This window comes from Lissotriton helveticus, chromosome 3_2, assembly GCF_964261635.1.
Source record: "Lissotriton helveticus chromosome 3_2, aLisHel1.1, whole genome shotgun sequence".
Classification (NCBI taxonomy): Eukaryota; Metazoa; Chordata; class Amphibia; order Caudata; family Salamandridae; genus Lissotriton; species Lissotriton helveticus.
The window spans coordinates 259,565,299-259,637,387 of record NC_136062.1 but is presented as its reverse complement, the minus strand read 5'-3'; positions in this window follow the sequence as shown (position 1 = coordinate 259,637,387).

The following is a 72,089-nucleotide window of genomic DNA, read 5'->3' as shown; positions in this document are numbered from 1 at the left end:
TGCAACAGGTCTCGCATTTGTTTGAGTTAGAGATATTGGCACTGTAAATGTCAATGTCTTTTGCCTATGTGTTATGGAGTGTATGTATGTGTATGTAGTGGAATTATGTGGGTTGTATTGGAAATGTTAGCTGTGGAATTGTGTGGCGTTGACTTGTGGAGTGGAATGATGTATTGCGACTTATATAGCGCACGTATCACCCGAAGGCATCAAGGCGCTTGCCTTGGGAACCCGTCCTGGCTTTTCCCTGTGAGATAACCCCTACTGGGTATCCCCAGGGTGAAAGCCAGGCATCCCGCAGCGGGTGGGCCGCCATAGTGGAGATTAAGCAACTATTGCCCAGAGTTGCAGCGTGGGACCCCATGATTAGAATAGGCACCGAGGCGAGAATTATCGAGTCCGTGGACATTTTTGGGCTCAGGACCCTGCTGCGTCGGGAATTGAACCCTGGTCCCGGGCCAGACCTCTGCATCAGGATCTGCCGCTCTAATCAGTGAGCCACACTCCTCCACTGATGTGGCATGGTGTGCAGCGGAATTATGCGGATTGTAATTATGTGGTATTGAGTGTTTACTCTCACGTAGCAGCTGTACTGCAGTTGTATAGCTGTCACCCTGAGCACAAGTTTGTGCTGATCCTTCAGCAAAAAATGTTTATATCAAAATAAGTGTTCAGAAAAAACTTTTTTATAATTTCATTCATAAGTGTCTTTATTGGCACTTCTCCATTGTTAGTGTCCAAATAATAACTGTTCCCAATTTATAACATCCAATGCATTTCGGCAGGGTCTCCCGCCTTCATCAGGGATATGTTTCTGAAAATTCAAAAAACTTTCAATCTGTTTCAAGACCCGCTTAACTCAAATATGCAAATCAAACTCGTTAAATACATGATTATAACCCCCCATTTAAACATAATGTGAGTTTGTTCATGCGAGTGTTTTTAGCACAGTTTAGCAATGACCTTGGTTAAAGGTCAAAACAAATCAATGTTGTGTATATACATGCAATTCATTATTTCTACCTAATCTGATTACTACGTCACTGTCACTCGTTGCGCTTTTTATATCGTATCTTTAAACACACGAAAATACGATGCTGTGCCGCCCTCTAGTTGCTCTGTCGTTAAAGCCTGAGTTCTCTAACTTCACGTATGGGTTTAAACTGCTCTTACCTCGGCTAGTTTCTGACGAGTAACTCTCGGTAGTTTACAACGTTTGTAGACCATACAGGCTTCTACTTCCGTGTTTGTTTGAACGTGCTGTGCCGCGCATGCGCTGATATGCCCTTTCAACGCAGGTTATTGTTAAAGACACACTATCATTTTAAGCAACAATTATGTCGGCAATGGACTGACATTGTCTGTTCGATCCCCAGCGGGGGTGAATGCTTAACTATGCTACTGCGCTTTGCGCATACTTGATAAATCAAAATAGCCTGCTAAAAAATAATAAATATTTGATCCTATGTTTATACATGCTATCATCATCACCAACTTTAACCAAGGTCATTGCTAAATTGTGCTAAAAACACTCGCATGAACAAACTCACATTATGTTTAAATGGGGGGTTATAATCATGTATTTAACGAACTGATGAACTGAGAGGACTTAAAGTACACAGTACATACATGCCTCCGATCAGTCACAAAACCATCGATCTATATGAACAGCTGTGCAGGAAGGACCTGCATCAACTGAATACACAGAAAAAGACCAAAAGAATGAACATGTCTAAGAAAGAATTTGGGACTCTTAAGAACATAGCAACTAATGAAGGGCTAATCTGCCAAAAGGCAGACAAAGGAGGAGCGTTGGTAATAATGAATCGATCTTTTTACCAGGAAGCAGAAATGGAACATCTTAATGACACACAAACCTATATGGAGGTGGAAAGTAATCCTACTGAAACCATCAGAAAAACGCTACAAACAATCATCACGAAAGCGTATGAACTAGGAAACATAACAGAAAGGACTAGGAAATACCTCATCCAAGACAATCCAAGGTGCCCAACAATGTATTTGGTACCCAAAGTCCACAAGAACTTGCAGAGGCCCCCTTGTAGGCCCATCGTGTCCACCAAACACAGCTTACATGAACCGGTGGGAAAATTTCTCGACAAATATTTACAGCCCTTAGTATTGAAGACTAAATCATATCTAAAAGATACCACCGACTTTTTGCTAAAACTATCCACAGTACAAATTGAGGAAGAATGGGTGATGGCCACTATTGATGTGAAGGCCTTATACACATCAATCCCGCACCAACAAGGACTGGAAGCCATAGAACGAGCCCTATTGGACAGTGAACACCAGAGAGAACTGCAGATATTTCTATTAGAACTGATGCAATTTACACTCATGCACAGTTATTTTGAGTATGAAAAGAGGTGGTTCATGCAATGCAGTGGTACATCAATGGGCAATTGCGCCGCGCCGGCGTATGCCAATCTGTATATGGCAGCATTTGAAGAGGAATATATCTATCATAATCCGACATGGAATCAAAACATCTCAATGTACGTACGTTTTATAGATGATATCTTCGTGATTTGGAAGGGCACTAAACCGTCATTACAAGAAAAAATCGAAATTCTAAATACCAAAGTGGACAGAATAGGATTTACATAGAACATCAATGAAACGCAAATCCAATACTTGGATGTAGAAATCAGCAAAAGAGGTAATCACCTGACCACAAATCTGTTTCGAAAAGCTACAGATAGGAACAATCTATTGCAATTTGGAAGCCACCATCCGCAAGCTTTAAAAAGACACCTCCCATACTGACAGTTTTTGAGGGTCAAAAGAGTTGTCTCAGAGGTCCCACAATGTGCACAACAAATGGACAACATGACACAAAGATTTCGGGATAGAGGATACCCAGAAGAGATAATACAAGAGGCCAAAATCAGAGCTACGTCCAGATCCAGACAGGATCTCCTGAAAAGTAATAAAAAAACACAAGAGAAATGCATCACTTGCGTCAGCAAATTTTCCACACTTAGCACGCAATTCAAACAAACTATAAGACGCCACTGGCCAATTTTATCAATGGAATCGGATTTTCAAGGAGCCTTCACTCAAGAACCAGTATTTGCTCACACACGAGCAAAGAATTTAGCAGATTTCCTAAAACCTACCAAAGAACCACAAACAAAACCCACATATCGGGGCACTGTACCCTGCCTCAATTGCAACACCTGTCATAATATTATGAAGGGAACAACTATAATACACCCAAGGAAGGGATTTCCAATCCATCTTAAAGTAAACGCTACATGCGATTCAATGAACTTGATCTATATGCTCAAATGTCCGTGTGGAGATGTATATGTGGGGCACACCGAAAGAAAATTGAAAATTCGTGTCAATGAACATAAAAGTAGCATACGCACGAAATCTCCGAAATCCTCAGTAGCAGAACATTTTATAGCGAAGCAACATCACATAAGCCAATTGAGAGTTTGTGTATTGGAAACATTGGCGAAAAAAGAAGGGACCATCAACAAGAACAATTTGTTAAAACAGGAGAACCATTGGATATACTATCTGAACAGCCTCAAGCCCAAAGGGCTAAACGAACGCACAGAGTTTTTGTGTTACTTACAACCAATGTTGACTGTTACATAGTCTGTGATGATAGCATGTATAAACATAGGATCAAATGTTTATTATTTTTTAGCAGGCTATTTAGATTTATCAAGTATGCGCAAAGCGCAGTAGCATAGTTAAGCATTCACCCCCGCTGGGGATCGAACCGACAATGTCAGTCCATTGCCGACATAATTGTTGCTTAAAATGATAGTGTGTCTTTAACAATAACCTGCGTTGAAAGGGTATATCAGCGCATGCGCGGCACAGCGCGTTCAAACAAACACGAAAGTAGAAGCCTGTATGGTCTACACACGTTGTAAACTACCGAGAGTTACTCGTCAGAAACTAGCCGAGGTAAGAGCAGTTTAAACCCATACGTGAAGTTAGAGAACTCAGACTTTAACGACAGAGCAACTAGAGGGCGGCACAGCATCGTATTTTCGTGTGTTTAAAGATACGATATAAAAAGCGCAACGAGTGACAGTGATGTAGTAATCAGATTAGGTAGAAATAATGAATTGCATGTATATACACAACATTGATTTGTTTTGAACTTTAACCAAGGTCATTGCTAAATTGTGCTAAAAACACTCGCATGAACAAACTCACATTATGTTTAAATGGGGGGTTATAATCATGTATTTAACGAGTTTGATTTGCATATTTGAGTTAAGCGGGTCTTGAAACTGATTGAAAGTTTTTTGAATTTTCAGAAACATATCCCTTATGAAGGCGGGAGACCCTGCCGAAATGCATTGGATGTTATAAATTGGGAACAGTTATTATTTGGACACTAACAATGGAGAAGTGCCAATAAAGACACTTATGAATGAAATTATAAAAAAGTTTTTCCTGAACACTTATTTTGATATAAACATTTTTTGCTGAAGGATCAGCACAAACTTGTGCTCAGGGTGACAGCTATACAACTGCAGTACAGCTGCTACGTGAGAGTATTCAGCACGTTCCAGGCGGGGAACGATACCCTGGTTGCACGGAAAACATACAAAACTTTGGACTAAGCGGTGCACAATCCCACACGTCTAAGCTTGTATTGAGTATTTATCCATTTGTTGTACAGGGGTGTTAAGTGTAGTTTAGTAAGTTTGAGTAGAGTGTAGTGTTCTGGAGTGGTGTGTAGTATTGTGGTGTTGATTTAAGATGAGTGGTATGGTATGTAATGGATTTGCATGTTGTGTTTTGTAATATATGGAGTATAGGGTTGTTTAGTTGAAGGGTGTAGTGTTGATTGCAGTAAATAGAGTGGAGTATAGTTTTTGAGTGTATTAAAGCATTGTTAAGTTGTACTAAGCAGGACTCGAGTCTTACAGCATTTTCAGGCAGTGCAATAATTTTCTAACAGCTACCTACCCTTTATAACGCTGAGTGCCCACCTGTACTTTACTCTAGTGTTGAGAAGGCAGAAACCACTCTACCTCTGAGATAAAGTTCTGTGATTTACGTGCACCACAAAGGCGATAGAAAATTCCCAAACAAGAATACATTTAAGAGTCCATTACATGGCAACAGACAGTATACAATGTCTCATTCCCACGCCACAGACCATGGTGGCGCTGTCTGTTTGATTTTGAGATGAGAAAACAAGAGTTTAACAACTCACAATACATAGTAAATAATTAATATCCACCGCCATGCCATTCTTATAGTTGAGGGTGGCCAAGAATAGGCTAAATTGTAAGAGTGCGATGGTTAGTAATTGTGATGGTATTGTCACTGGCAGCACGGGCGGAGGCATTGGGGCCTCAAGCTACAGTGACACCCTGAGAACGTACTTACCTGGCACTTCCTTTTTTACAAATTAAGCTAGTCTCCTGGAAAATTCGGTATCAGGCTGGTGCAGGCCACTATTAAATCTTTGCCTCTGTCTGTCTTCGTGTGAGATCAAGCGCCCTCAGCTGCGTCCACTGATGAAGGGGCGACCGGCGTTCAGCCATCACAGGCTGGTAATCCTCACAGAGCACCGAGTACATATGAGGCGTTCAAGAGGATTTTAAACCCTTCCCACTAACAACAAGTAACACCAGAAATTCCATTTTGACGTAGCAACTGAATCCCCCAGTCACACTAAACATACATTCATTTATACAAGAATATATTCCTCGCAAATAAAGTGGAACCTATATGACTTGTTTGAACAAAGTGTGCTGACTCTTTGTAAACAAAAACAGTGAAATTCACAACATAGCTTCAAAAACAGACAATGAAAATCTGTCAATTCAGATTTTTTGCAGAGGTTATGCATTTAAAAACATAGGAAATCACATGCTGACAAACAAACCTGAAGCCCAAACTCAATCAACTCCTTCCACTACTACAGCTACTAAAACAGAGTGCTGCAATTTGAATATGTGGCAACAAATACTTGAGAAGACGTATTTGACAGTCCTCAAAAATCATTGTGCAATTTTTGACAGGCCATTCTGAAAGTTAAAACCATCCGCAGGCAAAAAAAAGCATAGTGGCTCAAAACAACACAAAGGAACTTTTTTCAATTCTGCTTAATATGCTATCAAACATCTGGCCCTCCTTTTTTGTTGTTGTTTTTTTTTAACTTGACGCCATGTTGTACAGTAGCTCTTAAAGAAACAAGATTGACAAATCCAATAGATGCCAATGCTTGTTTTCATGAGTTTTAGCTGCGCTGCTGTACAACAGGGCTACAAAACATTGCCAAAGCCACCGCTCTGGTGAGCGCCACCTATTGGCTTTGCCAATGCTTGTTTGAATTAGTTTTAACTGGGCTAATGTACATTACGGCTACAAAGCATTGCCACAGAGTGTAACTGGTACAGGCGAGAATTATTGCCTTTGCCAATGCTTGTTTGTCTTTGTGTATATACCGGGAAAGAGGAGGCGCGACTAAACACACATTCATTTATACAAGAATATATTCCTCCTAAATAAAGTGGACCCTATAGGACTTTGTTTGAACAAAGTTTTAGATGATGAGCTGACCCTTTGTAAACAAAAACAGTGAAATTCACAACATAGTTTCAAAAACAGACAAAGAAAATCTGTCAATTCAGATTTTTTGCAGAGGTTATCCTTTTAAAAACATAGGAAATCACATGCTTAAAAACAAACCTGAAGCCCAAACTCATTCAACTCCTTCCACTCCAGCTACTAAAACAGAGTGCTGCAATTTGAATAAGTGGCAACAAATACTTGAGAAGACGGATTTGACAGTCCTAAAAAATCATTGTGCAATTTTTGACAGGGCCATTCTCAAAGTCAAAACCATCTGCAGGCACAAAAAAAGCATAGTGGCTCAAAACAACACAATGGAACTTTTTTCAATTCTGCTTAATATGCTTTCGAACATCTGGCCCTCCTGTTTTGTTGTTTTTTGTTTTTTTAAACTTGACGCCATGTTGCACAGCAGCTCTTAAAGAAAAAAGATTGACACATCCAATAGATGCCAATGCTTGTTTTCGTGAGTTTTAGCTGCGCTGCTGTACAACAGGGCTACAAAACATTGCCAAAGTCACTTGCTCTGGTGAGCGGGACCTATTGGCTTTGCCATTGCTTGTTTGAATTAGTTTTAGCTGGGCTGATGTACATTACAGCTACAAAGCATTGCCACAGCGTGTAACTGGTACAGGCGAGAATTATTGCCTTTGCCAATGCTTGTTTGCCGTTGTGTATATACCGGGAAAGAGGAGGGGCATCTGATCTATGTGGGGAGAGCAGGCCGAAGTCGCGGCCTTCAGGAGGCCCATTTGTGCCCCAGATGTCCCGAGACTGACGGGAAGGGTGAAAGGTTATTACAATCCCGGGAGCTGATGGAACATCGGCTCCTTCTATGCTGCATCTTGTCCTGGGCCCATCAGACTCCACGACAGGAATGACAGATGCCTTTCCCCATAAAACCCCTCCATGTAAATTCTCATCAGCTTTGTGTTTTTCAAGCCTTGGCGGGTATATTGAGACATGACAGTTTACTCGAAAGCTTTATAGGTTTTCAAACTCAAGAAGCGCAGCATCCTTTGGAGTGCCAGCAGCAGCTTTATATGTCTAAGTCTTCAGACGTCCATATGGGATGCAGTGGAGAGGAGAGGACATGCCGCTGCCGAGTGTCACTCTGCCACTCTGTCAACATTGTGTGGTCATGAAAGGCTCCTCGCTGCGGTGTTATTGCTCAATTTCGCTATTAGTTCACGAGACCGCTGAAACGCACTATTCTCGCAAACGGATTCACATCAAGGTCTCTAAGTCATCTGGAACCGCGTTGTCACGTCCCATGCATGCATTTACCAGCATGCTGCATTCTGGGAGTTGTAGTTCACCTCAGTTTACTCTCATTTGGGTTAGATTTCCGGACTACGTGGGCTTTCAAAAGGAAAATAAAATTACTGGAGTAAGGTGCCCCTGAAGACATGGCGCATTTGGCAACCTCAACGTGCATGTGTGAAGAATAAGTTAGATTTGTGATTACAGATTTCAGACTCTGATTCTCAGTACGAAGATATGTGCATTTCACGGAGGCAGATGGCAAGACTGATGAACGCTCAGCCCGGTGGCGAGTTTTTTCGCAGGTGATCAGGTGCTCTCATGCAATGGGAGTTATTTGGGGGTTTAGCACATACATGGTGCTGAACACCAACAACGCGGTAACTTGGTACTGTCTGTATATTCCGAAGCATTGACTTGCCTTTTTCAACACTTAATTCACTACTAAACATACACCTGGTTCAAGAAGACGTAAACAACGCGTTGACAATAGGAAATAGCCCCAATCCTTTTTTTCTCAAGGGATGTTAGGGAAGGCATGTTGGAGTCCGCAGGTTAAAACTGAAAGCGAACGACCGACACAGTATAAAAGAGAAAATCGTCAGCGGTTGTTTTTTTATTTAGTTGCTTCGCAGTGAAATGGATCCCAAAAAAAAAGCCTGCGAGTGGTGCGCGCGCGCGCCACTGCGTGGCATATGTCTTCAATTATCACGCTCGTGTCTGGCCGCGATAATTGAAGGCATATGGGCTTAGGTGCGCGGAACAGACACCAATAGGCCATAGGCGGAGCTACGCGACCGCCTATGGCCTATTGCGTGTTCTCTTAAAAAACAGCACGCACGCAAAGCCCAATCAAAATGGTCCTACGAAATGCATACGCACGAACTGAGTGGAATTTCAAGGTCCATTTTTAAACCCCTACAAAAGGACTCTTCGCTTCGTGAGCCCTAAAAAGAGCTTTATTTATTATCAACTGGGAATCCATGACTCGAAGGATTTGATGCCATCATGGCAACCTAATTATTAAGTTGAGAACTGTTGCCTATGTGGTTATTCGAACGAAACACTAATACATCTGTTGTGTGTGTGCCCACGTGCAAAGGAACTAAGGAAATCCTCTTAAAAATTGATCTTTAAAGAGCTAAATATTCGCACATGCAGAAAAGCTTTGATTAGATGGATGGAGGGCTCATCAATCATTTTGTCTTGTGTGAAATATTTTGCCAAAATTAGGAAACTACTCCAACAAGCAGATCAAGCAAATATGAACACTGGTTGAAAAATAAATTAAAAATAACACGATTATAGGACGTCCGAACATTGCAGGTTATAAAGCACTACGCACTTTGAAACCATTTTAACGGTATGGTTGGTTTAGGAATTTTTCATTTACCAGTGCTAGCAGCGCATCCCCAAATATAAGTCAATTGCAGTTTGTGATAATTACATTTTTATTATGTTAGTGGAATACAAAAATACATTTTTGACCTTAGTCAAACCACCCTGTATTTAAAATGTTATTATGTACCAATGCTGCTTTTTTATATGTGTGATGCCACGGTTTTCTTGTAAAATTTGTTTTATGCAATTTTGTAATGATTTTAAATATTCACGCAATAAACTACTACTACTACACCCTCCAAAAAAAGTAACAGAGGGGAGCCACGGGCAACGGCCAATGGGTCAAGGGAGCCGCAGGTCAAAAAAGTTTGGGAACCACTGTTGTAATCAATGATGTCTGTTGGACATGGCCCTTCTTAAGGGGATTTCCCACAAAACCTTTTGTTTTTGCCCTCCTGGTTTTTGACAACTCTCTTTTCATGGCCTTAGGACTCTGATAACTTTCTCACTGTACTGCAGCAGGAATGTGTGTGTGCTCTTCCTGCACATTCTACAACTAAAGGGGGGTTGACCGGACGAGGAGTATCCGATCTATGATGAAGCATGACATCCCCAGGATGTGTGAGGACAACATGAAACAGTCTTGGTGACCGTCCCTAACAAACGTATCCAAAACCTAGATTCTTCTCTCTTAATTCTATCAGGGACTGTGCCCACCTTCTTGTTTGTAGAATACAAACACTTGAAGCATTGGCACTGGACCGTTATCAGCTCCTAGTCCCCCCTCTTCCTTTTTGCGATACCCTTCCTACACATGCCAGGGGAGAGTGCTTATTTCATTGGTTTAGGTCAGGTATTTCTAACCTTTTCTGAAATAGGAGCTACTTATGTTCAATGAAAATCACCCCAAGCTACTAATATCATGACTGTGGTAATAGTGACCACATCAGACAAGAATTGATTATCAGAAGTGATCACACTGGGTGCATCAGGTTGGGTTCAGCAGTAATGTAAAAAAAGGCTTTGCTAATTTGGATTCCCTTTACAAGTGTAATACACAACAGGCATAGCTGCAGTGCTCCTGGCACCAAGTAATAATATTAATAGTAAGATTTCACAGTGCCAGATGATTTATCACTGACATACCAGATTTAAACATATTTGAGAAACTCAACCCTTTTCTAAAAACATCAGTTTATGAGTTCTGAAAATACACATATTTTCTCCTCCAAACATACTTTTTAATATTGGTATACATATATTCACTCAAGCAAAAACTTCTAATTTTGTTGGGTGGGCTGCACACATGGAAACTACATGCAGGTAGCTGGGGTGCCGGAAGTAGATCACGAGCTACTAGTTGGAGAAACCTGGTTTAGGTGTTGTTCCAGTAAACGCCCTATAAAAAGATACACCACATTCCTAGGGCAGGTACTGCACCTACTAGTACTGGGATGCAGCACTGATTGTGCCTTCCTCACTCAGCAGGCAACCTTGAGGGAAGACTACTACTACCACCAGAGGGGCCCTAGTGTAAGTCCTGAGGGGTGGAGCTCAGAGAGTTGAGTGGCCGGGTGGGTACTGCCTGGGTAGGGACAAAGCCCCATGTGTGTTTTGCCTTATCTAGGGAATCGGCTCTCCCGATGGGACAACTCCCGGCTGTGGCTGATTCTCTTGTTGTGGCCTTAGGGCCTGGGGCATTTTCCCACTATAAATACGGTGTGAAAGTGTGTGGGCCCTTCGTATACACTTTAGGAAGTGGTGCTTACCTGAGGGTTCTAAACATAGGTCAGGATGCCATTGCAGGCCTGTGTGGGCGCACTTGCACCTACAGTGTTTGTAAACTGGTGTCTAGCCTGCCATTGCAGGCCAGTTTAAAGCCTGTGACCTCGCTACCATTGCAGGCAGGTCTGCACACTTGCACCAATGGTGTGCTTGAACATGTGTTCAGCCTGCCATTGCAGACCGGTCTGCGCACTTGTTCCAAGGGTGTGTTTACATTAAGTATGGGCGAATTTTGCGAATTCGCAATCCGCGAATTTGCGGATTTGCGAATTCGCAATCCGCAAAATTCACGAATTTGTGCGAATTTGCGGATTTTTTAATTTTTGCGTGTTCGCGGGGGCGCTTTGCGTGTTCACGGGGCAATTTGCGTGTTCGCGGGGCGCTTTGCGTGTAAGCGGGGTTTTTTTGTGCTCGTTGTGCCCTTCTGCCCTCTGCCCCACTCGTTTTTGTGCCATTCTACCCTCTGCCCCACTCGTTTTTGTGCCATTCTGCCCTCTGCCCCACTCGTTGTTGTACCCTTCTGCCCTCTGCCACACTCATTGTTGTGCCCTTCTGCCCTCTGCCCCTCTCCTGTCAGCGCCATTCTAAAATAGTTACTAAGTTAGCTTCATCAGGAAGCACTAATCGATAAAATAAAGCAGGTGTTCGAATTCAGTTAAACTCGAGCACCTGCTTCTATTAGTGCTTCCTGTTGAAGCTAACTTAGTAACTATTTTAGAATGGCGCTGGCAGCTTGCCGGCGCCATTCTAAAATAGTTACAGGCTTGAAGCTTGAATTTTTGCCCCCCGGATCCGTTCTGCTCGCGGATTTGCGGAATTTCGCCAAATTCGCGGGAATTTGCGGATTGCGGATTTGCCGAAAATCCGCAAAATCCGCGAGCGGAACGGATTTTGCGCCCATGCTTAGTTTAAATATGTGTACTACCTGCCATTGCAGGCCTTGTGTTCGCACCAGCACCTATGGTGTTTTTAAACATGCCCTAAACATGGCCTGCCTTGTCACATGGCCCATTGGGACACAGTGGTATTCTCTAAGTTAGCATGAGCACACTGCAGCTTGCCTGCTGCTTTGTAGACATTATTACACAACTTAATTTTTGCAATAACTTCTATGGTAGTTTTCACATGAGAACTAATCACTGTGTTCCCTCTCTACAGGTTCCTGGGATTTATTCTGAACATTGAGAGCAAGTATGATAAAAAATGCCCCTTGTTATTTTTTTCTGGTCAGGCCTTAGCACCTAGACAAAACATACTGACGCAGCTGTTGTTTGGGACAACGTACTTTGGTCTTATTGGAACACACAAATAGGTAGCACACACTAGGAGAGAGACCTTTCCAGGGAGAAGAGCGAGACAGCACCATTGATGTACATCTACTCTCTATAGGCTAAGGTATGGTATGGGGTCTGCTCACAAAGCCCAGAGATCTCTTACTATATAATAATACTGTTTCTTAGTAAGGGGAACTAGGTTAGGCACTATTGTCTTTTCTTTATTGTCTTTTCATGATGACATCTCCTTTCATGATGTATGGACTAGCTGCTATGCTGACTGTATTCATACTATAGTCCACATTTGTAAAGCGCACAATCACCCGTAAGGGTCTCTAGGCGCTGGGGGCCGTCGGGAAGATTAAGCAAGCTATTGCCCAGAGTCACATGGTGCTGGGCTGACCTGCCGCCGGAGCAGGGGATCGAACCGTGATCCCCAGATTCCAGCGTCAGTCGCCCTGGCCGCGGCGCCACACCTCTTCCAATACTCTTCCAATACTTCCAATACTATGCATTTTCATGCTTGTTCTCGCAGGTATACTGCATGTTAGGGCACGTTAGGTAAACTAAATATTTTAAACTGCTTTGTGTTACTGTCAGATCTTATTGTGGACAAGTACAAGAGTGTGAGCGAAAGGGTGTGTCTTGTTACCACGATTCCTGAGAGATCTGGGAGTGTTGTGTTCTGGGGTGTCTAATCATTTGTTTCTCTGTGAATTAGTAGGAGAGCAAGGAAAACACTATAGCTAGTTGGTCCTAGACTCATGGGTACTAAGGTGGTAGGATGACTCAGTCCCTGTACACCAAGGTCCTATAATCCTGTGGATAGTTCTGTTTTTAGGCAGAATTCCGGCAACATGGCACCACCATCGTTTGGTCTGGTTCTTCTCACGAGAACCCTGAGTAGTACTTGTGCTTGTCCTTGATACCCTCTCACCCTTTCCCAGAGACGACTGTGGTGGGGGGCTGAGCCTCCTGTATTTGTAGGGTATTCCTATTTCTATAGGTTTTTCAAGCTTGAATTTTGACCCTGTTTTGCGCTGCGGTATTGTTAGTTGCCTACTTTATAGACATGGCACAACCAGTCGCTATTGCGGCACATAATGGTGCTGTGGTTACAACCTACTTAACTCAACATGGAGTCCCCAATGCAGGAGCTACCTCTATTTTATTAAGGCGGACCTGGCTTACCGCTTTGAGGTTTTTATTCTTGGGTTACGTTTTTCACTGTAGATGGGACTGATAATTTGTTTAATTAATATATGAGAGCGGCACTTCCTCAAGCGTATCGTCCTTATGCATGAATTGAAGTTCCGTTGATGTCCTGGGAGCATACCATATGGTTTAATGGCACCCTTCCTCACCCTGTCTCTAATGTTCGTATGAGCCCCTTATCTATTGATGGGGCGACTTGGCCTGTTTTGGCTGGTTTTACACCACATCCAAATTATCTTAATCCTACTGTTGCAGAGCTACGTCTGTTATATACACAGTTGATTTGTTTCCCCCACAATACCACATTGCCCGCTTTTGTCGGCATTGTGGACAATACAATCATCAAACACTTTCTGGGGGAGAGACCAGCCACATTGTGGCACCACACCTCAGATGTTGCTATCGATGGTAACCACGTGTCTAGAAAATCATTTTTTCTTATTTAATGAAGATCTATACCATCAGCGTTGTGGGACAGCGATGGGCACCTGCTTCGCCCCCAGCTATGCAAATTTGCATGTGGGCTGGTGGGAGGAGCAGGTGGTCCAGACGCTCTATCCACGAGAATGGCAAAATAATGTGATTCAGTGGAATCGCTACATAGATCGCTACTATTGGTAGTGTGGAAAGGAGATGAGACCAGTGCCCATGAGTTTGTGAGGAAGCTGCAAAATAACCAGCTCAATTTGAAGTTTACTAGTGTCATCAGTGATGTCGAGGTTAACTTTTTAGACCTTACAGTGTTTGTACACCAAGGAAGACTTTATACCAAACTATTTCGTAAACCTACTGATGGGAACATGCTGCTTCATGCAATGAGCTTCCATCCGGAAAATTTGGTCAGGAGCATTTCCTATGGAGAGTGTCTCCGAGCATTTAAGAACTGAAGTGCTACAGCAGACCTTGAAAAGGAAATGGTATGCCTTAAGAAAAGATTCCATAAGAGAGGATATGCCCAGAAGTGTGTAGAGACTGCAGTGTGCGAAGGAAATAAAAACTAGGGAGGAAATACTTTTCAAACCCAGGGAAAAAAACAAGAGGGCAACGATGGGGAATTCTCAATGTAGGCTAGTCACGACATTTAACAATCAACATAAATATCTAAGACAGATTTTGCTTAAACATTGGCATATCATAAGCAATGATCCCATTCTAAAACAATGTGTTCAAAGAAGACCACTCATCACTTTCAGGAGGGCAAGGTCCCTCAAGCAAACATTAGCCACCAATATGTTACCAGCGAAGAAAGCATCTAAAATGAAGAAATCATGATTGGTAAGGAAGGATGGGTTTATCAAATGTACAAAATGTAAGGCCTGTCAACATGGGACCAACATTAGCAGTTATCTGCCTGGGTTCACGAACAAACAACAAAAAATAAGAGGTCAATTTACTTGCAATGCAGAGTTTGCTGTCTACGTGCTTCAGGCCCACGTGCCTGAGGTACGTGGGCAGCACGATCTTGCAAGTTCATAAGAGGGTGCTGCAGCACTTACGAGCTAAAAAAAATGCTGACAAGTCTTACCCGGTTGCCCGTCATTTTGAGCAATGCCACAATTGGGACACTAAGGCACTCACTTACTATGTGATTGATGCTGTTTCAGTCAGTAGTAGAGGGGGTTACCGCCAGAAAATTTTGCGTAAATTGGAATCTAGTTATATAATTAAATTAAATACTAAGATTCCTACAGGCTTGAATATGGAAGAAGATCTGTATACATTTCTATAAATTTCTCCCATGATCCTGACACATTTCTTAACTGGTTTTAACATATCACTAGGAGCACTAGAGGCATGAGGAGACATAACCATAGAACAAGGGATGAAATAGTGTTTGAATTAATGCCCACTAGGGCTGAATTGGACAATTCAAATAAAAAATAGTTTTTTTGAATTGAGGTATAGCTTACATGTGCTAATGAAATGTTTATTAATGTGATAATGTTAGGCTTGAAGGGGACCCTTGATGGGATGGCAGTCGTTCAGGACCCACTGTGGTATGATCAGCTGTTGCCACACGGGCGAGTTACACTTGAATTTATGATTGGTTTGAGTAACAATGACAATAATTAGCACTATGCAGCCATTACATAATTCCAAATGTTACCAAGACATTGTAACAGGAGGCCTTAATCTACCACCTGTAAAGTTGCGCACTAGCGCTCCATGTGAGGTTTTTCCACCTGTTATTCAAGCCAGTGTGTAAAATAAAGTTAATTGAAGCCTGCAACACCCTCATTAAAGTCCTAGATATGAGGCCTTTTGAACGGATGTATGACGCCACATCACAAACGCTTACAATGCTTGCTTTTACCACGCCGTTTGTACATCGCATTTACTGTTACATCGCGTGTCTTTCAACGGCAATGTGTTTCCCCCTATGGAAGACAGCATTACTACGTCGCCGAGTACATCACGTTACCATTACAACGCGTTTTTTCTGGTTTTTTGTCCCTTTACGAGGCTGCAGGGTAACCAGGGTTTTTTGTGTTTCCAACTCCCCGCCAACCGCAGCGCACATGCGGCAATTAGTCAGTGTGCTACATAAAGGCAAAAAAAGACCCTACACCACTGGTAACCCTAAGCCCTAAAAGCCCTAACCCCTAAAGCCCAACACCGTACCCTACACCACTCTTAACCCTAAGTGCTAAAAGCCCTAACCAACAAAGCCAAAAACAGTACCCTACACCACTCCTAATCCTAAGCCCTAGAAGCCCTAACCCCTAAAGTCAAACACCGTACCCTACACCACTCTTAACCCTAAGCCCTAAAAGCCCTAACCCCCAAAGCCCAAAAAAGTACACTACAACACTCTTAACCCTAGGCCCTAGAAGCCCAATGCCCTAAACCCTAATCCCTAAAGCCTAAAATAGTACCCTCCGTCCCGGCGCACAACCCGTCGGTGTAATAGCATGCGTAGTAACGTCGCAGTCGATGTTATGCCGTGCGTAGTGAACGCACGCGTCGTAACGTCGCGTGTGTTGTGACGGCATGCGACGTCAACGCATGAGTTGTAATGCATGCGTTGAGATGGGTGTTCGCCCTTTAGAACAATACGCAACTGGCCTTCTTTAAATTTCAGATATGCCAGAGAAATTATTTGCATTACACCCGATACAAGTATCGCTTAGAAAGTACTATGTTCAATATCCAAGTGAGAACGTTAACACCAATTTATGTTCCTCGCATGCACACACAGTATTATTTGCTTGAGTGCATTGATATCCAGTTCTGAACTGACATTTAGTTTTGGTTTGTTTAAAAGATGTCATTAAGACGAACATTAACAATTGACACTGGTATTAATGCAAAGGTTTTTTGCAATGCGAAAACTAGCTTGCAAAATGAAAAACAGACTATTCCAATGGAGCGGGCACATAAAACTACGAGTATGTCTTCACTTTTAATTGTTGTCATTTTTCTGTCACACGTAAGAAGTACACAGTTTAAAATGGCGAACTGTTTGTATGGAAAACTGTCGGTGAGCAAGCCTGCTGGGCAGGCGAAACGCGTCTGACTTTTGTATCAGCTGACGTATTAAAGATACTTTGCCAAACGACACGGCGTCGACAATCCGTTTTTGGAATCACTTTGATATTTTAAGATCGTGCTTCGGAGGTCTATTAAGCGTCGATGCACCTCTCGTTCAGGAGGCGGAGGCCTTGCAGGAGCATTTTTGTGGACCGATATATATATATATATATATATATATATATATATATATATATATATATATATATATATATCCCACAACTTGGCTCAGCTTGGTTGACCCCTGGCGCTCTGTCACCAGTGCGTATTCCTCGGCAGAGCCCTGCCGAATTCAAATTCCAAAAGTACCCTCGCAGGCAATGAACACGCACTCGAGAGAATCTTTCCTTTTCAAGTTCTTTATTGCACCATAGTTCTTGCAGTTAGATACCAACGCGTTTCACCGCCTACAGACGGCTTGATCACGGTCAATAATCTTCCACTCTCAACTACCTATAAGGCGTGGTTGTGCAAAGTCACGTGATTTACAACACTTCCTGTCAATGCTAGAGGATTGTGGATGATGTAGTTGCATAGATTATACATTTCGCTAAGAACAATATTAATTGTGTGCATCACAGTGCTTATACTATTGTCTTATTTGTATAGTCATAACAACCAAAAATAATCAATCTCGCCCTCTGGTGGGCTCATGTATGTTATTTCAAATGATTTCTCGCCCTCCAGTGGGCTTGCGGCATTTATATACTATGTACATCCTTCAATTGTATGCAATAACAATGTGGGGTTGATAACCACTTATACCATCATATTCCTCTATTGCAAATAAGCTGTTAATGTGTTACATTGACATTTACGGAAGAAAAGGTTATTCTACATATATACAATTACATAGTCCCAATTTTATACTACTGCAGCTCAGATTCTTACTTATTTACAAAGGTATTTACAAATGAACATAAAGTTCTTCGCTCTGATTCAGACCTTCCGGATGTAATGTTCTGAAATTTAATATTTGCCGGGATTCCCTGCATCTTAGTTTTCGTTCTCTGTCCCCACCTCTTTCATGTGGAACAATGGTTTCCAGTGCATAGAATTTTAGAAGCTTCCAGTCCCCGTTGTGTGATGCTTCCACGTGCTTGGCCACGGCGTTAGCCCTGTCTTTATTCGCCGTTGCTCTTATGTGCTCTAGAATTCGTAGCTTTAACTCCTTCTTTGTGCTCCCAATGTATTTTAATGCGCACGGGCACTCAATCACATATACAACGTATTCCGTTTTGCAGTTAATCAGTTGTTTGATAACCCAAGTTTTCTTATTAGGCAATGCTACTTCTTTTTTGTTCACCGCAATTTGACATGCTTTGCATTGTTGACATTTTTTAAAACCTTTGGTTTTCAGCCATTGGATGCCCTTTTTCTTGATTTCTGGGTTTTGGTGGTGACTGTGAACTAATTTGTCCCTCAGACTCGTAGCTCTTCTGTATGTCACCTCCGGATATTTGCCCATAATTTTCCCCACAGTTTCATCTAGATGCAGAATTTTCCAGTTTTTCCTTAAGATATTAACAATTTGCTTTGATTCTCTTGAATGGTCCATGATTAGTCTTACTTTCTGATTTTCAATTTTTTTGGGTTTTGTTTGTAATATGTCCTCTCTTTTTGTCTCATTCGCTCTTGTCCAGCCTTTCATGATGGTACCTTTTTTGTACCCCCGTCGAGCGAATCTTTTGGCCATTTCGCAACTACTCGTTGTCCAATCCTTTTCCTGTGAGCATATGCGACGGAGCCTCAGGAATTCTCCGTATGGGATGTTGTTTTTTACTGAAGGTTGATGGAAGCTTTCCGCATGAAGAGTGGCATTTGTTGAGGTTTCTTTTCTATAAAGCGTAGTCTCCACTTTGTTGTCATGGATGTAAATTTTGGTATCCAAGAAGGTTACTTCCTCCCTGTTGATGGTATATGTAAACCTCAAGTTGGTATCCGTGGGGTTCAATATTTTGAAATAGATCTCGAATTCCTCCGCTGTTCCATCCCATACTATCAAGAGATCATCGATGTATCTCAGCCATTTTGCTATTTTGTTCACATGATGATCGTTGTCCGGATGCCAGGCCACCTGTTGCTCCCACCATCCCATCGTGAGACATGCAAATGCTGGGCTAAAGGAGAAGCCCATCGCACACCCCTTGACTTGTTGATAAATTTCTTCCCCAAAAAGAAAGATGTTTTGAGTGAGACATAACTCGATCATGTCCAAAAGCATCTGGTTGTGTCTGTTGAATTGTATGTTCCTTTCTTTTAGAAAAAATGCGCATGCCTTTATGCCAATGCTGTGGTCTATGTTTGAATACAAAGCAATTACATCCATTGTAATTAACATGTAGGTGGGTTGCCACTATAGATCTTGCAGGTTTTTCAAGAGATCCCCTGTATCTCTTAAGTATGAACTCAGGTTCAGAACAAACGGCATGAGAAAGTAGTCAATATAGTTCGCCACAGGTTCAATAAGTGAGCCCTTCGCCGAAACAATTGGCCTCCCTGGTGGTTTTAGTGGGTTCTTATGAACCTTCGGTAGGAAATAGATGGTCGCAGTTACAGGGTGTTTCGTTGTTAAGAATTTGCTTTCATCAATGTCTATCAGATTTTCACTGCACCAATCCGTTATTTTCTTATTCAGATTTGTTTTGAAGATTTGGGTGGGATTTTGCTCCAATTTCCTGTAGTATTGTTTGTTTCTTAACTGAGAATGGGCTTCAGTTATGTAGTCTTTTTTGTCCAGAATAACAATATTTCCACCCTTGTCGGCCATTTTTATTGTTATCATTTGATCTTCCATAAGGTTTTTTAGAGCAGCTCTTTCTTCCATTTTCAAGTTATCCCGATATTTCGTGCCTTTAATTTTGTAGATGTCTTGAATTACTGCCTCTTGAAAAAGGTCGATCTTATTCCCTTGTGGCAATTGTGGGTAGAACTTGGACTGAGGTTTTTTTCCACTGAGACCGGCTCCTTTTTGGGGGCATGCCACTTCTTCAGGGATCACATAATTTTCCTCCATGACATCCAGATTTACAAGCGTCATAAGTGCTGGTAGATTGCTTGTTGTAAGCCCTTACACTTCCATATTTATTTCCGTTTGTTTATTCCTTTTCCTTTTTGCATAGTTCGACATTTCCAAATTTTCCTGAAATATCTTTGCCAGTTTGATTTTCCGGATATATTTGTATATATCTATGCGCGTCTGCGCCATATCCATTGTTTCCGTGGGGCAGAAGTTGATACCATACTTTAATAATGATTGCTCATTCGGATTTAGGGGACGTGATGATAGATTCATTATCACCAAATCATCCGTTATGTTGTCTTCTTGCCAATTCACTTCAAGGTTTTCTGATGCATACTCCTGGTTTTTGTTCCGATTTCTTCGGAGTAGCCACTTCCTCCTATTGCCTCTCCTGGTTTTTTTGATGATGCCGGGGCACCTGATCTGGGCACCCATTTGCGTCCTCTGCCTCTGGCTCTTCCTCCTTGGCTCTGATTTTGGTTTTGTTCCCACATTCTTTGGCTGAGAACAAGCCTCATATCCCCTAAAAAATCCCGGGTAGTTTGGTCCATGTTCTCTTCTGATCCTTCTTCATTAGTCCCCACCGATGTCAATGATGTTGCACTTGACTGACTTTCGGAATTCTTTTGGCTTAATTTCTGGCCCTGAAAAATGTCAAATTTTTTTGCGTATGTAAATATGCGTCCATGTGTATAATCCTCTTTGTCCCTTTGGTATTTCATTTCCTTGCGATTTCTGACAGTGTCCTCATGTTTCTCCACATATTTTTCCAAGTCCATTTTCAGTTTCGTCATTTCTTCATTCATTTCTATCTTAGCCAACTCTTTTTCTAACTCCTGTAATTCTTCTTTAATCTTTGCCAATGATTTTTCCAGATGTTTTACCAATATAATCATAAGTCCTAACGAGGACTCCAATAGATGTTGTCCCCATTCATTCAGCAGTTCATCCGAGACATCTTGCTGACTAGGCATTAATGACATTCGTAAGCCCCTTGGCACTCTTTTTACTTCCAGATATTTTTTTTTTTATGGTAATCAGTTCCCACCATTTATTTATTTCCTTTTTGCTCACTTAGTTTTCGTTCTCTGTCCCCACCTCTTTCATGTGGAACAATGGTTTCCAGTGCATAGAATTTTAGAAGCTTCCAGTCCCCGTTGTGTGATGCTTCCATGTGCTTGGCCACGGCAAATATTAAATTTCAGAACATTACATCCGGAAGGTCTGAATCAGAGCGAAGAACTTTATGTTCATTTGTAAATACCTTTGTAAATAAGTAAGAATCTGAGCTGCAGTAGTATCAAATTGGGACTATGTAATTGTGTATATGTAGAATAACCTTTTCTTCCGTAAATGTCAATGTAACACATTAACAGCTTATTTGCAATAGAGGAATATGATGGTATAAGTGGTTATCAACCCCACATTGTTATTGCATACAATTGAAGGATGTACATAGTATATAAATGCCGCAAGCCCACTGGAGGGCGAGAAATCATTTGAAATAACATACATGAGCCCACCAGAGGGCGAGATTGATTATTTTTGGTTGTTATGACTATACAAATAAGACAATAGTATAAGCACTGTGATGCACACAATTAATATTGTTCTTAGCGAAATGTATAATCTATGCAACTACATCATCCACAATCCTCTAGCATTGACAGGAAGTGTTGTAAATCACGTGACTTTGCACAACCACGCCTTATAGGTAGTTGAGAGTGGAAGATTATTGACCGTGATCAAGCCGTCTGTAGGCGGTGCAACGCGTTGGTATCTAACTGCAAGAACTATGGTGCAAAAAAGAACTTGAAAAGGAAAGATTCTCTCGAGTGCGTGTTCATTGCCTGCGAGGGTATTTTTGGAATTTGAATTCGGCAGGGCTCTGCCGAGGAATACGCACCGGTGACAGAGCGCCAGGGGTCAACCAAGCTGAGCCAAGTTGTGGGATATTTGGAGGCGGACCCGGTGAACGCCAAATGGAAGCAAGGAGTAGCGCGGACATGAGCAGAGAGGAGTAACGAGCGGGCCGGCGGACCGACATCGGAGGGTGAAGGTAAGCACGGTTCCAGTTCCGATCTCTGACTGCACATTAGCGCTCACTAACTAGCGACCTACGCGAATATTTGGTTCATTCCGAGTGGAAGAAGGGTGAATCGGTTGCGCTGGGTAAACATCCACAATTGTATACAATCTGATACGATTGCAAGTGGGAGCAGTTTCAAACAGCAGCAACACAGTTATTCAGCCTCTCGGGAGAGATCTGAGAACTGTCCAAAGGAGAAAGAAAGTGGACTATAATATTACTCTATCTGAGCACCTAAGTGAAAAAGTACTTGCAGTTAAGAACCAAATTGAAACATGGAAAAAAGAGAAGCGAAGCGGAGTGAACAATTAGTTTCTCTTTTTGATGAAAGTGCAGTGATACAGCAGAAAGACGTAAACAAACATAACACACAGAAAACAGACACTAGGAGTAAATTGAAGGTATGGGAAAAAGTGAGCAAAAAGGAAATAAATAAATGGTGGGAACTGATTACCATAAAAAAATATCTGGAAGTAAAAAGAGTGCCAAGGGGCTTACGAATGTCATTAATGCCTAGTCAGCAAGATGTCTCGGATGAAATGCTGAATGAATGGGGACAACATCTATTGGAGTCCTCGTTAGGACTTATGATTATATTGGTAAAACATCTGGAAAAATCATTGGCAAAGATTAAAGAAGAATTACAGGAGTTAGAAAAAGAGTTGGCTAAGATAGAAATGAATGAAGAAATGACGAAACTGAAAATGGACTTGGAAAAATATGTGGAGAAACATGAGGACACTGTCAGAAATCGCAAGGAAATGAAATACCAAAGGGACAAAGAGGATTATACACATGGACGCATATTTACATACGCAAAAAAATTTGACATTTTTCAGGGCCAGAAATTAAGCCAAAAGAATTCCGAAAGTCAGTCAAGTGCAACATCATTGACATCGGTGGGGACTAATGAAGAAGGATCAGAAGAGAACATGGACCAAACTACCCGGGATTTTTTAGGGGATATGAGGCTTGTTCTCAGCCAAAGAATGTGGGAACAAAACCAAAATCAGAGCCAAGGAGGAAGAGCCAGAGGCAGAGGACGCAAATGGGTGCCCAGATCAGGTGCCCCGGCATCATCAAAAAAACCAGGAGAGGCAATAGGAGGAAGTGGCTCCTCCGAAGAAATCGGAACAAAAACCAGGAGTATGCGTCAGAAAACCTTGAAGTGAATTGGCAAGAAGACAACATAACGGATGATTTGGTGATAATGAATCTATCATCACGTCCCCTAAATCCGAATGAGCAATCATTATTAAAGTATGGTATCAACTTCTGCCCCACGGAAACAATGGATATGGCGCAGACGCGCATAGATATATACAAATATATCCGGAAAATCAAACTGGCAAAGATATTTCAGGAAAATTTGGAAATGTCGAACTATGCAAAAAGGAAAAGGAATAAACAAACGGAAATAAATATGGAAGTGCAAGGGCTTACAACAAGCAATCTACCAGCACTTATGACGCTTGTAAATCTGGATGTCATGGAGGAAAATTATGTGATCCCTGAAGAAGTGGCATGCCCCCAAAAAGGAGCCGGTCTCAGTGGAAAAAAACCTCAGTCCAAGTTCTACCCACAATTGCCACAAGGGAATAAGATCGACCTTTTTCAAGAGGCAGTAATTCAAGACATCTACAAAATTAAAGGCACGAAATATCGGGATAACTTGAAAATGGAAGAAAGAGCTGCTCTAAAAAACCTTATGGAAGATCAAATGATAACAATAAAAATGGCCGACAAGGGTGGAAATATTGTTATTCTGGACAAAAAAGACTACATAACTGAAGCCCATTCTCAGTTAAGAAACAAACAATACTACAGGAAATTGGAGCAAAATCCCACCCAAATCTTCAAAACAAATCTGGATAAGAAAATAACGGATTGGTGCAGTGAAAATCTGATAGACATTGATGAAAGCAAATTCTTAACAACGAAACACCCTGTAACTGCGACCATCTATTTCCTACCGAAGGTTCATAAGAACCCACTAAAACCACCAGGGAGGCCAATTGTTTCGGCGAAGGGCTCACTTATGGAACCTGTGGCGAACTATATTGACTACTTTCTCATGCCGTTTGTTCTGAACCTGAGTTCATACTTAAGAGATACAGGGGATCTCTTGAAAAACCTGCAAGATCTATCGTGGCAACCCACCTACATGTTAATTACAATGGATGTAATTGCTTTGTATTCAAACATAGACCACAGCATTGGCATAAAGGCATGCGCATTTTTTCTAAAACAAAGGAACATACAATTCAACAGACACAACCAGATGCTTTTGGACATGATCGAGTTATGTCTCACTCAAAACATCTTTCTTTTTGGGGAAGAAATTTATCAACAAGTCAAGGGGTGTGCGATGGGCTTCTCCTTTAGCCCAGCATTTGCATGTCTCACGATGGGATGGTGGGAGCAACAGGTGGCCTGGCATCCGGACAACGATCATCATGTGAACAAAATAGCAAAATGGCTGAGATACATCGATGATCTCTTGATAGTATGGGATGGAACAGCGGAGGAATTCGAGATCTATTTCAAAATATTGAACTCCACGGATACCAACTTGAGGTTTACATATACCATCAACAGGGAGGAAGTAACCTTCTTGGATACCAAAATTTACATCCATGACAACAAAGTGGAGACTACGCTTTATAGAAAAGAAACCTCAACAAATGCCACTCTTCATGCGGAAAGCTTCCATCAACCTTCAGTAAAAAACAACATCCCATACGGAGAATTCCTGAGGCTCCGTCGCATATGCTCACAGGAAAAGGATTGGACAACGAGTAGTTGCGAAATGGCCAAAAGATTCGCTCGACGGGGGTACAAAAAAGGTACCATCATGAAAGGCTGGACAAGAGCGAATGAGACAAAAAGAGAGGACATATTACAAACAAAACCCAAAAAAATTGAAAATCAGAAAGTAAGACTAATCATGGACCATTCAAGAGAATCAAAACAAATTGTTAATATCTTAAGGAAAAACTGGAAAATTCTGCATCTAGATGAAACTGTGGGGAAAATTATGGGCAAACACCCGGAGGTGACATACAGAAGAGCTACGAGTCTGAGGGACAAATTAGTTCACAGTCACCACCAAAACCCAGAAATCAAGAAAAAGGGCATCCAATGGCTGAAAACCAAAGGTTTTAAAAAATGTCAACAATGCAAAGCATGTCAAATTGCGGTGAACAAAAAAGAAGTAGCATTGCCTAATAAGAAAACTTGGGTTATCAAACAACTGATTAACTGCAAAACGGAATACGTTGTATATGTGATTGAGTGCCCGTGTGCATTAAAATACATTGGGAGCACAAAGAAGGAGTTAAAGCTACGAATTCTAGAGCACATAAGAGCAACGGCGAATAAAGACAGGGCTAACGCCGTGGCCAAGCACATGGATGCATCACACAACGGGGACTGGAAGCTTCTAAAATTCTATGCACTGGAAACCATTGTTCCACATGAAAGAGGTGGGGACAGAGAACGAAAACTAAGATGCAGGGAATCCCGGCAAATATTAAATTTCAGAACATTACATCCGGAAGGTCTGAATCAGAGCGAAGAACTTTATGTTCATTTGTAAATACCTTTGTAAATAAGTAAGAATCTGAGCTGCAGTAGTATCAAATTGGGACTATGTAATTGTATATATGTAGAATAACCTTTTCTTCCGTAAATGTCAATGTAACACATTAACAGCTTATTTGCAATAGAGGAATATGATGGTATAAGTGGTTATCAACCCCACATTGTTATTGCATACAATTGAAGGATGTACATAGTATATAAATGCCGCAAGCCCACTGGAGGGCGAGAAATCATTTGAAATAACATACATGAGCCCACCAGAGGGCGAGATTGATTATTTTTGGTTGTTATGACTATACAAATAAGACAATAGTATAAGCACTGTGATGCACACAATTAATATTGTTCTTAGCGAAATGTATAATCTATGCAACTACATCATCCACAATCCTCTAGCATTGACAGGAAGTGTTGTAAATCACGTGACTTTGCACAACCACGCCTTATAGGTAGTTGAGAGTGGAAGATTATTGACCGTGATCAAGCCGTCTGTAGGCGGTGAAACGCGTTGGTATCTAACTGCAAGAACTATGGTGCAATAAAGAACTTGAAAAGGAAAGATTCTCTCGAGTGCGTGTTCATTGCCTGCGAGGGTATTTTTGGAATATATATATATATATATATATATATTACCTACTGGCGGTCGCCAGTAGGTATATATAGTTAGGATTTTTTCTCTATGGGTTTTTTGAAAATTCTATGTCTAATAACTTTGGCGTTTGTGGACGGAATTGGCTGAAATTTTCAGGAAAATGGCACATTTTGTTTCTGAGCAGCCCCTGAAAATTTTGGGGGGGTTCGTCAAGGGGGGGCCGAGAAAAAAGGGGGGTCCCAAAACGTGTTTTTAACATTGAGTTTTCCATAGGGCGGTTGGCCTCACTTTTAGCCCGAACGGCTGAATGGATTTGCACGAAACTTGGCAAAATTGTAGGGACTGGTAGCCCGATGTGCCTTTTGTAGGTCTCAATATATGTGCTCCAGTGGATTTTGAGAAATTAACGTTTAAAAAAATATATATATCTGTAACAGCGGACCGGGCAGCGCTCTGGTTCGCGGACTTTTCGCGCAACGGAGCTTTGTGAAGCGAAGCTGATTGGTTCTCCGGCGTCTGTCAACATTCCAAACAGTCCGTAGCGGCCGCCATCTTGTCTCTCGGTAGGATCGAGAGACAAGAGGAGGCCGAAGCGAAGGGGCAAATGACCATAAGGGGGCATAGTACATTGTCGCTCACCCCCTAGGTTTGATGTGGAGGTTTTAAAAGGGCCCCGCGGGGCAAAAAAAAATAAAAATAATAATAATCGAACAGCTGAATGGATTTGCACGAAAGTTGGCAAAATTGTAGGGACTGGTAGCCCGATGTGCCTTTGCTAGATCTCAATATATGTGCTCCAGTGGATTTTGAGAAATTAACGTTCAAAAAAAGATATATATCTGTAACAGCGCACCGCTTCGCGTACTTTTCGCGTTACGGAGCTTTGCGAAGCGAAGCTGATTGGCTCTCCGGCGTCTGTAAACATTCCAAACAGTCCGTAGCGGCCGCCATCTTGTCTCTCGGTAGGATCAAGAGACAAGAGGAGGCCAAAGCGAAGGGGCAAATGACCATAAGGGGGAATAGTAGATCGTCGGTGACCCCCTACGTTTGATGTGGAGGTTTTAAAAGGGCACCGCGGGGCAAAAAAAATAATAATAATAATAATCGAACGGCTGAATGGATTTGCACGAAACTTGGCAAAATTGTAGGGACTGGTAGCCCGATGTGCCTTTGCTAGGTCTCAATATATGTGCTCTAGTGGATTTTGAGAAATTAACGTTCAAAAAAAGATATATATCTGTAACAGCGCTCCGCTTCTCGTACTTTTCGCGTTACGGAGGTTTGCGAAGCTGATTGGTTTTTCGGCGTCTGTAAACATTCCAAACAGTCCGTAGCGGCCGCCATCTTGTCTCTCGGTAGGATCGAGAGACAAGAGGAGGCCAAAGCGAAGGGGCAAATGACCATAAGGGGGCATAGTAGATCCTCCCTGACCCCCTAGGTTTGATGTGGAGGCTTTGAAAGGGTCTCGCAGGGCAAAAAAAAAATATACCGTTTTTTTAGTTTTTTTGCGTGGAGTGCGCCCGGTTCGCGAACCGGGAAGCGGTCTGGGAAGCGTACTTTCTTGAAAATTAGTGAAAAAAGTTAGAGTAAAATAATAATTGTGAGTGATCAGATGTAGGGTAGCTCTGAGAAGAGCTTTTGGGTTTATGGTACATTTAGGTACTTATAAGTAGGTACCAATGCACAGTCTTAAATTCAGAGTGAAAACTCTGTTGCCCTCATCTGAGAAGTGAACTCCATCTGCTCTGTAGATATCTTGCATGTAGTAACGCAAGTTATTGTTGTACAGGGAGCCCATTCCATGGTCTCTCATGTAAGCTGAAACAGATTTGTTTACATGCTTCCTCGATTTCTCAATTTGTGGACAAAATTGGTTAGACCACCTCCATTTCTGTCTTTGGCATATATTTGAATATACCAAGGCAGTCTGAGGAAAAAGTGCCATCAATTGCTCAAAGGTGTCCTTTAAAAGCATTTCCAGACCTACCCCAGTCAAAGTGCCCAAATCATTACCTCCACAGTGCACAATTAACAGGTCAGGTTTTGGCAAATGCATAAAGGTTTTCACCAATGGTATCAATTGGTGACATTTTAATCCTCTGTGGCCAAACCACTTAATTTCCACATCTTGTAAATTGAGGTTAGGTAAATTCCTGTTTTCAGCGTACCTTTGAGCCCAATAGATGTAGCTATGTCCAACAATCCAGACAGAAAACATGGCGAGAGAAGGTTCTCCTGCAGTCAGATGAAGTGTGGCAATGAAATGGCAGTTGAAAAAATGAGAGTGTAAAATGAAAAAAACTGAGGAGTTTCTGTGTTAATGAAGCAGTAAGAGTGATTGGTGGATTTTGATTGCTGAAAACAGAAAGTTAGTGTGCATGGATGAGTTCGTTGAAAGATGTATTTTGAGTGGCGAAGAAAAAATCATTAAATGAAAGAATGCTTTGGATATGCAGGTGCACTGAGAGTTCAGAGTTCAATTGCAACATTGTTGTGTGAGAGGTCTTGCAAGAGGTGGTTGCTATGCAGAAAAAGCAGAGAGGGGGCAGAGGGGGGAAGGGTTTTGCTTTGAAAAAAAGTGAGGGAAGAGTTTTGATTGGGTGACATGAGAGATCTGTGTGAGGAATTACAGCATTTCTGTGCTTTTGATAGCTGCAGACTCTGGAGTGCACACCTTTTGCTCTGCTGAAGACAAATTGGTGTGTTTCTGAGACTGTTTTGAAACTCAAAGTATTTGCTAAGGTGAGAAAAAATTTCTTTAATTTAGATAGAAAATAGTGTGCTTTAAGGAGAAAATTATGAAGAAAGTTGTGTTTTTCAAATGTTGCTTTGTCTCAAGTGTTTCACAAATAGATTTTGTTTCTTTGAGAAATTGTAATTGGAGAAAATGTGAAGTATTAGTACTGACAGGGCTTTTATGTGCATAGGAGCTGTGGAGTGTTTTCAAATTATGACTTGTAAATCGTTTTTGAGAAAAAGCAATGGTTTTAATATTGATGAGAAGGACATAATGGTGTCTGCTTCTTTATAAGGTAATTGAGAGTCTCTGATGTTATTTTTCCCATTTCAATGTAAGAAGTTTGTCTGTGGAGCAAATTGCTTGTAAATATGCTCCCACCTGTGCATGGCAAATTTAGATTTTGAATGTTTCCGTTACATAGGCATGTTAAAGGTGACTGAAACATGCTGCAAAGGCAATCAAAAAATGCTTTTATGTGTCTTAAGGACATTTTAAGTCATTTCCCCATGTGCAGTGTTTTCAAATTATGAGTTGAAAATCGTTTTTGAGGTAAAGGAATGTTTTCAAAATTTATGTGCGCCATATGACCCCAAATTTTTTTTTCAGGGGTGCAGCAGGGTGTTCTTGAGACACCCCTGCACCGTCGGAAAAATTCGTAATTTGCGATGAGGTAATTGCTAATCGCAAATTGCACCTTCATTCCTATGGGCCTCCTGCTGCATGGAAATGAATGGGTAATCTTGCTGAAATGCAAAGTCGAATCTGTATTTAAAAGGGTCTGCACCTCTGTACGGGTGTTCGCTATGTGAAGCACGAAAGTTTCACGGGCCGAACTCAAGGCCACCTCTCTCTGAGACAAAAGAGCTCTTATTCTTGCCATGCTGTTGAAATGTGCTCCCAAGGTTGGTATTTGTGGCCAGATTGAAAACTCCCTATGTTCATGTGTGGGAGGAAATAGAACATTTCTGCAGCAAATAACCCGTTCATTTACTGTTACGATAAAATGAATACTTTTAATTAACCCAGAACAATCTTCATTATTGAGCATCAAATAACTACCATTTTCCAAGAACTTGAACGTGGGGATGATAGCAGGAACTGGCGTGCCTTGCAACACGCAAGCCATATTTGGTCGGTGTTTGTTGCATGAACCGTGTAACTGTATGTGCCTACACATTAGTGAATGATCTGGCGTCTCAGTGCATTCCTCTCCATTCAGATAAAGGTCTTGATCATCTTTGAAAATCTGTATGTGTATGGAAGCGACCAGACCTCATGAAGAAAACCACTACCTAAAGGTTAATAACGACCTATTGGTATATATTTCATACAATTTGAAAACTTATATAAAGCAAAAGGCAGCGTTATTAAACCGTGGATAAGGCACGTTGCCAAAGCAGTGAACCTTTTGGATTTATACTGGAAATGTTAAAGGAAGAATTACGGAGTAGGGCCTGTAAATCTTTAATGGACAACGAGTAAAATTACTCCAACCATCATATTCCTCTAACTCCGGGATAGTAGGGGTGTTTAATTTTTTAGAAGTAGCCAATCCAAAGCATTTGGTCTGGGAAATTGTTTCATTCACAAACAACATATGATTTGGGATGAGACATGCACGGTGGAAAGCCTCAGTGCCTTGTACCTGCCAGGTTCGTGAACCCCAAACTGATGTAGATCCTGGATATTTTTACACTGTGTTACGTTAGCATGGGCTCATTACTGGTTTAAACGCCATTTTTCCTTTTTTGTAACTTCTGCACACGATACTTAGTTGTTGCTTTAGCTTTCAGCCTACCTGCGTCAAGATCTATGCCTGCTTCAAGCAGGCGCAGGGTTTTGATGTAGCTTTGTCCTATCTGATTGTAAATGCGGTACACCGTGGGTGGCAGAGCAGCGGTGCACGTTAACTGGTGCATCCCTGGGGATGTGCTAGTTAATATAAATCTGCCCCTTTACATTTAATTATGTGCAGGGGACACAGAGTAGGTGAGGTTTATCCAAGGTTAAGAAGAGATGAGTCCTGTTCAGTGAAAAATTGGAGATAGGCTTCAGTATATTATATACTTAAGTAGTGTGTTAAGTTTTTGATGACTGTTATTAATTTACTGTTGGGTAATAGTGGTTAATAACATTTTTTATTATATTTTACCACAGATTCAACTGCAGATTATTTCAAGATTTTAGGATGCCTAGCAAAGAAAGAGTAAGAAAGGCTGCAAAACGTCAAAGACAGCAGGACCATGGAAGAATGCAGCAGTCCTCTAACAAAAAGATTTGTCAAGTCACCAAGAAAGCACCGGGTAAGAGTCGAAAAACAGTCATAAGAAATATGTGTAGTAAAAAAAATATTACTACAGAAAAATGTTTCACTCCAGAAAAGGAGACAGAATTCAAATGGTAAGGAAAGGCCAATGAGAAATGTTACTGCTAGAGTAAGAGATAACTCTATGCATGAAAGTAGAAGGAAACAAGAGTTTAGGGATATTCGTAAACGAATGTTCCGCAACAGGATAATTGGGAATTTGTTAAAAAATATTAAGAAAGGTCAGCAGAAAGTGGTTTTTTATAAGAGAAAAAAAATTGTTGAGAAAGTTATTGATCAGGCATTTGAAATTAAACGTAAGTTATTTATTTTGACAATCAATAGAATTCGGAAGCTAAACAAGGTAATTTATGATTTCAAAAGAAATAGTAGATGGAAGAGAATAGTTAATCGTAGTAATTTTTGTGAAGTTTTTTCTGGAGAATGGATGCATAGTTCCAGCTCTGAGGCATTTTTTAATGAGGAGAGTTATTTCCAGGATAATGATTTGGTGCATGCAGTTGACACCAGTGGTCGAGCTTATGAAGTGAAAGATGGTTGTCCAGTTGAAAAAGAAAAACTTGTGACAACAGAGATAGAAGAGGTGTTAGGTAATGAGGTTTTAGGGAGACGTCCTAAGGGTCCTGTGTACACCTGGAAGTGTAGTAGTATTTGCAGTGTACGACAGGATTCCATCAATTTGCTTTGTGATTTTATACGGTCATTTAGTAAGAACAGTTTGAAGCAGAAAATGAAGTTGTTGCAAGAATTAGATCCTTGCAGAGTGAGAGAAGTGATAGGTTTGCATGGTCATTCACTGGCTTGTCTTTCCAGGAGAGTATGCCAGAGTGTTTTTCATCATTTCAGGATGCTAGCAGTGCATCATAATAAAGTGAGGAAATTAGTTAGAATGTTGTATTATGCTAAGAGTCCAGCAATTATGCTTAAACAATTATGCGCTGCTCTTTTGCATGGTTCTGAAATAGATGTGAAGAATATATGTGAAGAAATTGAGTTTTGTTACTTTGGAAGTAAAGAGGAGAATGTTGAAATTGACCAAGAAGAAGAGAGTAATGTGGAAGATAGTGTACAGGTTTCCAGTACAGATAATTTCCAGAGGGAAATTGCGACGTTTGAGGTGAAATCAAGTGAGAGGCCAAATTTCACTTGTGTGTGTTGTCGACGCACTTATTATAAGAATCAGACTAAGTTAGTGGATTTATATGGAAAAAGTGAAAGGGAAAATAATAGTGAATGGAAGGATTTTACAACATACTTGATGGTAGAAAATTGTTTTGATTTGGGATTGGATCAACGTGTGTGTACTTATTGTTGTAACAAATTAAATCAAAACCAGATGCCTGCTAGAGCAGTTCATAATAATCTGGAATTGGTTGAGATTCCTTCTGAATTGAAGGATTTAAATACTTATGAATCTATTTTGATTCAAAGTATCCATCCCTTTCAGGCTATTGTAAGAATGGAGCCAAAGACAGGGAAATTGCCTCCATCAGATTTACAGAGAGGATTAAAGGGAAGAGTTGTTTATTTGCCTCTAGATTTGAAGAAAAACATTAACACAATTGGAGTAGAAAAAGTGGAAGAGGAACCTCTTGTTATCTTAGTTAATGGGGTTCCGACAAAGAATAAGAAAATATGGCAAGATTTAGTAGATGTTAGGAAAGTCAAAAGGGCAACATTGTATTTGAAAAAATATAATAAGTACTATAAAAATGTATATGTTGCAGAAGAGGAAGTAAGTGAGGAAGAGGATAGCGATTTGTGTGCTGGTCAAATTGAGAAAGTAGAACCCTGTACTAGTGAAGAAATATATGAACATTATAGTGTTCATCCTTTGCATTCCAAGGAAGTCATGGGGAATGCTATTGAGTTGTTTCAAATGAAACAAGCGAAAGGGAGTCCCATTAGTGTTTGGGAGGAAAGTTTGGAAGCTCGGTGTTTCCCACAGCTTTTTCCAACAGGTCAGGGAGGAAGATATGATGAGCGACCTCATCAAATTCCTGCTTCTGAATACCGGACTTTGCGATTGTATGCAGGAGATCCTAGGTTTCGACAATGCATTCCTTATTTGTTTCATCTCCTGTTTGAAAGCGATCTGTCTGGACTGTCATATGCAGTGAACCACATCTTGAAAAGTGGTATACACATGCAAAACATCTCGGCAAGTGACTTTATGGATAAAGTCAATGTCCAAGACAGTATTTTGGATTCTCACCTGATTAATCTCATGGCGTGTCAGCGTGGTACTAATGAGTACTGGTACCGTCGTCATGGTGATTTAAAATGTATGCTAAGGAACTTAGGAACTCCCACATGGTTCCTCACTTTGAGCTGTGCTGAGTATGGCTGGGAAGACTTACTTGAATTTCTACGAGAGGCAAATGCTAACGTAGAAAACATCGAATTCAAGACACCCGGAGAACTGTGCTCTTTGGATCCAGTCAATGTATGTAGGTACTTCAATCATAGATTTGAAGGTATGATGTCTTTCATCATGAATAAGAAGAATCCACCTCTTGGAGAGGTGTTGGATTTCTTCTGGAGGAAGGAGTACCAAGCAAGAGGTGCTCCTCATATACATATGTTGCTGTGGATCAAGGATGCACCTAAATTTGGAACGGATGCAGAAGACTCAGTGATGAGTTTCATAGAACAGTATTCTACGTGTGCTGTTCCAAACGCAAAGGAGAAAAAAAGCCTACGAGAAAAAGTTCTACGTTTCCAAAGCCATCGATGTGGAAAGTACTGTCGTCGTAAATTCCGGAACAAAGACAAGTTCTACACCAAATGTCGTTTCGGCTTTCCACGACCGGTGATTTCTAAAGGAAGAGTGAACAGTTTGATGTCTTCGCTGCGACATAATGTGATGAAGAAATCACCTAAAAACACATACAATTTGAAGAGGAACGAAGAGTCTAAGTACATTAACGACTACAACCCGGTGATTTTGTCCATGTGGAATGCTAACATGGATATACAGTTTGTGGCTGATAACTGTATGGCTGTGGCTCGGTATGTGACATCTTACATCACCAAAAAAGAGACGACAGAATTGAAGGATATGTGGGAGGACATTTCCCATGAAAAGAGCCTCAGCAAGAAGTTGTACAGTTTCAGTCTGAAGATGTTGTCGCATCGAGAAATCGGAGCTTACGAATGTTCTGACCGGTTGTCTTCAGCAAGTCTCTATGCCAAGTCCAGGAGTATCGTTTGGGCGAGTGTTGGTCTTGCTGCAACGCGTAATCGAGTTCTGAAACCTGTGCGGGAAATTGAGTATTTGGCGGAAAAGGAGCCAAACAGTACCGACATTTTGAAGAGCAACATGTTGGATACATATTATCCAAATCGAAGCAGTCACCTCGAGAATGTTTGTCTGTATGAGGTTCTGCAAAATTACATATTCAAGAGGAACATCAAAGAAGATACTGAGAAAGTAGTGTATGCTGTAATAGGAAGTGAGGGATGTCTGGTCAAGCAAAGAAAATGCCACTTGATAAACCATCGAAAATTGAGTGGCGAATCTCCTGAAAAAAAGGAGTTTTTCTATTTAGCACTTTTGCAACTTTTTAAGCCTTGGCGTGCAGAAGAGGAACTGCTTGGAGATTTCCTTTGTTACGAAGACTCATTCAATGCTGCCAAGGAGACCATAGAATGTCCTGCTTTTCCCAAATATGTAGAAATGTTGAATGTGGAAATTGAGCAGGAAGCAACGATTGCAGCCGAGATTGCCAGAGACAGTTCTCAGGACAGTCAGAGTTCTGCTTCATTGAGTCAGGATCCACTAGGAGGACCTCTTATCGAAAATGAAGCTGCCACTGCTATGAATGAAGTGGAAAGAGCCATGGCACATGCTCAGGAGGATGCGGTTAACTTAGAAGAGTTGGAAAGACAACTCAACGTTGAGCAGAGGAAAATATATGACGAACTTACCATGCAAATTGATCATGGATTAAGTCATGACAAGAAAGAGTGCTCATGTACGTCGTTGAAGCCTGTCCGACTGTACGTGAGTGGAGAAGCGGGAACTGGAAAAAGTTTCCTTATTAAAGCAATTTCATGTTATTTGCAGGAAAGGACAGAGTCATCGCTGTCTTGTGTTGTCACCGCTCCAACTGGACTGGCAGCACATAACATTAAAGGGATTACTTTACATCGTTTACTGATGCTGCCAGTGGAGCATGACAACAAATTAGAATATCACAAGCTATCTGGAGATGCTTGTTTTGAAGTTTCAAGAGTCTTGAGGAAAATGAAACTTCTTATCATTGACGAAGTAAGCATGGTTTCCAAAGTCATGCTTGCCTTTGTGCATTTGAGAATGCAAGAAGTTCTCAAAACAGAGTATGATGTGTTATTTGGTGGCAAACACATCATTGTTTTCGGAGATCTTCTGCAGCTGACACCAGTGAAAGGGCAACCTGTGTTAAAAATGCTCACGCATGAAGATACCAGGAAGTGCTTAGGGAGTATTGGCAACGTCAATATATGGTTAAACTTCAATTATGCTGAACTGCATGAAAATATGCGTCAGGCAAAGGATGAAGTTTACAAGACTATTCTACAAGATGTTAGAATTGGAAAAGTGACCGAGCATGGGAAAGAAGCTTTACATGCACGATTACTGACAAATTTATATCCAGACGAAGATGTTGTGCCTGAGAATATTTTTCAGAAAGTTACTGAGAAAAAATCTGGAATATGTTTGATGCCAACTCTTGCAGAATGTGCCAAATTCAACAACAAAATGTTGCATTTAGAAAAGCAAGAGATTGTGAAATTGGAAGCTATTGACAGAGTAGAGCATATGGGATCAACAATTATTTTGTCTGAGAATCTGAAAACAAAATTGGATTCATTAGAGAAGAGTATATCTAAAACTGCGGGTTTTGAAAAGACTCTGAATGTGTGCTTGAACTGCCGTATAATTTTAAGAAGGAATTTACATGTTGAAAGAGGTCTGGTAAATGGATCAATGGGTAATGTTGTTGATTTTGTGAAATACAGAAATAGAGATGGAATTGAATTTTTAAAAATTAAATTTGATGGCATTGAGGAAGTACAGCTAATTGCTCGTTGTTCTGCTAGATTTTTGCTTGTAAAAGACTTATATGTTCGTCGTAAGCAGTTTCCTGTTTGCTTGGCATATGCGGTGACAATTCATAAATCGCAAGGTTTAAGTGTAGACTGTGCATTGGTGAATATTGGCAGTTCTGTGTTCAAGGAGGGTATGGCATATGTGGCATTGTCACGAGTTAGGACTTTATCGGGATTGTACTTGATTGAGTGTGATGTCACAAACATTTGTGCGGATCTAGATTGTGTTAAGGAATACAATAGGTTGAGAAGAGAGTATGCGCCACATTTGCCTCAGTATCCTTTGTTTGAGAAACGTGTGGTAGGCCGGAAACGAAGAAATGTGACCAATACTGGGGAGGTTGCAGCAAAAAGACGAAAAGTCGATGAACCTGAAATTACAAGCAGAAACAAAAAGGATTCTGTTGAAGATGTTGTTGGTTTTCAATTTGAAAACAGTTCTGGTGTCAACTGCTATGCTAATGTAGTAGTTAATGTTTTGTTTTCTCTAGAAAATGTAAAAGAAGAGATTGTGGTCAATTCTGATCAAAGATTTTGCAGTTTGTTAAATTCTGTGTTAGAGAAATGTAGCACTGATAGAACAAACATAGAAAGTGTTTCTGAAATTCGAAATCTGTTAGACAGATGTTCAGGCCAAACACAATTCTCTCAAAATAGTCAGCAAGATTGTCAGGAGTTTTTAATGTACATGCTTGATGTATTGCATGATGAAGGTGTAGATGTAGATCACCTGTTTGGGCTTTCTTATCAATGGCAGCATGACTGCGAGAACTGTAGGGTATCAAGTACTACTAGTGTAGACTCAGAAAGATTTATATATTTAACTTTGCCAGACAGTAAATCAGTCTCTTTTAATAAGCTAGTAAAAGCAGCTGATCACAACATGGAGTGTAGCCAATGTAAATCTGAAATGATGTCCACATTATTTATACGAACATATGGCCAGTATGTCATTTTAATGTTCCAACGATGTAGGCCTGATGGAACAAAATTGACAACTTTAATAAAAAAATTTGTGGCTTCACAGTTGTCAATATCAGGAAGGACTTTTGTAACTGTAGCAATTATATATCATGATGGTCCTTCAATAACATCAGGACATTATACAGCTTATTTAAAGTGTAGAAATGGCTGGTCATTCTGCAATGATTCTGTTTTAATTTTCAAAAAAAAATTGCCGTTTGACCTTAAAAACTCTTACCTGGTGTTTTTAAAACCAAAATTTTAGGGAAAGAATCTCGGGATGTGCTCTGAGGAATTTCAAGAAGTTCTCATGGCTCCTACACGATTTGGCCTTGAGGATAAGTGTAGTACAGAGACATAACTTCTTACCATAACACTGGACTTTATGGAGAAATACGTGCACTTTGAATGAGTTCAGAAAAACTGTTTCTTTTTATAAGCTAATTGAAGCAGCCAATCAAAACATGGAGTAGAGGGAATGTAAGTCTGCAATGCTGTCTACTGTTTTACATTGCTTTGTGATTAAAAGTGATGTAGAGAATTAAATAATTGTACTAGTCATAAAGGTAGTGTAAGTCTGCTTCATAGTAAGCAGTATCAGTGTGATAGGAAATGTAGAACATGATTGAGGAAGAAGGGGAAGATATTACTAGTCCAGGATTGTGTAAATGATCTTCAACATTTTAATTCTGAAAGTTGTGGAAATGCGAAAAGACGGGATTGGCTAACAAGAAATCCAAGAGTTATACATGGCTCTGACAAGATTTGGCCTTGTGGAATCTTGTGGTAGAGAGCAAGAAGTCATTTATTGTATGTAACATGTTTTTGAAAACGATGGAGGTTTTCTTTCAGAAAGTGGCGGGTTGAAAGTAATAACAGCACAACAGAGTGTAAGCTGTTCATAGGACATCCTTGGCCGTCATGGAAAGTAAGTTAACTTTAAGGAGTTCTGAATTCTGATTTCTAATGTTGTATGGGTTTTTTAAACACAATCATTTTGATTGTGTTTTTTTTTCCCCGCTGTTATATGATGAATACCTTCAAGTCACTGTTTTAGTGAAATTTGATACATTCTGAGAACAGCAAAAATAAACCATTTAACATGTATAATTAATTCTGTTCTGTTTGCATTTATGATGTACATGTAGAACTGTGTAGGAGGCATGGAGAAGGTGAGGCTTCTGTAAGTGTCAAAGTTGTTGCATACAGTCCTCATATTCTACGTAGTCTTTTATATTTCATTACTTTCACTGTTTCTGACTGATCTAAAAAAAATTTTTTTAAAAGAACAGTAAGTATAAGGGAAGGAAACAGACAGTTATGTTAAAAGAAACACAGCTATAGGGAATAAACTAGGGATACTGTTACCCGCAATCCTCTGCTGATGATGTCACTGAGCATGTCATGAATGATGTAATATGTGACATCATCAGCAGTGGATTACGGGTAATAGTATCTCTAGTTTACTCCCTTATAGCTGTCTTTCTTTTAACATAAGTGTCTGTTTCCTTCCCTTATACTTACTGTTCTTTTTTTAAAAAAAAAATGTTGGGTTCGCTTCCGGTTCGCGTACCGGGGAGCGAACTGGGAAGCGAACTAAGAGAAATAGAGGTTGGCACAGTTGCAAATATTGTACCAATTTTTTAATAACGGGGAGGTAGTTCTGAAAAGAACTTTTTTTTAAATTGTTTTTGTTGTTTTATATTTTTTTATTATTTTTCTGAACATTTTTTTACTTTTTTTGAATTTTTCTGAACAGTTTTATAATTTTTTTGTTTTTTTTTCGGAGGGGGCAACGAAAACGATTCATTGTAAAGGGCTCAACATGAGCAAGAAAACAAAAAAAAAGAATTTATTGTTTGGGGAGTTTCGGACAAACATGAGCATGATTGTCAATAGCTCTGTTGATCAGAGTGATGCTACTTTCTGCGTAGCAAATCAATCCACTGCAATGTAGGCAGACTTGTTTTACTTCACGAAATCTCGTTTGTATATTTGGCACCATCTCCCTGCCCTCTGGTCCCGTTACTTCCGGTACAACAGATCTTCTGGCCATAATAGGGAGATTATCTAGGTCGTCCTGTTCCTCTTCTTCGTCTTCTTGCTGAATTATAACTTTAGCAGGTGGTCCACTCTTCCTTGGATGTGGTGGAGGTGGTGGGGAAGCACCAGCTGAAGCTAGTAAAGAAGCCATTGCTCACTGGTAACAAAGGGTCTTTCTCTCACAATGATGAAAGTCAGAGTGAGGAAAGAAGGAGGGATTTTCACCATTTGGGAAAAAAAATAGTTCTCAACCAATGAAAAGTGTTCATTTTAGATCATATGACCTAGTCTTACATCATTAGGAAACCGAAAGTGAAATGAACCAATGAAAAGTGTTATTACCAAGTCACATGACCTGCTGTGTGTATGTTACGCGCTTTGCAGGGCCTCCCGGTTTGCTTCCAGAAACCTGTGCTTTGCGACTCGGTAAGCGTACGAGTTCGCTAACGTAGCACGTCATATGACGTATCACGCGACAACGCGAAACGTCATGCGGACGGGAGGCGTCACGATGTTGTTTTCTAACGCGGCAGTTGCGGTAAAGAAACGTTTACCGGCTCGTGGTCTAATTCGCGGCATCAAGGTCAGCTAACGGGAAGCTTCCCGATTCGCGAAGCGGGAACGAAGAAAAAAAAATATTTTTAAAAAAAGTTATTAATAAACATATAAAATATATTTTTGGATTTAAAGAAGAATACATTTTACAGCTACAGATATTAGCTGTTAAAAAACCAATGAAATTCACTGAAAAAACCATAGGTTATAGACCATATATAGTTAGGAATTAGCATTTACAAAACCTTGAAAATTCACTGAAAAAACCATAGGTTATAGACCATATATAGTTAGGAATTAGCATTTAAAAAACCTTATTTTACTCACACAAAACCATTGAAATTCCATATATAGTTAGTTGCACTAACTATATATCGCGCACCCGCAATCCACTGCTGATGATGTCACATATTACATCATTCATGACATGGTCAGTGACATCACTGATGACATCACTGATGACATCTCAAATGACATCACTGATGACATCACTGATGATATCATTCATGTGACAATACAATGCATCTCCTCACATTTTAATATAACCTGTTTCACCCAGTGTTAAATACAGAGTATAATTTTTGAAACCATTGACACACCAATACTAGTTACTACATATGTACTCACTGATTCCTACGTCTACACACACATTTTTTCAGTGAATATATATATATATATATATATATATATATATATATATATATATATTTATATATATATATATATATATATATATACATATATATATATATATATATAAATATATATATATATATATATATATATATATATATATATATATATATATATATATATATATATATATTCAACCAAAAATTCCCAAAATTTCGATTTCCGAACGAAAAGGGTACAGACTCCTCTTACGTGCAGCAATCTTTGTTTATTTAAAACCGCTCCAGCTTGCCATGACACATTTTAGTCACTGCCTTGTGATCACATGAGGTAGCGTCTCCAATACAAAGCTTTTAACCACGTTATCAGCCAATCACATGGTACAGGATGATAGACACAATGATAAAAAAGACTTTGCGCCCACTTATTTAACCTTATTGTGTTCTAACGTGTTTCACCAATAAAAGATCATTTCAAAACATAAAAACCCAGTGTTAATTATTTTTTAAATGTGTGTAGCAGATTTGTTGATATTAGTGATTCATAGAGAGTTCTAGCTTTATCGAGTTGACAATGTTAACAATGCGTTTATGTATTCTGACAATCATTCCATGAATATTTGTGACATCAAATAAATAATAATAATAATATTGCTGTGCAAATACGCAGTGATACACTTTCAAGAAAATATATCAACTTCTTTTAGAGTCTCCAAAATGATGTCGCTTTTCATATACAAATATATTAATACAAATGAAAAATATGTGCAAAACCAGGAAGTTCCACATCTTTATATGTCATACAGGAAATCAGAGACCTAGACGACTCTCATCATCTATCAGCTTAATGCTTAAATATACTTTAATGTCTGCTCAAATGCTCTCACGATGCCAGTTTATTCCTTCCTACAAAATCATTGCTATTTAATTGTAACTATGAAAACACTTTTTTTCCTTCCCAACATCTATTTTATTTTTATGTTTATTCTTTAAAGTGTCAATGTGCTACAAAAAACTAAAGTGCTTCGTGCTCAAATCATTTATCACCAGTGCTGATTTATTTTAACTTTTGACTATAACTCCTATATTCATCAAAACTAGTAGACAAAAAACATATGTTTATATCTAGGGCAGCTTAATCATGTATATCAGCAGTAAAACAAATGTATGACTCCTTCAGATTCAGATGTGGAAAAAACAGCGCTCTATCATTACGTAAGTATGTTTGTCAATTAAATATATCAGGACAGGAATATATGCATGAACATTCAGACAGATAATGAGGGAGATCGTGAGTAACAAGGCTTCTTCCTATTTCTGTAAATATGAATGAATAATTTAATTAATAAATTATTCAGTAAATACTAACCCTGGGCGGCCAGCTACGCTCCGTGCGTAGCCGGCGTAGCCAGGCGGCACTACGCGCGCTCCGCAGACGGGGCGTAGCCGGCCGCCACCCGCCTCCCTCCCGCCCTCCCTAAATACATAAATAAAGGCAAATAAAGGCATAAAAAGCTTTTAAAAACACTTACCTTGTCTGCCGCGTCCCCGGGGCTCCCTCTCGCCGTCCCGCGATGCGCGCCGCCATTTTGGATCCTAATGCGCATGCGCGGGTGGCCGCGCATGCGCATTTCTCGTGAGGAATGCGCATGCGCGGCCGCCCGCGCATGCGCATTAGGATCCGATGCGGTGGCGGCGCGAATCGCGGGACGGCGAGAGGGAGCCCCGGGGACGCGGCAGACAAGGTAAGTGTTTTTAAAAGCTTTTTATTCCTTTATTTGCCTTTATTTATGTATTTAGGGAGGGCGGGAGGGAGGCGGGTGGCGCGGAGTGGGGCTACGCGGAGTGCGTGGGTGGGCGTAGTTGTGTGCCCACTTCACGTAGCTCCGCGGAGCCCCACTCCGCCCACTACGCCCAGGGTTAGTAAATACATAAAGCACCAAACCGATATTTCAGGAATTTAAAGGAATATGAACAGTGATTATCTTAAATGGCCTTAAAATTGATAGTTAAAAACATCCCATTTGTAAAAGAATGTGCAATAATGCTATATCATCTTGTTCTCAGATTAAAAATAGGGATGGACATGATGATGGTATCTGATGCAAATCTTAATTTTAAAAGTCTTCAATAGACCTTAACATACCACTCAATACCATAAAATCCCAAAATCCTAAATGAACCTATGATTTCCTTAAATACTAAAATTAATGTATATATAAATCTACAAACTTCATAGTAGTTAAATTATTATGACCACTGTGTCAAATCTACATGATTCACATTCAATACAGAGAATGCTATTTAGTAAATGTTTTTAAAGGAAGTTGTACATTTCATCACTGTCAGCCCTTGTGGCACCTTAGAGTCTAGTTCTAAAATCATTTGAGTCTCTAGTCTTCTCAGCAATTTCTCTCTATTTCCACCTCGTCTTAACAGTGGTATAGAGCCTATTACAAAATACCTGAGGCATTGTAAATTGTTGTCATGAACACTTTTAAAGTGTGTGGCCACAGAATATGTTTGGTCTGAATTTACAATTGCTCGCACGTGTTGAAGAATCCTGACATGCACCTATAACTTTGTGCTGCCTACATATTGAAGGCCGCAGGTGCATGCCAGTACATAGACTGCAAAGTCAGCGCGCCAATTGTAGTTGTCTTTTAACGAGATAGGCTCTGTGCTGAAAGGAGTCTTATACTCGGTGGTATTGATGCCAAACTTGCATGTTCTACATGTCTTGCACTGAAAAAAAATACACGCTTAGGTTTTAACAATGTAGTGCTGATGGTAATTTCAGGGCTGTTCTTTACTAAAGTTGTTTTCATTGAGGGAGCCCTCCTAAAAGTTAGTGTAGGCTTATTAGGGAGATTCTGTGCATTATCGCATCAGTTAAGATAATCGGCCAGTTGCTGTTAATAATACTCCTGATTTAGTTTTCTTGTCTGCTGAAAGTAGTGATAAGTCTAATAGTATTGTCTTCTTTTACATTAGTTTCCATATTGATAGGGAGTGCTGACATAGAATCAGTGTCACTATTTTCTAGATTATCAAAAGTCTCAAATCTATGTGCAGTCATTCTCCCTACTGCTTGAGTAAAGATTTTTCAATGTAACCTCTCTGTCTAAATCTGACTGGTTTCATTATGGCACTTCGTCATTTCCTCTTTGGTGCTACATATTCTTTTTAATCTCAGTAGCCCCCCAGAGGGTATGCTATGAATAAGGTGTTTAGGATGCAAATTCCTTGTATGTATCGTGGAGTTCCCTGATGTTCTTTTGCGATGTAGCATTGTTTCCAACTTCCAATTTGCTACAAACGCAGTCACATCCAAAAAATCTACCTTATTAGCATGAATATTAGCAGTGAATTCAAGATTTGAATCATTTGCCTTAATGTTCTCAAAAAAGTGTCTTGGACAGTCTAAGTCCCCACGCCAAATCACAAAGATGTCATCTTTAAAACGCATCCATTGGACTACATGGTGACTCATCAGATCAGTGTGTCTTTCTGAGGACCTGCTCCTCCCACCAACCAACATGAATACAAGCATAGCTGGAAGAGAAGCTGGCCCCCATCACATTACCTCGGATCTGTCTGTAAAGTTCCTTATTGAATAAGAAAAAATTGTTATGTAGGCACCAAGTATTGAGACTTAAGAACATTTGACTGTGTTTTAGCAGTCCCATAGGTCGCATATCAAGAAAGTGTTTAACTGCATTTAAACCTACCACATGATCGATACTGGTGTAGAGTGACATAATGTCCATTGTCATTAAAACATAATCTTCCTGCCATTCTACACCTCGTAGTTTGGTGATAAAATTACCGGTATCATTAATGTATGATGGTAGGGCTTTCATGAAATCCTGCAGGAAGAAATCAATGTATCGTGATATATTCTCTGATACACTATTGTGGGCTCAGATGATAGGCCTGCCTGGCACTAGAAGAGTTCCTTTGTGTATTTTAGGTAATAAATACAAAATTGGAAGAACAGGATGTTCTTGATGCAAAAAATTGAGTTCTTCCTTAGTAATTAAACCCTCTCTTTTCCATTGCCATAATTCCTTCTTTAAATTTCCCGTTGCTTTAGAGTATTGTTTGTTTGATGTTTTCTCGTAGCATGATTCATCATTCAATTGCCTCTGTGCTTCAATCAAATATTGTTCCTTCAGCCAGATGACAACGTTGCCTCCTTTATCAGATTTATTTATAATGATGTTCCGATTTTCTCTTAGTGTTTTCATTAGTTTGTTGTATTGTACACAATTATATTGGCTTTTATTGACTGCTTCACTTTGATTGATATATTTTTTCAGCCCATTCGTGACACACTCATGAAAAATGCCAATGGCATCACGCGGCATTAGTGGGCAGAAAGTACTATTTTGTTTGAATGGACTCTGCGCTGTTTGATTCATGTCCACACCCAAGTCTCGTAACTTCATTTGTGTCGTGTAGATTTCTTCTTGAGGCATTGTTGTTTCTGTCCCACCTGCCAGATCGCACATTGTCAAGAGTATTTTGGCATCCGATCCTTGTAACGTAACAGCTTGAGGTTCACTAGTATTTTGCCTTTCTGTGTAATGTTGTTGTAATCCTTCTTTGATGGTGAAAAATTTCTCTGTTTGAGTTTTCTGATCAATTTAAACAAGTCAATTCTGTTCAGTGGCGGCTGGTGACATTTGAAAGTGGTGAGCGTAAAATGATAATCGTACTGCACCGTAGCGAGCGTGCCCGAACCCCCTAAGGAGGGTTCGGGGGGATTTCCCCCCGAGAAAATTTTGAAAAAAGAGTGGACAAATGGTGCATTTTCAAGCAAATTTGAGAAAGCAGGAAGGTTAATAAAGCAATTGTGAAAGTGCAGTTATTACATTAATAAAGTGGTGTCATATAAAGAAAGAAACCCAGGCCTCGGATCATATATAAAATAGATTCATCCTGTGACTTCAGAGTCAAGATGTGCAGACATTTCTACCCACCACCATTGCACAATCATTGTGTTGGCTACCAAGGTATCTTCCGGATAAGTAGATGTGAAGTTAGAATAATAAATCAATGCTCCTCATTTTAGCTTACATAATTGAGGAGTCTATATAAGTACAGGTTTTTTTTTTTTTTTAATATGTTTTTATTCAGATCTTGACAATTCATTTATACAAAAAAATATATATATTTATATCAGAACAAATACACAATGTTATGCTGAAGAACAAATAATGAAATATTACATCATCTCTCTCCTCTCCCCTTCTCCTTTATTTTTTCCACCCCTCCAAAAAAAAAAATAAACACAGATATTTAATCAAAAAACGTCCCCCATATTCTTGCAAATTTACGCAATCCCCCAATCCTTTGTGCAAATATAAATTCACATTTCCTTACTCTCTTCATTTTCTCATACCATTCATCCAAAGATGGTAAAACATCTGATTTCCAATACTTGAGAATCAGTGATCTAGCAACCGCTATTGTAATATATATCAGTTTTGCCAGCGGCTCAACCAGGTTAAGCTCTGGATCAATACCAAATATGATCAGTCTATCATAATTAACAATCGTGCAGTGCAAATGAAGTGAAAGCAAAGAAAAGATACCTTCCCAGAAGGCCCCAATTCTGGGGCATAAGGCTACTATGTGAGACCAATTAGCCAAATCTGTACTAGAACACCTAAAACAAGTAGAAGATGTATTGCTAAACATTCTAGCAAGTACAGCGGGGGTATAATATAGCAGCCATTTACTAAAAAACAACATGCGCCTCCAGTTAGCGCCTCGCAATACCGAAAAATTAAACTTATTTAAAATTTTCCACATATTGGCTGTTAAATTAAGACTTTCAAATTTCTGCCATTTTTTTAGTTGCTTTAGTGCGCAGATCCACCTCTCTACTCTGTGTTAGTCTTCTTCTCCATTTTCCTGGTTTCATAAATAGTAAGGACCAAAAGATATCATTAGATAGATCTGAGGCTCGACTAATCCGATCTAGGTCATTTTGAACAAAAACTTTATATAATAGATTATATGAACCCCTAAGAAGAAAATGTCCCCCTATTAGAGAGAGCATCTCGTTAGGAGTTAACCAAGCATCATTTTTCACGAAATTTAGTAGTGATGTAAACCCCAGTCTGACCCAGTTTTGTATACTTTCTGGTCCCATTTTTATACCAAAACCCGTGATAGCATCACTAAATGGAGTTTTTAAACTGAAGAGAAAAAGTGAGTATCTCTTCAACATGGCGTCTCGTTTTAAAAAAAAACAATTTAATACCTTGTATCTGGCTAATTTGGGGGATTTGGGTATGGATAATGGAGAAGAGATTTTGACTTCTTTACATATTATTTCATAAAATAAATTTATAAACAGTCCTTGACTTAACATTAAATGTTTGAATCTTGAGAGATACTGTACAAAGTACGCAAAGTAATAGTCTCTAAGGTTTGGGAGACCGAGACCTCCATGTTCTTTTTCTGCATAAAGAGTATTTATGGCAATTCGAGGAGTCTTTTTGGCCCAGACAAAAGCTGAAAACATAGATTCCATTCTTAAAAAGAAGGATCCCGGTAATGAGCATGGGATAGTGGAAAACAAAAAGTTAAATAGGGGGAGAACCGACATCTTAATTAATGCCACCCGGCCTAAAATCGACAGGGGGAAGGCATTCCAGCGTGAGAACATATCCCGAACTTTTTTTATTAAGGGTTCAAAATTCAGAAAATACAAATCACTCACGGATGGCGTAAAATAGACCCCCAAATATCTTTTGGGTCTATTGTTAATGCAGTTTTGAAAATCCAGGTGTAATTCGGGAGTAATACCACTACAAATCAAGATCTCGGTTTTCCTCCTATTGATTCGATACCCTCCTAATGCTTCAAATTCTGCAAAAACAGAAAGAGCCCGTGTTTGCGAATGCATCTCCGGTTTAAGGAGAAGCATAATATCATCTGCATATAACTTGATTTTATCCATAGATAATATAGGTGGTAGAATATCTGTAGAATTTCGGATTGCCAGTGCCAATGGTTCTATAAAGAAGGCAAAGAGAACCGGGGACAGTGGGCATCCCTGTCTTGTCCCTCTTTGCACTGAAATTGAGCCCACCATAGATTTAAATAATGAGCACATGGGCTTTTGCACCTTGATACAAATTTTTAACTAAGGTAATAATTTGTGAGGGAATTCCAAAAAATTGTAGAATAAAAAAAAGTGTATCCCAAACCACCAAATCAAAAGCCTTTTCTGCATCTAAAAGAAAAACTAAAGCCGGCACCTTACGTGTTTCAAAATAATCTAAGGCCTCAACCAAATAGTGAGTGTTAGTGATGAGTTGACGACCTGCAATAAAACCATTTTGATCAGAATGAATCAGATGCGGAGAAATATTGTTGAAGCGTATTGAAAGTAATTTACTGATGATTTTATAGTCCGAATTAAGCAGAGTTATGGGTCTATATGAGTTAGGATCATTTGCTTCCTTTTCTTTTTTCAAAAAGCTAACCACAGTCCCGTCATAAAATGACAATGGAATTGAACCACCTTCCAGCATAGAATTGGATAATAAAAGTAAAAGATTAGATAGGGAGGAGAAAAATATTACAAAGAATTCTCCAGGGAAACCGTCTGGTCCACAAGCCTTACCCTGTGGTAGAGATTTAACTACAGCTTCTAGTTCATCTTCCGAAAACGAAGATGCCATTGCTGCTTGCTCCGTCCTAGATAGAGTAGGAAGATTATACTTCTTTAAGAAATTATTTAATCTGTTTTGACCCGTGATATGATGTGAAGTGTAGATTTTCTCATAGTGAGACAGCATAATCTGACCTATCTCTGCTGCGTCTGAGGTATCAGAATCATTGATTGGAGATTTAAGAGAGTGAATTAGATTAGCTGCCGCTTGTTCTTTAACCTGCGATGCCAAGAATTTGCCTGTATAATTACTGTGTTCGTATGTTTTTTGAGCTTGCCTGCAGAAAATTTCCTCACTTCTCTCAAAGTAGTGTAGGCTCAGTTCACGTTTTGCAGCGTTTAATTGATTAATCAACCTAGCAGATGGATTCTGATACATTTGTTCTACCAAATCCTGAATATTCTTCTGTAATAGATTCTTTGTATCCCTGAACACAGCTGATTCCCGCGCATCCCTGCCAATAGCAATCCCCCGGATAAATGCCTTAAGTGAGTCCCATACCATATGAATAGGAGCAGTTCCCAAATTTCGATCAATAAAGTTTTTTATTTCATTTTTCAATAGGGTCACCCAAGTTGCATCGGCCAGGTATACTTTATTGAACACCCAGCGTTTTACCGCACTAGTGCTTTCCTCAATCGTCAGTTCTAATGTTAACAGAGCATGGTCGGAAAAGCCATTGTGTAGAAATCTTTGATAGCTATTCTTAAAATTTGAGGAGACTAGAAAAAAATCGATTCGAGAAAATGACCTATGTCTTCCCGACCAACAAGTATATTCTCTTTTATGGGGATTAATAAGTCGCCACAGATCCACAAGATCTAAAGTTCTTACATTATTCGTAATTGTCTTAAATGTTTTAGGTTTTGGTTGTTTTTTACCACCCGTGCTAGAATCTAGTTTGAGGTCCATAAGTGTATTAAAGTCCCCCCCAATCACAATATCACCTCCGACCAACAAAAGAGACTGAAACATTTCGTTGACTGGGGCATAAAAGCTTACAAATTTGATAGGGGAGGGCCTATTCTTAAATTTACATGTTGCTCATAACCACCGACCCCGGTTCTCAGCCTTTGATTGCAAAATCTCTATCTCCATATTCTTATTAATAAAAAGTGCTACTCCCCTCTGTGACTCTGAAAAAAAGGAGAACCCCCGATACGAGGCCCACCCTTTAAACATGGAGAAATTGTCAGCTTTTAAGAGAGGGATGTGTGTTTCTTGAATAAGAATAACAGCAGGATTTTCAGTTAAGACCCATTTCTCTATTGCCCGCATTTTTTTTTTATTGTTTAGGCCGTTCACATTAAACGAAATTATTTTTATACTTTTTCTAACCATTCTGATAGTATTTACAAAAGCTTTGTAAAAAGACTACTCCCCTTTTTGCCTGACATACCCCTTTTTTTAACAAAATGCAGCAGTTCAAAGCCCATAAACAGAATACTTTTATCTTCAGCTAGCAGACCAAAAAGTGAAAAAAAATAAAAATAGAATTTGCCAAGACCTGTATTTTTTTTATATTTTTTCCCCCCTGACCTCCCCCCTCCCCTCTTCTTCCATCTGTGGCACCCCCTTGCTCTTCCTCCCTCCTTCCACGCACACCACAGGATTCTCTCCCTTCCATTTGAGGTGTCGTGTTGATACACCTCTTCAACCTTCCTGTCCTGCCCTGCCCCCACCCCAACATAGTGCACCAAATAAATCACTTAGTGGAAACCAATGCCAAAAAAAGAGAAGGAAAAAAAAGAAAGAAATAAAGTCCACATCTCATGCAAGTAATCTATCTTAAGTACGAAATTAGCCATTTTGAATCCCATGCAATAGCTCTTGTGCTGCCTCTACATCCGATAGCATGTAGAATTTACCCTTGAAGAGTACTCTAAGTTTTGACTGCTGAGCTATCATTGCTTGTGCCCCATGTGCTTTAGTACAGGTTAATGTATTTGACCACGATAATTTGACATACAACTGTCTTCCTTAATGTTTAAGTTGATGAACTGGTGAACACTACCTTCTGTACTTCCATCTGAATATAAAAATGAGTGCAGAGGAAATGCTGATCATATAGCAATGATGCAGACAGTAATATCTGTGTTTTGACTGTGAATCTACAGTTGTGCAGTTCTCCTAATGAAATATTACACCTTCATGTAGCTGTATAGAAAGTAAACAAGACACATCTATGGTTTAGAGCTGGGATCTCCAATGTAGGCCATATCCATTCCACATTTTAATGATAACCACATTGCTTAACTTTACTTACAATTAATCTAAAAGTAAGTAACTTATGTAGTTAATGTTTATCCGGAAAATAAAGAATGTCTCCTGTCTTACTAAATATAAGTTGGACACCTCTAGTTTATGCAAACTGAGATGACGTCGTAGTTGGTAGATAATGAAGACATTTAAGTCCAAGGGCTGTGTATCCCATAGTGCTAAAAAGAACATCAACGTCCTTAATATCATTTTTAAAATAATGAGTGGCAACTTGCTGCATCAAAAAACTACAACATTCACGGAGGATGTATTCCGTTGCTATGCAATTTCTGAGAGTAGGGGCACTTTTGCAAAGTGAAAGCACAAGGCGCTGTAATTGTACCCATCAATGAACCAAAGTATAAATCCAACTGCTTTACATTCTATTTTACATGCTGCTTCTAACAATCTATCTCTACTTTTTCCTTCCACTTTCCATTCACCTTCTCTTCTCTTGTTACTTTTGTAGCTATCCCTTCTTCCACTCGACTTCTGGTGCTTATTTTGGTATGGTCTCTGCGTATATTTCTAAATTCTCAGTTTATTTCATGTGAATTCTGCTACTACTTGTATTGTGCTTTTAATGTTTCACCCACTTCTTGCTTAACCTCTTGATGCTTTGCTTTCTGTTAACACTTTAATTTTGTGTTGCAGTGTTTCAATGTAGAGTGCAATGACACCTTCAGGCCTTATCGGTGCTATACAAAATTACATAATGTGCACTCAAATTAAATTCATGCAATTTACTCTAGCACACGCACCTGTTTCCTGGGTGACATAAGTCACCAGAACGAACTGTACATTTCTGTAAAATTATGCAACATGTACATCCTTCATTTAGCACTATATTTTAATGCATCCTTGCGTTCATTTTTTTTAAATTGCATGAAAACTGCACTTGCTACGTACAACAGCCGATCACGTTCTGGGTGTTCGCGTTACAGCTAGCTAGGGCATGTGCAGATTATAGTGGTGGGGCCGGGTGGGTGGGATTTTGACAGACCACGACGAGGGAAAATTAAATAAATAATTAATGTTCCCTCGTTATCGTCCGTCGAAATCTCTCCCCACCCGGCCCCACCACCCCACCGCTCTTACATGCATTTGCCGCGGCTGGTTCTAAGTGGACTCCCACTTTATAATTTTGCTGCTAACAGTGGGGATGTTGCGAGATGTGGCGTAAGGGAATCATTTTAGAAATGTCTTGTATCAGCATGACACTAAATTCCCCAAAATGTAACTTAAACTTCGTCTGGGCCTTTACCTTTAGATATGCCAATACGGGTGACTGTGAAGAGATGCGATGAAGCAGCTCAAAACTAGCGGAGGACCAACCATAAACCAGGAAAATGATCGAGCGGAAAAGCCTATCAGGCAGGGGGTGGGACAAGAAAATAACCAGATTGAGTTAAAGGCCAGTCTTCCCCCTGCTAATGCTATCAGTGTGTTTTTCTGTTCTCATTGTTGCCCACTGTCAGTGGGCAACAATGAGAACAGAAAAACAAGACTTCTAGATGAACTACAGTGAGCAAGACAATGAGGCTCTGAGCTCTGCCTAATTACTCCTTGTTGAACTTCAGACAGGAGGGAGCAAATACACATTTTTACAAGCTCGTAGTCACACCAACAATCCTTTTTCCTGAGCGCATCCATCTATTGACAGAGTCACCAATGTACTCGACTACCGTGGAGCTCAGACAAATCACAATGCACGCTCCTGACACATAGAAAGTCATGAACCACCACATAAGTATTACCGATCTGAATATCTCACGCTCCCAATAATCTTCAGACACCTGAGTGTCCTCTGCTTGTAAACCTCCCCCCGCCTGCCACTGGAGTCTGGACAGACCCAATACTGCCCTAAATACTGCCCTAGGCTAGTCTGTGCACAAAACACAACAGGGGATTGAACGAATAGTTAAGTTTACACACCGACCTTGTGCTAACAGGCACTCTTCTCTACGAGTCGTTAGTCGTTGTCGTTACGTGTGTGGTCGACAGTCACTCAGTGACAGTAGTAGTAGACAGTCTTCTCGAATCTCGAACAATCTCTGTCACTCACTCTAGTGGACGGTCTGCACGTGCTCTAGTCTCGTGCAGAGAGGAGGAGGTGACTGGCCGGCCCGATTTGCCCAGCAGGCAGCAATGTCCAATCATGTAATGGCTTAACACTAAGCCATTACAGTGATTGGGCATTGCCCCACGTTGGATGCTCTCACCCCCACGGTGCAAGTCAAGACAAACTAGACTGCCAACCGCAATACATGCTGCAGAGCCAATCATGACGCTGCTCTCTTCAAAGGAGAGCTGCTCTCTGAAGAGAGCAGCGTCAGGATTGGATTGAGCACAAAAAAAAACGCCGCTCATTTCCGAACCATTGGGGTCCGTGGAGGTGCGCAAACCCCGTACTCATGCTTGCTTTTAAAATCACACAGGGTTGCTAGTTGCAGAAAGGGCAGCCGGTCAAACCCCACATGTGTAGTGCGCACTGTGCCAGGCCAGGCCCAGCCGTAGTAGTTGACACAGTGAAAGTGCAGGCCTGGTCACGTGATGTTATGACGTGACGCTGCAGCGCGACGGAGCGCTTGCCGCTTTATAATATAATTGACCGAAGGTGCGTGTGATCGACAACTGACTCAACTACAACTAACTCTTGTTAATTAAATTCCCAAAAATTATTAGTGGGGCAACGCCCCACCGCCCAAACGGTAAAACCGCCACTGATTCTGTTTGTCCATAGTTAAACTCATTTGTAGGGCAATTCGATAATCCAAGAAAGTAAAAAATTGATTTCCTCCTTTGTCAATATCACATTAGACAACTTGATCACAGTATTGCTGTTTTCTATTTTCATTTCCTCCATTGCTGTCTTTGTTTTTTTACTTTCCTGCATTTGCGCCTCTCTTATCTCCTTTTGTTTCTCCTTTTTCTGGTGCTCTTGGGGATTCCGTGGCATTAAAGTTTGTCGCCTATCCAATGTTAAAAAATCTTTTCCTAAGCTAAAGGGAGTCTCCCTTTGTTGCTATTTCCAATTGTGCTCTATCCTACTTCCTCTAAATCAGCATCTTGAGGCTTCTTCACTTATTTCTCTACGCAATATTTTCTGTGCACTTGCTCCTCTTGAAGTTGTTTTTGTGTAGCGTTGTCTCTTTGCACTGTCAAACTACCGGGAAAACGTAAAGATTTGCCCCGTTTCGTAATCAGTGCAATCTTGGTTGAATTTGAAGGACTTTCTTGTTTATATGGTATCCTCATGTTTCCTTAGGCATCCTTTTATTACATTTCTTTGCTCTTGATTCTCACATTTATCCAAATCTATGTTCAGTTTGTCAATCTCCTTTAAAAGTTTGTCTCTATCGATTTTTGCATATTTTATTAAAATACATAAAAGCCTAATTTAGGCTTCCAAGTTGCTTTCCCCCCCACTCTGTTAACATCCTAGAGTTGGGGTTATGGAAGCTTGGAGCTAGCATGATTTTAAGTCCTCGTGGACTAGCCCTGCCTCTTAATATTTTTGTAGGAACTTTTGCTCCCACCATTTTATTATTTCTGTCCTCATTTTCTTTTCTAGAAGTTTGAGCATATTTTTACTATTATTGTCCTGATTGACATCAGTTGTGCTCTCTCTTGCGCTTTTTCCAGCTGAAACTGACTTATTGCCAAATAGTTCTTCTGCCGCTGCCTCTCTCTCTCGTAATGCTTCCTCCGACATGCTGGCAATTGGGCGGAACCACTCGTGAATTGAAATCCGTTCTCAAGCGAAATAATTAGTTTCTGCACATCTCCCTACTGCCACTATCTCTGGCTACTCACACCTTGATGTACGCTGTGTTGTTACAAGTCCTCCGACTCGCCTCTCACTGCTTCCAAGAAGCCGGTTTCCAAATCCCGGCATGCAAGGGGTTACCGCGGTCATCTTCTTCCCAGAGAGAAGTTAATTAAGGCTGTGTTCTGGGTAACCTCATACAGGGAGGGGGTCCGTCTCAGAAGGCAGCCTGCCTTCATAAATTAATCCAATAACCAATTCTCCCCAAATTTCGATTTCCGGACACCTCTTACGTGTAGCAATCTTTGTTTATTTAAAACCCCTACAGCTTACCATAACGCGTTTCGGTCGCTGCTGTGACCTTGATCACATGAGGTAGTGTCTCCAATACAAAGCTTTTAACCATGTTATCAGCCGATCACATGGTACAGGATGGTAGTCACAATGAAAAAAAGAGTTTGTACACACTTATTAAACCTTATTGTGTTCTAACGTGTTTCGCCAATAAAATATGATTTCAAAACATAAAAACCCAGTGTTAATTATTTTTGAAACGTGTGTAACAGATTTGTTGAAATTAGTGTTTCATACAGAGTTCTTGCTTTGGAATAAATGCAAACTTTTCCAGTTTTGGGCCTCTGTTTGCTGCTTTGTGTTGGTGAAATTGATGGGCTGCTCCGTGCCCATTGTCTAAGAGGCCACCCTGAAGGGTCGGGGGCTCCTGTACTCTGAGGATGTTTTTGGTGATGTTAAATTGGGAGCATGACCCACTTGCCCTCTCATGACCTACCTAAGGAAATGCTTATTGAGCGAACGGATATTTTCATGACACTTGTGAACAATTGAGCACTATGCGATAACTACGACCATGCAGGACCAGTTGCATTGCTATTTCCCACACTAACATTGTGCAGGTAAAATGAGAAAAGGATTTTGTAGTGACGGTCTAGTCTACGCACGTCACGTCGGCGACGTGACGTGCTGGGGGCCATCATTGGCTGCGCGCGCAACGAGCGCCAGAAGCGCGAACGCAGAGCAGAGCCGGCAGGCAAGAGAGGCTCGGCGCTCTTGAGTACTATTATAGTAATAAACGAGGTTACACTACAACTGGCTCCAGTGTCATAATTGGTGGCATTTATCATCACTACAATGGCGACGAGGATGGGATGACGACCCCCCAGCAAGGAAGAACCACCAAAACGACCACAAGACAACAAAGAGAGCACCAGTGGCACCAGGACCACCAAACAAAGAACCCAAAGAACGGGAAGTCAAGAATACCTCCGAGTACAACAACAGGTACCCTCAAGAGCGCGGCAGAGCTCAGGAGCGCCCGTGGGGCGGCACAGGGAAGCGAAAAAAGGGGGGACAGACCCCAGGGACAAGCAGGAAGTACCCCAATCCACACCGCGGCCCGCAAGACAGGGAAACCCGCGCTGGATAACTCACTGAAGAGCGAGGGGGCTGACACAGGTAGTCCCCACGCCCAAGCAAGCGAGGAAGAGCAGGACGACGCACCAGGGAGTCCCAGAAGCCAAGGGAGTGCGCAACCCAAGGTCAAGAGAGAGAAAATGAGCGCGCAAACGGGATATGCGATGGCGCCAGTACAGTTTTTGCCGCGTCCCGGAGAACCTCTCATGAAGTGGGAGGACTGGAGAGAATATATAGACAATTTCATAGGAGTCCTGGAAGATGAGAACGAGGAAGTGTTTAAACCCCAGAGAAAGAAATGCATCTTGTTACTGAACCTTGGCCCGGAAGGTCTCAGGATTTACAAGAGCCTAGTTCCGAAACAGAGAACAGCCACAGACGATGATGTATATGCGCACGCACTCGACGACCTTAACGAACACTTCAGACCAGCAGTGTGTGTGTCGGTGGACAGGTTCAATTTCCAACAGAGGAAGCAGCGCCAAGGAGAAACGGTGGAGGAATACGTGGCGGCACTGAAGCGGTTGGCGTCCACGTGTAAGTACGACAACTGGGAAGAGGAGTTCATCAAAGACCAGGTGGTGATGCACACCACATGCACGACAGTGCAGGACAAACTATGGGCCAGCGGAGACACCACACTGAAAGAGGTGTTGGTCATCGTCAAAAGGGCCGAATTGGCACGACGATGTGCTGAAGTAACGAGGAAAGAAACAGCGTCCAATGCTATGGTGAACAAGGTAGACGACGAAGGACCTCGCAGAAGCCAATGGAGAGGGGACCCAACAAGTGGCAAAGCAACGCAAGTACATCAGGGAAACAAGCAGGGAGCAACAAGAAGCCATGCTACAGGTGCGGGAGCTGGTCGCATGAAGCGCACGACAGGAAGTGCCCCGCATTTCGCGCCAAGTGCATGTACTGCGGAATAATTGGCCACTACGAGAAGGTCTGTCGGAAGAAGGCCTCCAAAGGCACAGTGAGATACGTGGGTCAAGGCAACGAAGATCAAGACGACGATACAGAGGAGGAGGTTGTCACGGTGGTAGAAAATGGCCGCGGTAAGAGAGCCCTAGGGAGGAGCTCCGGGGGCTTGGGATCTCCAATTTTGGATTAAATCCCTGAACATCCCCTAATCCACGACCCTACACCAAGCGGAACCACTGCCGTATGTTGTATCAGCGAAACGAACTCAAATGAAGCAAGATACTTGAGTGAATCATTTACCTGGGCGGTGGTCAAGTCGGACACCGAGGCTGACCGGAGGCTGACTCCTCTCCACGGACTCATCCGACGACCCCCAAGATGCGGACCATCAGCAGCACCCACAACGGACATCCCGACGGATGTATGCGAGCCTGAGGACTCTGAGGAGGACGATCGGCGGCGGTCGGTAGGCTCCGGTGCCCGTGTACATTGACTGTCCAGCTCGGAAGGCGGAGCTGGGAGACCTTCGGAGACGGACAAAAAGGTAGGATCCTCCGCATCCCCAGCGCGGCACCACCAGTTGGGAGCCCCCCGAGACCACAACTCGCCGAATATAGGCATTTGGAAGAAATCGGGGAATGACTGCTTCGGGGATTAAAGAAATGCGGCTCGCCTGTCCTTAAAATGGCGGCCGCATAGGACCTTCGTAATCTTACACTCACTGTTCTCACGCTGGAGACACAGACAGGGAGAAAGGACTAGCAACCGGAGCCAGGGAAAGAAGACCTCCCTAACCTGACCGAACAGACAGCGAAAAGAGACCAACCAATCTTTCAATTGAATCGAAATAGGACTGGCACTGGGGAAGAGAAAAGATACTTCCCAGAACCCACCCAACTCGGCTAAGGAAACTGACAAAGGACTAAGATACACAAGAGAAAGGAGAACTCCCAGAAGCCTCTTAACTGATAAGGAGAAGGGCAAATGCCATGGAGTGGAAAGAAAGAAGGGACTAAGAGAAGCAAAAGGCACCATCCAACCTCAAGAAGAAATGTAGAAAGAAAGATAGGACCAAGGAAAGTAAAAAGGGAATAACAACTTCAAGAGAAAAGAGAGAAAACCCTCCCCCCTCGCAGGAATTAATCAGGGAAAATCTTGGCTGACTTCGTGTACTGGCTACTGATCTCAGGACAATTACCCATCTCAATCAGAGATAGTCAATTAATTAATTAATTACCCTTAACTAACTACAACTATTTACTAATTACATACTTGAATAAAGCAGCATAACTAATAAGGATTAACGAACAAAGGAACAAATTAAAACTGTATGTTGCAAGTCAACTGAACCTACGATAGCTCCCACGTATACAAAGGTGTATCACGATAAGCAAACTATTCCACGAAGGAGCTATTACCTCCACCTCGTAACAATAGGAAATAGTTACTACACTGTTACAACCACCAAGATACTCCAGCTGGGAATTACCCATTACACAACGTTCAACTGACCCCTGCATATCCCCAAGGTGAAGCGAAAATGGATGGTAATCACCAAGGATCGACTGGGTCGTATGCAAAGAGCATAGAATACCCTGCAACGCTATCCAAAAATGCTGCCAAAAAACTCAAACACTATACCTTGAGAAAAAACCCGGACATACTGTTCTCTGACCCATATTTTGACAGTGTCAAAGGCATCATGATGAACGATCTTATTTTCTACACAGACAAAACAGCCAAATGGCGCAACGCCCTTTCAAATATGCTGTTCACTAAATCTATAAAAAACATACCATATGGCATAAAGATAACGACCACTTTAACCAAAAGAAGCAAGACAGAATTATGCATTACTATGTATAAAACGGGAATAGTGCTGATACAAGCAAGCAATAGAGAACTCGAGAAATTCGAGTTAACCTTTCAAAACTTGAAGGAATACATTGAAAGACCAAACCACCAAAATAACTTGAAACCACCAGACTGCACGTTTGAAAACAACGACTCCAATACTAGAGACATCACTCCAACCGACAACCTTAACAACCAATCTGCTTGCACCGAAGACGTAACCGACAACGAGATGGTAACTACAGAGAATGAGATAGAAAGGATAACAATGGCCACTATTCCTGGAAACAAAGTGAAGAACCGGGCCCCAAGGAAAGTATCGCTGACGCCAATGCACAACTCCACGGCGCCTGAAGAAGAATGTACCCCAGCCCCAAGCGAGTCCCACATGGATGCCAACGAAACGAAAAAGACAAATGATTTCGACCTCCTCCAGCCTCCACCAAATGCTAGTCCTGAGTCCCAAAGTTCCCTATCCACAAAAAGAACCCTCACATCCCATAACATAAGTTCTAATGGCGACATCCCGAAAAGAGCCAGAAATCACATACAATCTAAGGTTATTAAGAAAAGATGTGTGGCAGTGAGAACAGACCACTCACGGAGAAGAGCAAACGGCAATACTCATCCTATCAGACCTATCGCACATAAGAAAGCATCCCGAACACAGAAAGAAGTATATGTGCTCCAGAAGCTCGTAGGCAACCTGACACAAAACTCGATAAAAATCTCACAGACAATTGGGAAAATCTGGGAGATGGCTTTAAGTACGCACACTAAGGTCTCACACATCCAGAATCTGGTACTCAGACCCAACAGACCTATCAGGACTAAGCCCCTGTCAAATGGAGAAGCTCTTGCCTTACTCGAATCGTATGAACAACCTACCTGCAATAGGGAGGAGAACATCAAAACAGTACCTATTGACTCTAACAGAATGTACAGAAAGAATGACAGGAAAGCAATTCACCAAAACTTACAACATATCCAGCTAACAGCTCCCAAATCCGAGAGCGAAAAACTCGTTAAAGCACAGAAACCCCTGAATTGCCTACTACTTAATTGTCGCTCAGACATAGCTGCCCTCATCATTAATAAGGAAATTGACCTGGCCATCCTCACCGAAACATGGCTCAATGAATCTTCTTCTCCTACCATGGACCTCTTAATACCCCCACAATACAACATCGTCAGATTAGACAGACCAAAGAATGTGGGAGGAGGCATAGCTTGCATTCACCGCTCAGAGATTGAGGTCTGCCAATTCCAATCTGACCCCCTAGAATCCTGCGAATACCTTGGTATTAAGGTGAGAACACTAAATAATCAAAACTGCAACTTGCACGCATTTTACCACCCACCAGGAGAGAACGCAAAGTTCACCGAGCAACTGATGGAGATCATAACAACCAACTCTAATTCGGAGGTCAATAACATATTCCTGGGCGACTTTAACCTCCACTGGGAGGACGGCAATGACAAATTGGTCAACTCGCTCAAAGACTTCCTCAGTGAGCTAAAACTTATACAATCCTGCAACCAACCCACGCACTCACATGGAGCGACCTTAGACTGGATTATTTCAAGAAAGGATGAGGCATCAATCCTCGCTATAGACCCATGTGATTGGTCGGACCATCATACCATAACATTCGCGTTACCTACAATGAAAAAGGGCAAGACTGTGCAACCACGCAATCTCAAGAAACTGATCAGAGACACAAAAGAGGCGAATATCGAACTACTGGTCGAAAGGTGTGAGACAGACCTGAAACCACCCAACAATAAGCAGAATGTTAATGAGATGACTGACCACTACCTAACCTCAATTGGCAATATCGTTAATGATACCATGCCCCAAAAACTGAAAAAAGTCGCAGAGAAACCAAAAAACCCTTGGTTCAATGAATCACTGAATGAGGATAGGCGCAAACTGAGAATGGCCAAAAGGAAATGGAGACAGCATCCCTCCTCCCCTGAACTGAAAGCCCTCAGAAAAACAAGGAAAGAATATAACAAAAAGATTATCAACTCCAAAAAAGAATTTATCAGATCTGAACTGGACAGTGCATTAAATAGACCACGTAAGCTCTTCGAGATTTTAAAACTACAGTCGAATAAACTGGCCAAAACGGTTCATGAGAAGACAAAAACACCCATAAGTTGCGAGGAATTCTCTGCACACTTCACGGAAAAATCCAAAGTGCTAGAAGTTAAACTCACAAATGCAGCAACGAACATTATGACCCTTCCTCCACCTAAAAATGAGGCCATTGTCTCAGCAGAGGGTCCTCAAACAAACAATAAGGCGAAATGGGACACATTTGAACTATACGACCAGGGAAAAATCGCCAAAACGCTGGCGGAACTTAAGCCAAACAACCACTACCAAGACCCTCTACCGGGAAAATGTGTAAGAGAAATCAGCCACACTCTAGTTCCGATATGGACTGATATAATAAATGCCTCACTAACACAAGGGACCCTCCCGGACTGCCTAAAAACAGGACAGATAATGCCCATCCTCAAAAAACCGACGGCTGACGCAACTGACCCGAACAACTACCGACCAGTGACCAACATCCCTCTACTGGCCAAACTCATTGAGAAATGCGTGCAGGGCCAACTAAGTCAACACATCGCTAAATTTTCGCTACTTGACGATTGCCAATCAGGATTCAGAACTGGTCACAGCACTGAAACTGCGATCCTGCATATTGTTGATGACGCCCTACAAGCCCTAGACCGAAATCAAACATGCTTATTGATCCTCCTAGACCTGTCATCAGCTTTTGACACGGTAAAGCATGAATTGCTAATGACCAGACTACATGACAGGATGGGTCTGTCAGGGAACGTGCTGAAATGGTTCAATTCTTTCCTACAGAACAGGACTCAACGATACCTGGTTAACCAAGCAATCTCCGCCCCGAGCCCCAATGCAATCGGAGTTCCACAAGGATCAACGCTCTCCCCAGATCTATTCAACTTATATGTTGAACCTCTCACGGAGATCCTTCAAGAATCACAGGTATTCTATCATATGTATGCAGACGACACGCAACTATACATAAAAATAGCCTCCCTTGAGGACATCGACCTAATGAACAGAACACTAAAGAGAGCTTTGCGATGGTTAACAATAAACCATCTGAAACTAAATTCCCAGAAAACAGAATTCTTGCTAATTTCACCGACAAAGAGCCAATCTGAAGTTAAAGAATGGACCAAACTGGTGACGGCGCTAAATTGTACCCCGACCCTAGTTAATTCAGTCAAATCACTTGGAATTATATTAGACGAAAACCTCGACATGAAAGATCATATTAACGCAATGGCCAAGAGCGCCCGCTTCCATTTGAAATACTTAAGGAAAGTGAAACCCTTTATCTCAGAGTCGGATCTAAAACTAGCTATCCAATCACTAGTCATCTCGAGGATCGAATACGGCTGCACCACATTAGCGGGTCTCCCGAAAACAGCCACAGCACCACTAAAAGCCTGCCTCAACGCAGCGGCTAGACTCATTACGGGAACGAGAAAATTCGATCACATTTCCCCGCACCTGAAAGCACTAAACTGGCTACCTTACGAGGCCAGAATCCAAATGAAGATGGCCTGCATTACACACAAAGCGGTCCACCACAACACGCCTAGATACCTGGCTAAGAAACTTAAGCTTTCAGGGGGTAACAGAATAACTAGAAGCGCAAAAGAACTACTACTACGACCAGCCTTTTTCCACAAGAAAAAGACCTACAACCGAGCATTCTCCGGAGCGGCCCCCAGAATATGGAACTCCCTCCCTCCAAACATCAGGATGATTCAAAATACCATGTCATTCAAACGGGAACTGAAGAGACACTTGATGTGTAAATACCCGACATAGAAAAACTAAGATGACTGCGACGGTCACCTACAAGAATGGAGGTCACTTCTCGTCATGAAACATGACTGTTGCCGTGTTCAAGCTGAGACTAGACACCTATAACTATATCTCACAGTTAAACATTATAACTGCTACCTCATTGTATTTATCTACCCATTTCATCCTTGCGATGCACTTGAATACCTTATAACCCTACCCCACCGAGCTAGATGTGATATTTCTGACCTGAGCTCAGCCTGCTCGTCATCTACTGCTAATCGGGCATTTAATAGGGGTATATATATTTAATTCACGTCCCTACAATACACTGCCTTCTACCTCATATCTATTTGTTACTATTAATGTTAATATAATGTCTATATGTCATCTCTTTCTATGTTAAGCTACTACTGCTAATTGCACAGATAATAGGAACACTCATGTCTAATCACAGCGTTGAGTATAGTACCTGCTACCTCAGATCAATTTGCTATTATCAATGCTATTTGAATGTCGATATGTGTATTTCTTTCCTTGTGAAGCGCTCTGATACCCACGGGTCTTGTCCGCGCTATACAAAACTCTATAAATAAATAAATAAATAAATAAATAAAGATCTACATCGAAGACCAGGTGCTGAGCGCGGACGGCCAAGTCCTGGGCAGAGACGGAAGGAGGACAATGAAACCGGTCCTAGAAATGGCAATAGGAGGAATCAAGATCAGCGTGGTGGCAGACACAGGATCGCCCTTCACAATCATCCAGAGAGCAGTGTGGGAGGAAAAATTCGCACCGCGACTAGGCCCAGAGCTAGAAAAACTAGACATCCGCCCTGTCACGTACAACGGAGACCGCATACCAATGGCGGGATTCAGACCTCTGAACTTTGAATTTCAAGGCCGGTCAGCATACTGCAAACTCTACGTATCGGAGAGAGGCCCGTCGGTCTTAGGATGGCTAGATCAAGGCGACCTGGGCATCAAGCTGGATCCGGGAGGCAAGGAACAGATTCTACTAACGGACCAGGAGACGTTGCCTGATCTTGACAAATGGAGGAGTGAATACCCCAAGGTGTTCGGGGGCACAGTAGGAAGGCTGGAACAGTTCGCCCACAAGATCATCCTGAAGGAAGACGCCGTACCTGTGGCCCACAAAGCAAGAAATGTCCCGCTAGCAGTGAAGGAAGCAGTACGGGAGGAACTCCAAGACTTGGAAAGGAAGGGGATCATCGAGCCCATCACATGCGCCGAGTGGCTGGCACCCTTGGTAGTAGTTAAGAAACCCAGTGGAAAGGTCCGTCTGTGCGTCGACTTGCGGGAACTGAATAAGAACATTGTGGTGGAAAGGTTCCCCTTACCCAGAATAGAGGAGATGCTGGCTAGCACTAGGGGGATTAAGTGGTACTCCACTATAGACTTGACCTCCGCTTACCATCAAATAGCTCTGCACCCGGAGAGCCGTAAACTAACATCTTTCATCACCCCGTTTGGGTGCTATCAGTTCCGCCGGATGCCATTTGGATTGGCCTCAGCAGCGGCGGTGTTTCAGAAACTAATGCACCAATTGTTCAAGGATATCACCGACGTTCAATACTTCCAGGACGACATCCTGGTGATGGGGAGAGACAGACCAGACCATGACGTAAAGCTTGGGAAAGTGTTGAAGATCCTAGACAGAAAAGGACTCACGGCAGAATGGTCCAAGTACCGGATAGGGATGAACTCGGTGACCTACCTAGGGCACGAGATAGGAGTGCAAGGAGTGACTCCTAAAGCAGAAAACGTAAGAGCGATCTGTGAAGCACCGCCCCCCACCAACAAGGAAGAGGTCAGATCATTCCTGGGAATGGCAGAGTACTACGGCAAGTTTGTGCAGCACTTTGCCTCCAAGACTCATCACATGAGACAGCTGACAAGAGAGAACACGGAATTCTGCTGGTCAGAGGATACACAAAGGGAATTCGAAGTCATCAAAAAGGAAGTGGCTGGAGCAATACCGCTCCAAGGTTACGACCCTCAAGGAAAGACCTTACTAACCACTGACGCCAGCGACAAGGGATTGGGTGCCGTCCTCATGCAAGACCGAGGACAGGGAAGACTGGAAACATTAAGCTTCGCCTCACGCACACTGAGCGAAACAGAAAAAAAGTACAGCGTGATAGAGAAAGAGATGCTGGCAGTGGTGTGGGCTACCACGAGATTCAGACAATTCCTGTGGGGCACACGGTTCCAATTACGGACGGATCACAAACCGTTACTGAAGGTGCTAACGTCGAGTGGGCATGCGGATGCAACGCCCCGAATATCCAAAATGACACTGAAACTACTTGAATTCAGGTATGATGTGGAACATATATCAGGCAGCAAGAACAAAGTCGCAGACTATTTAAGCAGAGCGGCGGCTATGGAACCGAGTGAGGAAGACAAGGCGGGGACAGAAGAGTGGGTAGCACTCATGGAGGATCACGAAAAGGTCATCAGCCTTCAAGAGTGGAAACAGGCGTATGCGGAAGACCAGACCTTAGAAGAAGTAAAGGCATACATCACCCAAGGATGGCCTGATAAGAGACACACCGGGGGGGAACTCAACCCCTACTTCGAGGTCAGGGAAGAACTGTCCATGGACGACCAAGGATTATTCATGTATAGAGGTGAGAAGGTTGTTCCACCAACAAATATCATCCCCAGACTGCTGGACATGCTACACGAAGGACACCTGGGTATTGGCAAACTCAAGCTGAGGTCCAAGCAAGACTATTGGTGGCCAGGGATGGATATAAGAGCAGAACGGCATGTAAGAGAGTGTGCAATATGCCAGGGTGCAGACAAGACACTTAAACCACTACGCCCAGCACTGGGTACATTCGAACCTCCGAAAAATCCGTGGGAGGAGCTGTCAGTAGACATCCTAGGCCCGATCCTAGACACACAAGGAGTCCAAAAGTATGTGTGTGTCCTAGTAGACAAATATTCGAAGTGGCCAGAAGTGAAGATAGAGGAAACAATGGACACAGAAACCATCGTAAAATTTTTGGCAGACACCTTTGTGAGGGAAGGCATCCCCAAGTCCATCCTCAGCGACAATGGGCCCCAGTTCAGATCGTAAAAATGGAACAACTTCATGCAAAGAAATGGCATCCTAGCGAAGCACACATCCATATACCACCCAGCGGGGAATGGCCAAGTAGAACGCTTCAACAGAGTAGTGATGGGGTCGATCCAAGCAGCTATCTCGGACAACAAAGATTGGGAGAAGGACATATGGCATATGTTATGGGCATACAGGATCACTCGCACAGGCACCGGCTATAGCCCCTTCCAGGTATTGCGCGGCCGGGAACCATTCACCCAAGACAATCGGGTGTGGAAAGAGAAGACAATAGTAAGCGAATGGTCCCCTGCAGTGGTGCGTGCTAACATAGAGAAAGCACAAGCAGTCTACACAAAACATTACAACGAGCGGAAGAATGTGAAAGACACTGAACTGAAAGAAGGGGAATGGGTGAGAGTAAAGTTGCCCATACTCCAAAGGAAGGGAGAGAGCAAATACAGCAAGCCCATGCAGGTGAAGGAAATAAAAGGTAGAGCGGCCAGATTGAGTGATGGAAATGTATGGTCACAGGACCGCATGGCAAGATGCAATAAGATCCTAACGTGGGACTATGGAGGAGTAGACGAAGAGGATGGAGAGAACGGACTCGGCCAACAAGAACATCAGGAGGCTGAACCTGAAACGAGAGGAGAAGAACAGCGACAGGTGAAGGCGAGAAACATCGAGCAAGATCAGAGGTTGGGAGAGAACCGGGGTGAGGTGAACGGACAAGTAGAGGCACGAGGAAGCAGAAGGAGTGACGAGGAAGAGAACAATACCACCCCGGTAAGACTGACCCGGAGCGGCAGGGCGGTGATCAAGCCCACAAGATTCAGAGACTATGATCTGAGCGACGGACTGTAAGTTATAAAGGTTATGTGTTGGAAAAAGGGGAGATATGTAGTGACGGTCTAGTCTACGCACGTCACGTCGGCGACGTGACGTGCTGGCGGCCATCATTGGCTGCGCGCGCAACGAGCGCCAGAAGCGCGAACGCAGAGCAGAGCCGGCAGGCAAGAGAGGCTCGGCGCTCTTGAGTACTATTATAGTAATAAACGAGGTTACACTACAACTAGCTCCAGTGTCATAATTGGTGGCATTTATCATCACTACAGATTTCCTTACCTGTATTCAAAACAGACCTTAACCTGCATTATGGGAAAAGTATTTCTAACTAACTGGTCATGTGACTCAATGATTTTTAAGCATGCACGCTTGCACTTTGTTTTGGATATTGCTTCCACCTGTGAGCAAGGCCGCATTGATCGCCGAAACGCGTAAGGAGACGGACGCTTTCTTGTGCTGCTGTGCCATGAATAAATGCAAACTGTTTGTGTGTGTGATAGAGAGAGACAGAGAGAGAGAGCATGAAAGTGTGTGTGGGAAGGAGTGACATATAGAGAAAAATTCACAAATGAGACAACATGCAATCAAAAGAAAATCGTCAAATTCCTCAAATTTCCTGATCCTATTCGTGCATACTGTAAGCAATTCGTAGAGCACTTGTTAGTCAGGAAAAGATGCTATGCACCTATGTGGATGGTCTAAAACGTACAACACTTGTGTATTCATGAACAGAAACGTTTTCTAAATTAGCCCAAAACTGTAATTTATGTCGATTATACCTAAGGGGAGCTGAACTCTTCAAGTCAGTTTAATAAAATTAAAAAGAGATCCCAAGATAAAAATATAACCATCAAAACGAACTTTAATTTTGTATTTAGCACTATTTGAATGTGTTGCTCTGCTGACATTTTTCAGTTTGAATTTACGTGCCTGCTTAAGTTGTCGGTCAAACATGGTGCCATATAGGTGTTATGAAAATGTTATTACACTCTTTCACCTTTATTGAGGGCTACAATTATGTGGAAGCAAAACCATTCTATTATGCTTGATAATATTGCTCAATTAGTATGTTTTGTGACTCGATCGATACATTTTAACGGAAAATATGCCAGTTTTAGTTGGAATAGCGTGCAGTCCCTCCTGAAACCACTAGGTGGTAATAGTCACCTGTATATTGTAAAACAAATAGCACTTTTTTTTAAAGAATTGACGGATTCGTTTTAGGCTTCCCATGGTCGGGTACAACATGCATAGACAGAGAAGACGAATTATATTTACTATAAACAATGGTAAATGAAATATTAAGAAGGAAATTAAAGAGCATGAGAAACGAACAAAAACATTATCACTAAGACAAAAGGGGAGAGGCTATTCCCTCGAAATGGCGACTATGCACGGTGCACCCTCTCCACCTAACTCACATGGGCAGATTTACAAGGTCTGGCGCATCTCTGCAAATCAGCAGAGATGTGCCAGAACACTTGCGACACGCAAAACCACCAGTGCACCACCACTAATGCGCCGCATTTACAATGCGGTGCACCGTGGAGCACGGATGGGCAGATGCGTGTCGCATCCCCTGGCGGAAATGTGGCGCATTGCTGGAGTCGCAAGGGCGACGCGGCTCCAGCAAGGCTCGGGGGTGCCCTATGCCTAACATGCTGCGTCACTCCTTACGCCTGCTTCAAGCAGGCACAGTGTTTTGACGCAGCATGGCAGTAAAACAGTGTCACTTTTACGAGGCGTACCTGCAGGGGAACGCCCACCCTGCGCCGGAACGCCCACATGAAACCTGACGCAGGTTTCATGTGGTGCAGGGGTTTACAACATGACGCACAGTCTTCCTGCCCGGTTTAGAGATGGGCGAACCGCCATATGGACGGCAGAGCCTACTCCTGCTCAGTAGACCCATCCTCCTCCAACAGCCGATTTAGTATGAGCCCTGAAAAGTAAGCCCTCTGCTCGTCCGCCCTATTCAGAGTGGGAGGTCGAATGGCTTTTTTTTGTTTGCTGTCTGTCACTTCCAAGTAAAACTTGATGAAGCCGTCCATAAAACTTTCAGAACGACAGGAACCGAAGTGATGGGGGTTCCTCTCAATGTTGAGATGTATAGGGGCCTTAAGTCCCCACCCCCACCACCCCCCAGCCCTTCTGGAGGGGGCATTCAGCCAAAGGCCAATGAATATCTGTGAATTATGGGATACTTGGGTGTGGGGGGGGAGTAACTCATCACGTTCTTCAGGTGGATCCTATCATTTTGCGTTACACATCTGCAGTGGATAACACTTAATTTGGGAATCAAGATGCCTATCAGGCTATGGATTCTATCACCCTGAAAGACATTTCTCCTTCCTGTAAAGTATAAATCAGCTCCAAACGCTTTATGCTTATGAAGCGCCTATGTCAATTTGCACCGCTTGTTCCTTGGTAAACTGCATGTGTGCAACATGCACAAGTGCACATTAAATGCAGCCATTAAAAAATTTATATATGATGGGCATATTCACAAACATTACTAAAAATATATGCATAGGTGAAATGAGAGTGAAGTAGACAAGAACAGCCAGTGTCTTTCAGGCAAACACCAATAGATTGCCATATTCCTCAAACTCAAAAATGATTAATTTCTAATGTTTAGCCTGCTCGACAACTCCTCCCTTTCCAACTTGCAGTAAGTCCAGAATTCTTCAGAGGCAAATGTAGATTTTTATTTTAGGTTTGGTGTTAGCTGAGACCTTTTGATTTTACTAAAATATAGGCATTAGATACTTACTCAATGGTGCTTTCAGCGTCTTCATCCATTGGCCGGGTATTGTGCTATTCACAGTTTTCTTCCCCCCACTACAGCATGGGGCAGAGGGGCAGGCCAATTCAGTCACTGGCTTACTTCAATGTAGGTGACAGAATTCTTCCCTTTCACAAGAAGCACATCGTCACACAAAGTAGTTGCCTTCAGTTCCAGGGATATATAGAGCAATGTGTGGCCTTTGAGACCAAAAATGCATTTATTGCTTTTACATAATGTGCTTTTTAAATTGTGAGGTTTGCAAAAGCCATGACACACCTAAGTAGACAACGACAAAGGCAAACAGTTAAAAGCCAAAGGCAGAACTATTGCCTTTGCAAATCTTTTATTCCTAGCATATCCTTCCTGAGGAGCCCTATTTCAACAGTTCTTGTGCACATTTTATGATTGCAGGGATGTTTTATAAATTTTAATCAAGAGGTTTGTTATAGACGAGGTTCTCTGCTGTGCTCTTGCAACCACACCTATACATTTGCTCCAGGGTGTAAATTAAAATTTCTGTAAATCATCCAAACAAGTGTGAATCTGGTTCAGTATGGTTTGCTGACCGCTATGTGATAAAATCTTTCTAAAAACTCTTCGGTCCTTGATGTTATTATGATTTCTAGTGAGCAACTAGTGGGATGGAGAGCGTGTTTCAATGTAGTTGCTAATTCACAAGAGAACTAGTGAAATGTTGCTCAGCTATAGGCTCTCATATTCTCTGTTCATAGTTTCTTTCTTAGTGTTCATGAAGGGGCTTTAATACTCCATACACCAGTTTTGAGCCTTGATGTGGAACTTTTCCCAGTTCTTTCCAGGACATGACCTTCGTCACTCAACATTCACACAGTGATCGCAAACCTAGGCCTATCATGTCAACCTATCCGGTGTACTATCAGACAATTGAGTTTTACATTTATGTCTTGAAGGCATATAGTTGTGGATATAAGAAAATATGCTTACATTCATAATATTGTTGTAGTCAATATTCTGGATACAATATTATGGCAGAACAATGTTTTTTTGCAATATTGTGGCACACAACCATGTCCAAATGATTGATCAACTTTGATTAATCACTGTTAGATTTGGGGGTCTCTGGTTGGCACAGGTAGGTACTTGTGACAAGCAGGGACTCTCTCCTCTAGTCAGGGAAAGGGGGCTTACACTTCTAAAATAACCCATGCTCACCCTCAAGGTAGCGTGGCGAGAGCAGCCAAGGCCTTACTTCAGAGGCGTTGTAAGTTAAGCTGTTGTGACCACATACAGTAACCCAGTGACAACACTACAAATGGACAACACACAGGTTTTATATAAAAAATAAGTAGACTTTATATAGAGTTATTACAAGACCATAAACGACAAAAATACACACTATGATTACTTTAAGATGGTAGATTTAAGCTTAGTTCAGTTCAGTTCTTAGATGCAACACTCTGCGTCAATGTACCTTAAGTTGCGTTGCTCTTCCACGACAAGCAATGTCGCAGCGATGGGAAATGCGGCAAAGTTCAGGTGCAAATAAATAAAGACGTGAAGATCTTCCAGATGCGGCACGCTTCTCGGGGATGCGAGAAACTCTCAGTTCGATGCGTGGACTGCAGTGGCGACACCCTTACGATGCGACGGCAACAGCTTCAGTGGCGACGCTCTCAGCTTCCACTCGATGCAACAATTACAGCGGCGACATCCAAGATGCGACGGCAGCAGCTCCAACGGCGGCGCGCTTCTCGGGGATGCGAGGTGCTCTTGGTCGATGCGGTGCAATGCGACAGTTCCAGCGGCGACACCCTCCTTCTTCGGAGTTGCGACGGCAGGCACAGTGACGGAGACACGCTCCGGCCTCATTGCGAGATTCTTCTCCTGATGCGGTGCAGTGCGACAACCACAGTGGCGACACCCTCCTTCTTCAGAGTTGCGACGGCAGCAGCAGCGACGGCGACACGCTTCCTCTTCGTTGCGGCGCGCTTCTCTCCAATGCGGTGCAGTGCCACAGTTCCAGCGGCGACACCCTCCTGAGTTGCGACGGCAGGCACGGCGACGCACTTCTTCTCGTTGAGTCGCGCTTGCAGCTCATTGCGACACGCAGTTCCTCAGAAGGCCCAAAACAGCAGCTGGCACTTCCACAAGAACTCTGGGGAGCTGGGGGTGAAGTCTGTTGTCCCTGAGACTTCAGCAGGAGGCAAGCTCTTTTCCAAGCCCTTGGAGATCCTACACAAGTTTAAAGTAAAGTTACAAAGTTCCTTTCTCCTTCCTTTGGCAGTAAGGCAACCACTGCAGGCCAATCCCCCAAGCAGCACTTCAGCTTGGGAATAATCTCTCCTCAGTTTCTGCAGGTTCTTCTCCTCAGTGAAGGTTTCTTCTTGTAGTTCAAAAGTGACCTAATTTCATGGGAGCAGGGTCCCAATATTTATACCCCAAAATCCTTTGTTCTCTGAGGGGAGAGGGGCCTGTGCCTAGTCCAAACAAGTTCCTGAGCACTTTATTTACCCGACTTCTCCCTTCCTTTCACAGTGCAGAGCAGAAACATCAGATTCCCCACAGGAGGTGGAGCCAGCATTGTGGAAGGCAAGTACAGTCTTGGAGCACTGTGTTGACAGAACTCCTTCTCTTCTTTCAGTGTGCATGACAGAGACATCACCCGCTCCCCAGGGGGTGGAGCCAGCATTGTGGAAGGCAGGCACAGCCCAATTCAGAGTTCAGTTGCACTACTCCCTCCCATCAAGATGCAGATCTCTCTATTCACCACTGGGTGACTCAGCCTGTCTCCTGGAATTTCCCAGCCCTGTCACTCACAGAAACCAGACATAGGAATACACAAACTAGCAGAGGCAGGTTTCAATGATTAGACAAGCAAATACCTACTTTCTAAAAGTGGTATTTGCAAACATAGAATATTAAAATAAACTT